This window comes from Vombatus ursinus, unplaced genomic scaffold, assembly GCF_900497805.2.
Source record: "Vombatus ursinus unplaced genomic scaffold, bare-nosed wombat genome assembly UNPS02014941.1, whole genome shotgun sequence".
Classification (NCBI taxonomy): Eukaryota; Metazoa; Chordata; class Mammalia; order Diprotodontia; family Vombatidae; genus Vombatus; species Vombatus ursinus.
In genome coordinates this window covers 9,176,681-9,248,769 of record NW_020954719.1, presented here as the reverse complement: position 1 = coordinate 9,248,769, position 72,089 = coordinate 9,176,681, and the positions used below count along the sequence as shown (strand labels likewise).

The following is a 72,089-nucleotide window of genomic DNA, read 5'->3' as shown; positions in this document are numbered from 1 at the left end:
CCACCCTAGGTCCAGCAAGAGCCAAATAAATTTAGCATACATGGAATAAAGGGACTGGCCAATTAGGTTCCAGTACTGGGAGCATGCTCAATAGGTTGCCAGCAACCTATATGGGGAGTAGAGTGAGCTCCTTCTGCAAATTTAAGATGATACAGCATGAAGGACCCTACCCCCAATTTAGGGCACATGCAAGTGTCCTGTGACTTTTCCCTGTCTGATTATAGGGAAGAAAAGCCTTTTGATTGGGTATGAAGCCAGAACTGAGTGCACATAAAAAAAGGCTGTATCAATCTGTCTTTCTCCTGATAATGACCAAAGCAAGATTGTAGCCTAGTCCATTCTGTCTCCAGCACTCACTCACCTAAGAACAGAAAATAATGAAACACATTGGAGATAGAAAAACGACTGTTCCTTGTGCTAACCTCCATTTTAGCCCAGGCAGAGAGACTAGGCTGCTGATACTACCTGTCTGTCCTCACCCAGAGGTTTACCATAGTTCAAGCCTCAATCACCACTATGAGAAAGACAGAAATTGATTTGGCTGATTAGTGGCTCTTGTGCTCTAACTTTATGCTATTTCCCTGCTCCCCTTTCAGCAGGAGAAACCCCTAAGATCAGGAGTTTGACCCATAGACTATGTATTGAATGCCAGAATACTAGGTGACAAAGACTAGTGAGAGAGGAGGAGGCCAGGATGAAGACCATTTGAAGCTCTGTAAGACAAATTACTTTCCCTAAGCCCAGGCCTAGATTGAGTGAAATATGAATTGATGTGGCTAGCACAGTCCCAGCCAAGAGCAAATACGAAGACCATAGGAGAGGGCTGCTAAACCCATAGTTGAGGACATTTCATTGCAAGGAAACAGCATAGTGTGTCTGAAAAGCTCACCTGAGTGAAGAAATGAGATTCAAGACCAATCTTGGTCACCATTAGCCCTATGACCTTAATTGCTTTGTGTGTGAGGCTCAAATAAGAAAATGTATGTGTGTAATGGAGGCTTTGAGCATGCCCAGGTCATCTAAGATGGAAGGACCAACTTCTGGAAGAAGACATCCTGTGTTTTCTTACTGCATGGGTAAGAGTAACCTCTTTTGATTGGCAGTCACTGCCTAGCATCAGAGCAAGGTATTCAGTAGAATTAGCGCAGAGAACCCAGGGGCGCAACCAACCCAACAGGTTGTTACTTTCCCAGTGGAGAGTACCTCAAGGACAACACAAGAAAAAAGTAAGGAGATCCTATTGTGTCAAATATGTGAGTTGCCCTGACCTCTATACCAGTGTATTCTATATATGTGGCCGTTCTTCCTACTGATACTTTTGTGTATTTGTGGGAGATTATACTCCATGTTCATGGGGAGAATTTTTTTTACTGATATTCATGTGATTCTATTTGAAAAATGCCTTTGCTTTGGCTGTATCCTCTGGTTGACTAGAGTTAAATACACCAGTCGGGGCTTGAAAACTGTTAAGAATGTGGATTCACAGAGCACCTTCGACTTAGGGTAGTCATCCCTATAGAAGACCTTCTGTAGGAAACTTTTCTCAATTGCTCTTAATTCTACTGCAATCCCTCTCTTAATTATTTTCCATTTATCCTGAGTATAGCTTGTTTGTTTGTTATCTCCTCTATTAGACTGTAAGCTACTTGAGGGCATGGACTATCTTTTGCCTCTTTTTGTATCCCCAGTGCTTAGAACAGTGCCAGGCACATAGTAGTCACTTAATAAATGTTGATTGATAGGCTGACCTGACCTGCAAGTACAAGTTGGGAGGGTAATCAAGAAGAATTGCCTGTGTAAAGCATTTTATAAACCATAAAATGCTACATAAATGTCAGCTATTAATATTATTAAGAGTTCAATCTGTGGCATATTGGGTTGCCTAGGTCCCTAAGGGGATATTCTTGGGTTGGGGAGAGCAAGAGGAAGCAGCTTTTAACTTCAGAATGCCTACAAACCAGTCTGGAGCATACAGCCCTCTTCTTCCTTCATTTCTTTCTTCCCTCTGCTAATGCGGTAAGTGTTAGGGAACATTTCCTTTCTACCCCAGCCCCCACACTATCTCAAGCTCAGCCTGGGTGAAATAAGAGACAGAACTGGGTTCCTCCAGAAGTCACCCTCCCCCATCATGGTGCCTCAGTACCTGACAGGTCCCAGAGCCCTAGAACAGTGCCCAATTTCAAGGGTTCATCTGAAGGAGCTGCCCTCTATTTCTTAGAATCTCCACACGTACGAATAGAAGACCGGACATATTTCCTCTTAGCAACGTGAATATTTTGTATTTTATAAATGTAGGCCTAGGGCTTTGAGCAGAGAATGTGCATTTTGGGTAAATCTGATATTCAAATTTATGCAAGCAATATGATATCTGGGGGAGGTGGGGGGGAACCTGGTAGAACGAGTTCAGAAATAACTTTCCAGTGTCATCACTTTGAAAAAACAAGCCACAGCCACAGAGTTCTAGTCTTGGGAAGCGGCTGAAGTGTCTTGAAAGTATAATTTTGGAAAATCTTCCAGTCTTCCTGGGCTAAAGGGGGGAAGGGATCAGAGAGGAAGCTGTGGAGGAAGATGAATTCCATAGATTGGCCTGGCAGAAGGAGAAAAGAAACAGCTACAGGATTCAGTGGCGAGGATTGGAAGAAAAAGACAAGAAACGAGAGACAATCACTTGGCAAAGATATTTCTGAAGTTCTCCCTGTTGACCCGTCCCCTCCTCCGGGGATACCTGTTCCTTGGGTTTGCCTTGACAGTTGACATTGAGTCCATCATCTGAGTAACTGGAACAAACATATGTTTTTCCTGTCAGCCAGTTTAATTCATTTCAACAAAATGTATCTTAAACGCTTATCAAGGACAAAACATTGTGTTCTGGAAGTAGGTGATTTGAAAAAAAAAAAGAGAGAAACAAACTTGGCTGCAGAGGGATGCTTTGGGTCTGTTCTGGGTTCAGGGTAGGATTAGCCCTAGATACTTGCCACTTGGGTTATGGTATCAAGGTGTATCGGGAGGATGGAAGGGAGTCCAGGACCCTCAGTTGGAGGTTCTGAAAACTGTTTGAATATGAATGAAGTTTGCTAGCTGATATTGGTGGAGGAACAACGTCCAGGGTCTTGCTTATCTGATTTCTGTGTCTCTCATCTAGCTACCTAACCATTTTTTTTTCCTTCTGGCACCAGGCACAAATTTTGTCAAGTTCTAGGCAAACAGAAAAATTATTAATAAGCTCCTTTCCTTCTACAGCTCATGATGAATACCTAGTTCCATTGCAAGATCTTAATTGCCCACAGGGGTCCAAGAAAGAAAAACAGTTGGGTCAAAGGTTTAAAGTAGGCAGCAAGGATAGGAGAGGTTCCATAAAGGAGGAACTATGGGACAACTTAATTCTGGCATAATGGAAAGGAAGCTGGACTTTTAGTCAGAATAATACTGGGCTCCAACTCTTATCACTTACTGAGTGATCTTGGGCAAGGCCTATTACTTCTTGAGGGCTATTTCCTCCTTTCTAAAATGGGTGTAATCAGATATCCACCACCTGCCTTATAGGGTTGTTGTGAAGACCAAATGAGATAAAGCTTGTGTATGCAAAATCTCAATATTAATATAAACTATTATGTCCTGAGTTTCTCTCTCCATTTGAACATTTCTCTAGGAGGTAAAAAAAAAAAAGGAGTGAAAATTAATAGGAGTTGAGGAAGTCTACCAAGGTGTCAGAAGAGGAGGATGTAGTAGATTCATTGAAGCTAGATGAGTCAGTCAAGGAAGGTTTCCTGAAGGAGGTGAAGTTAGAAGGTCTCACTGAACTCTAAGCTATGAGTGATGATCTTCTTCCTGAAGTTCAACTCAGATCACACTTTCCCAGAGCATCTTAGAAGCCATGGGGTAGAATTCTACTCTAAACTCTTTCAGAGCTGGGGCTATCTGGCTTTTGTACCTTTTGTACCTTCAGTACAAATGCTCAGCACAGGGAAGGTGCTTAATATATTGATTGGTTGAAGAAACATTTGTTAAGCTCCTACTATGTGCTAAACACCAGGGATACAGACAAAAATTAAATAATCCTTGACCTAAAGTAGCTTACATTCTCTTGACACTACAGGGCTGCACTAGAGGCTGCTCCAACCAGCTCACAGGGATTGATTATTAAATTTTGGATGTGAGCATATAAAGCTCAGAAATTTACAAATCAGGGCTTTATTTATCATTTGGTTGATTATTTAGATTTAAGAAAGTGATGGAGAAAATATTTATAATGTAGATCAGACTTAAAAGTGTGTGTGAGTCCTACGTTAAACATCTACCAGCACACCACTAACTGAAGGGATTCCAACATGTATAGTATATGGTAATTTGGTAAGAACAAGGTAATTTCAGGAGGGGAGACCACTAATAATTGAGTAATGCTGGAAGATGTCTCATAAGCAGGGGGACCTTAAATGAAGATAAGGATTCTAAGGGGTAAAGGACAGAGACATTGGGGATGCTCCACAGGAAGGCAAGGAGATTAAATACCAATTTGGGGGCAACAGCTAACAGGATGCTTTGATATGAAAAGGATGGAAACGAGAAAAGCCTGGAGGAACAAAGTGGTGGTGATTCTGGCCTCGAAGTCAGGAAGACCTGGATTTGGGTCATGCCTCTGACCTGTGCTAGCCAGATCACTTAACCTCTTAGTGCCCAGGGCCACACTCTAAGGCTGTAAATGACAGATGAGATGCTGACCTGTGATGGTGCAGAGAGTTTTTATACCAGAAATCCATGATGAAATTACAAGTCTGGTACACTGACCAAAGACTAGAAATAAAGATAGAAACCAGGGAGGGATAAAGAGTTAGTATTTTATTCTAGAGACTGCCCGTCCCTTACCCTAGCCCAGAATGGATTTGTCTCTACCCCTACACAGTCCTGAACTGCATTTCCACAGAGGCTCTGTAAATGCTCAAAATACACTCAGGATATGAGCTTGGGGGTAAACTGAGGACACAGGTAAACTCCCCATGAAAAAGAGAAACATGACAGCACTCCCAGGTGTGGGTTTGGAACAGTCAAGTCACACTCCAGCCCTGAGAACAAACAGCCTCAGGTATGCAGTCTTGGCCAGGGTACTGGGATGAGGGAACAAGAAAGAGGAAGAGGAAAGGGCAGCCTCTGCCCTTAAGTGCCCCTAAGCTGATAGGACGTGAGATACATATCCAGACAAACCCTTGCCCAGAGCCTCTTAGAAGCCACGGGGTAGAATTCTACTCTAAACTCTTTCAGAGTTTAGTACTAGGGAAGGAGGAAGGAGTAGTTCAGGACTAGGATCACTTGGCTTACAAGAACTACAGACACCAAGACTAGGGGGATGGGAAGAGAATTGAGGGACAGATTAACCAAGGAAGGTTTACTGAAAGAGAGATTTATAGATTAATTGTAATAATAGTAATTATTATTATTATAACTTTTTATATAGTATTATGTTATAAATGCTTTATACAGTACTTTAAAGTTTGCAAATTATCTCATTTAATTCTCACAACAACCTTTTGAAGTCAACGTTATAATCCCCATTTTACAGATGAAGAAACTATTAGAGATGATAAGTGATTTACCAAGGGTCTCATAGCTAGTATCTGAAAGTAGTATTTGAACTTGCAGCTTCCTGACTCCGAGGGGACTAGAATGAACAAACATCAGTGTCTATCTGTAAACATTGAAAAGACGTAGCGGGGGGGAGTTCAAATCCGGCTTCAGACACATAACACTTACTAGCTGTGTGACCCTGGGCAAGTCACTTAACCCGATTGCCTAGCAAAAAAAGAAAAGAAAAAAAAGACACGGAATAGTGGGCAGAGAACCTGTGCATTTAAAATAAGGATCACTCACTTCATTCACCTGTACGGCTTGTTGCTAAAATACAAATGAGTCATTTCTATGCCAGGCTATGCTAAGGCTGTCACCTCAGGTTCAGTACCCTGGAGTGGGGTGGAGGAGGCTTGTGGGAAAGGCAATCTGAGCATGGACTTCTGAGTTCTTCAAAGAAAGCATTTGCAAAAACCTTAGAGGTTCAGAGAGACATCCAATAGGTTTAGAGCTCAATCATAGCTGTCCAGAATGGAATGGAAGGGGTAAGTGGGTTCTCCATCACTGGAAGCCATCCAGCAGAGGCCGAGAGATCATTTATCAGTGTTGTTTTTGATGAAGATTTCTGTTCACAAACAGGTTGAACTAGATGGTTCCTGTGGTTCCTTCCAACTCCAAGGTCCCATGATTCTGTGAATATCCAGACCCCAAAACTGACTATGATGCCTAAGTCATAGTTATGGAAGAGACATTGGAGATCTTGGCAGCCTTCCTTCCTTACACAGTGACTTACTGAAGTCCACACAACTAGTTGAAGACTTGGAACCTAGCACCTAGGAGTACTGAATCCATTGTGCTATTCTTTCCACTAAAAGAAGCTGCCCCTCACTTGTGTGTGCATATTCCCCATGTGGCTTAAGCTATATCCTCAAAATGGAGGCCATCTCCAGTTGCCCTGATTTATATCTTGCCACTGGACCCAGATGGTTCTGAAGGAGAAAGTGAGGCTGGTGACTTTGCACAGCCCTCTCTCACTTAAATCCAATTCACTTGCAAATCATGGTATCACCTTCCTGATGTCATGGTCTTCTTCGAGAATGAAAGATTAATAATAACCTGCTAGAAATCCAAGCTGCCCCACTTGGGGACCCAACTGGCCAGTTCTAATTGGGCAACACAGCTTCTTCCTTTCTTCCTTTCTTTCTTTCTTTCTTCCTCCCTTCCTTCCTACCTTTCTATTTTCCTTCCTTCCTTCTTTCCTTCCTTTCCTTTGCCTTCCCTCCTTCCTCTCCCTCTGTCCATATAAGGTATCATACCCTGACCTGCAGGTGCTTTGCCCAAAGGGATATAAATTTTGATGGCCGAAACCTAGCAAGATATCTTGGGGTTGAGGGCTAGATTTCTTAAAGATCGTGCCTTAAACCCAATTCACTCTGGCTCTCATTGATTGGCCATCAGCCTAAGCCACACTTAATGTTCATTGTTTTGGCCCAGATGGCTCAAAATGAACAAAAATAGTAATTGTTTCTGTTTTGGCCTAAAACCCTAAGAGTCTTCCCCTCCCAGATTAATTTTTTTTATCAAGTCAAAGGGGCCATTCTTGGCTCATTTCTTAGGTAGTCTTAATCACTGAATGGACATTGCCTCAGCCAAAGTGATAACTCAAAAAGACCTTAGCTTAAAAAGACCAAGGTCTCCCACTGCATCAGGGGCCATCTCCAGTCATTCTGATCTATATCTTGCCACTGGACTCAGATGGCTCTGGAGAAGAAAGTAAGATTGATGATTTTGAACAGCCCTCCCTCACTTAAATCCAATTCACTTGCAAGTCATGGTCCTCCCTGATGTCATGGTCCTCTTCAAGAATGAAGGACAAGGGGCAGCTAGGTGGTACAGTGGATAGCTCTCCAGCCTTGGAGTCAGGAGGACCTGAGTTCAAATCTGGCCTCAGACACTTGACACTTACTAGCTGTGTGACCGTGGACAAGTGACTTAATCCTGATTGCCTCACAAAAAAAAAAAAAAAAAAGAATGAAGGCCAAACAACAACAATAATATCCTCAAATACCTGGCAACTATGGAAAAGAACCACACATGTCCAAGGTTGGACTAGTTCTAATTAAGAAACTTAAGATTCTTCAAATGCAACTTAATGGAAGGCCTGACTCTTGAGAATGGGACATTTGTGCTTATCATCATTATCATCAATCAGCAACAGCAACAGCAACATGCATTTATTAAACACTCATTATGTGCCAGATTTTGTACTAAGCTCTGCAGATACAAAGGCGAAAGCAAAGTCTTTGCCCTCAAGGAGCTTATGTTCTAATGAAGGAGATGACATACAAACAGCTATGTGCATAGCAGATATGTAAAGAGCATTTGAAAAGTTATCTCAGAGGGAAGATACAGTTGAGTGTTACTGCTGGCTCTAGGCCTCTTTCAGAAGATGGGATTTGATCTGAATCTTGAAGTCAAAGAATCTGAAAGGTGGAAGTGTTAAAGAAAAATATTAGTTAAAATGAAAATTAATCAAAACATTAAAAACAGTAATACTGTATTTTTCAATTTAGGTTCAAGTCTGCCAGAAACAATTTTATTTAATTGATCTATAACAGAGTTTCTTTTTCAACTGCTAATCAAAAGCAGAAAGGAAGTCTCACTCTCTAAGCGACCAAGATGTTATCATGTCCTGGGTCTCATGAAGTCATCCTCTTCATAGAATTGTACTCCAAAGCTAGTTTATACATTCCAGGATCTGAGTGGTAAATATCCTACGTAAGCTTAGTCCTATTTTGGGTATTATAGCCCAATCCAATCCAATGCCCATTGCCGTGCCTGGGATATAGAAGGTGCCCACCTAAGAAATTTTTTTGAAACTTTAGAGCTTTGATCAATGCAGTGATAAACCATGAGTCCAGAACACCAAAGTTGAAACATGCCACTCACTAAAGAAGTAATGACCTTAAATTTCAGACACATATATTTTGGGATATGGCCAAGGTGGGAATTTGTTTTGCTGGGCTATGAATGTTTACGATACGCCTTTATTTTTCACGGTTTGTTGTTGTCGTTGTTTGACGGAGCAATGAGAGGGACAGATTATAAGTGCGTGTAAGAATAAACATTTTTAAAAAGAAATGCTTATTGATTTATCCTATTGTTATTCAAACATTCAAATGCTAACTATGCCCCAACAACTATTGAGCAGGTAATCACTGTATGCAGAGCACCAAACTGGGCACTGGGAAAGATAAAAGGTTTGCATGAGGCATAGTCCCTGCCCTCTTAGAACTTAAAGGTCAGGGAAAATGTGCTTCCTATTCTTGAGAAGCTCTTGATCTGGTAGGAATGATAGACCACACATTAAGGATAGACACAGGAAGATAAACAACCATGGAGATCTATCCCATGTAAACAGACTGTATCACTGAGGTGGGAAGAATGAGTCAGTGGGTAAGTCAGGAAAGGTCTCTTAGAGGAGGGAAATACAGAACAGAGTTGAAAAGGAGAATTGGACAGAAAGGAAAAGAGAGGATCTGCCAGGAACTGAATGAAAACTCAGAGATATAAGAGAATGAAATTCGGTGGTGAGTACCAGATCAAGTTTAAAAGTGACTTAGAGAGATGGACATTGCAACGTTCCTGGTGGTCTTGCCATGACCATACTCTCAAAACATTGCCACCCCAGCAGAAACACGGACCCCTGAGTCCCTTACCTCTGACAGGTGCATTTTTACTTTATCCTGGCTGGCCCAGGCATCCATGACATTTCCTGAAGCCTCCTCACTATGCCCAACATGGTACCTTCCTCTTCCCTCCCACATTCCTCCTCCCCACCTCCCTCCCTTTCCAGTACTCCTTTATATGTTTTCTTCCCTCATTAGAATGCAAGCTTCTTGAGGTCAAGGATTGTCTCACTTACTTGTATTTGTATCCCCGTTATTTAGCACAGTTCATGGCACATAACAAGCACTTAATATATTATCTATCTATTTAATTATCTACCTGTCTATCTGTTTATCTATCCATTTATCCATCCATATATTTTCCTCAATGAAAACCCTAAAGGCCATCTCTTCCATGAACCATTTCCTGATGTGTCCAGGTTATAATGACCTAACCCTTCAAATTTCACTTTGTTTTACAACCCTGTAATATATTTGACATGCAATGTTGTATTCTATCTGTGTGTTTATCCTCCTTTTCTAAGATCCACGAAGTGAAGACAAGTCCGTATTTTATCAAAACTTTGTATTTCTCCCAGTACTTCACACAGCAGGCCCTTAATACGTGTTTGTTGAGTAAATGAATCACCTTTTTATCCCCCTCCCTTTTATCTTTCAGGTGTCACTTGACTGTGTCTTGTTTTGCTTTGTCCCTATCTCTCCCACTTTTCCTTCATTTCACCCCTGGTTGTCTCTTACAACTAAACCAAGGTAGCACTCTCTTCTCCACCATCCAGCATCACTACTGTCCCTAAAGTTCTCTCTTCCATGCTGCCTAGATTCTGGACCTTCTCATTATGTTCTGATACAGACATGCTTTCCCTCATATCCCCCCTTTCTGGTTCTGCCTCTCTCTGTTAAGAGTCACAGAATCATAGAATCTTAGATTTGGTTACCTAATTCCACATCCTAATCCCTACACAATATCTTTCTACAATATCCTTGCCAGAAGGCCGTCCAATTTCTATATGAATGTTTCTAGTGACAAAGATTTCGTTGTTTTATTAGGCAACTCTATTTTTCAACCTGTAGTTAGAAGGTTCGTTGCTGTTGTTGTTGAGTCATTCAGTCATGTCTGACTCTTCATGACCCCATGGACCATAGCATGGAAGGCCCTTCTATCCTTTCTCTCAAAATCTGTCATGTTCATTGTTTCCATGACACTGTCTATCCATCTCATCCTCTGCCATTCCCTTTTCCTTTTGCCTTCAAACCTTCCCAACATCAGGGTCTTTTCCAATGAATCCTATCTTCTCATTATGTGGCCAAAGTATTTAAGCTTTAGTTTCAGTATGCGACCTTCCACTAAATAGCCTGAATTAATTTCTTTTAAGTATTGACTGATTAGATTTCCTTGCTGTCCAAGGGCCTCTCAAAAGTCCTCCAGCACCACAACTCAAAAGTGTCGATTCTGATGCACTCAGCTTTCTTTATAATCTAATTCTCATAGCCATACATTGCTACTGGAAAAACCATAGCTTTACCTATGACCTTTGTTATCAAGGTGATGACTGCTTTTTAGTGTGCTGTCCAGATTTGCCACAACTTTTCTTCCAAGGAGCAATCATCTTTTAATTTCATGGCTGCAGTCACTGTCTGCAGTGATCTTTGAGCCAAGAATATAAAATCTGACACTGCTTCCATTTCTTCTCCCTCTATTTGCCAGGAAGTGATGGGATCAGTTGCCAAGATCTTAGTTTTGTTTTATTTTTTATGTTAAGCTTCATGCTAGCTCTCCTCTTCCGCCCTCATCAAGAGGCTTCTTAATTCTTTTTCACTTTTTTCTACCAGAGTGGTACCGTCTGCACATCTGAGATTATTTGTCTTTCTCCCAGTTTGGCTAAAATCTGTCTTTCTGTAATTTCCACTCATTCCTCCTAGTTGTGCCCTGTATATAGAATGACACATTCTACTTCCACATGACAATCCTGAAAATATGTGAAGGCGGTTATCATGTTCCCCCAATCTTCTAGGCCAAAAGGCCCCAGTTCCTTCAAATATTCTCATCTTAAGTCCCACAACCCTCACCACCTTTCTCCACATGGCCTTCAGTTTGTCAGTGTCCCTGTTAAATTAGACCCAGAAGTGGACATGTAAACCAGGGTTCAAGTATTTGCATAAGACTCCTCAGCTAGCTGGTACAGTGGATAGATTGTCAGGCCGAGAGTCAGGAAGACCTGAGTTCAAGCCCAGCCTCAGATACCTACTAGTTATGTGACCCTGGGCAAGTCATTTAACCCTGTTTGCCTCAGTTTCCTCATCTGTAAAATGAGCTGGAGAAGAAAATGACAAACCATTGCAGTATTTTTGGCAAAAAAAAAAGGGGGGGTCATGAAGAGTTATACACAATGAAAATGATTTAACAACAGTTCCTCATTGGTGATGAGAATGATGAGAATAGTTTGAGCCTGTATGAGGTGGTATGAGAACTTGGGAGAGGGTGAGTCCTTGTTGTTTCCTGCTCAAGAAAGGACATCTATTTAGAGAAAGCCAGAGAGGGAGAGAGAGAGGGAGAGGAAGAGACAGAGACAGAGACAAAGAGACAGAAACAGAGACAAAGAGACAGAAACAGAAAAAGACAGAGACAGAGAGACACAGAGAGAGGCAGAGACAGAGAGAGAGAAGACATTGAGAAGCAGCAGGTATGCAGAGAAGTAGGCATCTTAACATGTACCTGATTTCCAACTTGTCTCCATAAAGACTTAAGGGAAATTCCCCCTAGGCGAGATAGGAGACTTGAACTCTTGGGTCAGCTGAAATAGCTTACTCCCATTAAGAGAGCTCATTCATTCTGGGTATTGTCTGGTATATTCCTATCTGCAGAACTGCTCTGATTTTTGCTTGCTATCTGCTTGGATAAATGGGTTTATTCCCCACTCATTATTTGAGATGGTCTTTTGTGTAACTAGCAATTGGTGGGAAGGAGGTCAAGTCTTCTAGTAGAAGTTTGAGACACACATACTTCCCCTTTAAAGGATAGCAACCATAAAAGCATCTTGAACCTAATAATCATTTCCTCTAGACTGACAATATTTAGATGGGCACTATTCCAGAGATATCAATTCACATCTCCCTGAAAACCATATTTAGACATAGCTATGTGTGCATACACATAACAAAATTGGCAATACAAACACCTTACAGAGAAAATGCACCAGATCTCATCTGAACAATCTATTATGTTATTTTAGGAGTGTGTTTACTCCCATAATAACATCTTTTTTCTTTCTTTCTTCCTTTCTTTCTTTCTTTCTTTCTTCCTTCCTTCCTTCCTTTCTTTTTTCTTTCTTTCTTTCTTTCTTTTCTTCTTGCCATCCAAAGAAATGGTCAGAGAATTAAACTCTCTAAGTATTTATTCATTACCTACTACGTAGAATCTATTATGCTAGGTGCTAGAGATACAAAGAAGAAACAAGACAAAAGAGCCTTCATATAATCTATTAGAAGGTCTGCGACAAGGCAGCAGAGTTCAATGTACTAGATTTGGAGGCAGAAGACCTGAATTCAAATTTTGACTGCCACCTATTCCCTATGTGACCTTGAACAAGTCACTTAACTTTCCCGGGTCTCAGTTTTCTCATCTACAAAGTGAGAGGGTTGAACTAGATGGCCTCTGAGATCCCTTCCACCTCAAAATCTTATGACAAATGCCTAAGTAATTATGTGAATTTTAGTAAGACAAGAGAATAGGAGAGGTCCAATGCATGAGCAATTTTTAAAGGCAAGCAATCAGCTATCCATAGGGATTGGGCATGAGAAACAAGGATCAGGAAAGATTTCACAGAAGATGTGGTATCTGAGACAGACCTTGTAGAAATGGAAGCATTTCAGCAGAGAGTGATGTGGACAAAAACTTTTTCTGGATGGAAAATAGTGAGTGAAAAGGCATAAAAGGGAGAGTACACACGACAAGATTAGGGAATGACATGTAGCCCAGGTAGGCTTAAATGTTAACTGCATAAATAAGAGTCCTATTCCCTTGCTGACCCTCCTGCTGGAAAAACAATGCCTACACCTGCCAATGATAGGACAGTAACCTGAAAAAATTCCTACTCTTGCCCCACATCATTTGGGGAAGCTGTAACACTACAATAAATCAACAGGCATTTATCCATTACTTACTATGTGCCAACCACTGTGCTAAGTTCTAGGAATATAAAGAAAAAACAAAAATGGGCCCTGCTCTCAAGGAACTTACATTCTATCTACTTTCATTTCAGCTCTTAGAACAGGGACATATTTCAAGAATAAGGTGCAAGTATGCATCTAAGTATATGGGTCCAGAATTGAAATAGGAAAGACTGGTGGAGTGAGCAATTTCAAATGTATGTCCCACTGTGCATTGAACCTAAGTCCCCAGGGATCGATTACTGTGAAGATTCTCTAGACTGTCATGCTGCAATAACCAGGCTTGGCCCCACTTGGGAGATAGAGGAAACCCACTTCCTACGAGAAGAGGGACAGGGAAACCAGTGATTGGACCCTATGAGTCCCCAGCAGTCCCCAGGGCATTCGTTGCATTCAAAGGTCACTGCCTTGCCTTTCTCTTGCCACAAAACCCACATCCTGTGACACTTTGGGGCCCTGGGTTATCCAAGGCACTACAAATTTCCTCTATGTTTTAAGATGCTGCTTGGGGTGAACAGCCCTCATAACTTATACTGAAAAAGATCAGGCTGAAGCTGCTATATAAAAAGTGATAGAAATGGGTTTGGGATGGGCCTGAGGTAACCTTCTTCAGAACAGGAATTGTCCCCAAAAGAGAGAGGGTGTTGGAGTGCTGGTGGAAGGGGGATGAGACCAGAAGGGAAGGGACCAGGCTAAGGAGGGCTTTAAAAGCCAAATAGAAAACTTTATATTTGATCTGAGAGGTAATAGAAAGTCACTGGAGTTTATTGAGTGGGAGGTGAGGCATGAAATATTTTAAGATCAATTTGACAGCTGAATGAAGGATCAACTGTAGCAGGGAGAGACTTCTGGCAAAGAGATCCACCAACAGGCCATTGCAACAGTTCAGGTATGAGTTGATAAGGGCCTGCCCCAGGATGATGGCAGTATCACATGAGAGGAGGCAGAAAACAACAGAATGTAGCAGCTAACTGGATATAGCAGTGAGAAGGAGTGAGGAGTTAAGGATGATTGTGGGCCTGGATGACTGGAAGGATAGTGTTCCTCTAAACAATAATAGGGAAGTTAGGAAGATAGGACAGTTAGTGGCAGAAAGATGATAAGTTCAGTTTTGGACATGCTGAGTTTAAGATGTCTACAGGATAGCTAGTTTAATATGTCCAATTGGATATGTCCAGTAGGATATGTCTAACAGGATATCTAGTTTATTATGTATAGTCTCCAGTTGGAGATGTAAGTCTGGAGTTTAAGACAGAGGCTGGGTTAGATAAGTCAATCTGAGAATTATCAACATAGGGGTGATTATTGAATCCATGGGAGCTAGTGAGATAACCAAGTGAAATAATATAGTGGGAGAAGAGAAGAGAACCCAAGACAGAGCCTTGGAGGACATCCACAATTAACTAGTGTGACCTGGGCAAAGATCCATCAAAGGAAACTAAGCGACAGTCAGACAGGTAGGAAGAGAATCAGGCAAGAGCAATGTCATGGAAACCTAGAGACAAGGGAGTACCAAGGAGAAGAGGATGATCAACAGTGTTGAAGGCTTCAGGGAGGCCAAGAAGGATAACAATTGAGAAAAGGTCGTTAGATTTGGCAATTAAGGAATCATTGGTAATTTTGGAGAGAGTAGTTTCCATAGAATGAAGTCAGAAGGCATACATTAAGAACAGAGCGAGAGGAATATAGGCCCACTCATGACCCAAAAACAATAGATCATGACATCCATGTGCAAAAGAGGAAGCAAGGTCATATGGTGGAAAGGGCACTGGATTTGGAATCAGAAAGCTTGGTTCTGGATCTCAGCTTCCCTCTAAGAAAGCAAAAGATTAGGATCTTCCAATCTAGAGATAATGTGTACTTTTTAGTTTAATTCACAAGGTCTCTGAATTTCAAAAGCTACTGGTTGTTATTTAAGACAAAATCGGAAGTGTAGATTGTAGCATGCACTATAAGATAGTCAAAGATATAATTTTATATGCCTAGACAAAAATCTGAATCAAAAATTGACTTAGGATACTTTTATCTTACCCTGAAAGTCCTTGAAGCTGTAAGAGACTGTTAGGATATAACATCACAAACTACATCTTTGATTTGTCTTCTTTTTTCTGTTTGATAAACATTCTGTTCTCAATTTGTAACTTAAATGCAAATCCCTTAGTGTGTGGTAATTTCTAGAACTATCTGGAAGAATCTCCCAAGAACAATAAGACCCAGGTTTGTTATGTCAAAATGAGGACACTCGGTTGATAGAGAGGGATTTCTTTATGGCATTGGGCCTTCTGGGGCTGTGGTGAGGATCCCACGAAATAATTGTATGTAAAAGGCTTTTATAAAAACATTTTAAGTACTCCACCAGTGTAAGCTATTGCTACTTTTAAAATGTAGGAGTTGGACTTCCAGCACTAAGAGTTGAAGTTGCGTTGACTGTCCCACTTCTCTGAGATACTTCTCCATGCGCCAACCCCTCACAGCCCTGAGACAGGCTGTCCAGAGACGTAGATAATCCAAAACAATGAGAAAATGTTTAAAGTCATTTAGAATTGTCTTTGGAATATAGTCAGAAACCCCTTCACTTCTTATCCCGTGTTTAGGCCCTGGGACCTAATTCATTCATGTGAAGGAGGAAGTTCCCAGTCACTACAAACAACCTACTAAGTTCTGAGTCTTCATCTACATGATACAAAGATGCCCCATCCTTCCCATTCACCCCCCCAAAAAAAATCTTCACCACTTAATATCCAAAATTCCTTCAGCCTACCTTTTATATCACAATTAGGGACAAGTCTTAGGATACGGGTACCCCTAGGAAAGAAAACAAAATTATTTCAATCTACCCAAAGAAGTCTGTAGCTGATTATAGGAAAGGAAAAGAGGTACTGAGGATAAACTTCTGGGCCCACCCTGAGGACCCAGATAATCTGGGCTTTCAGATAATCTGGCTTAACTATACCACAGATCATTAATTCAGTCCCCTCCAAAGACAGTGGTTTACCTTCCAGCTTGTCATCATTCCATAATATAGTAGTAGCTCTGATCTCTGTATAGTGTTTTTACAGCTTACAAAGTACTTTTCTCAGAATATTTGCGCCTGTGATGGTGCAAGTATGATAATCTCCTTTTTACCAATGAGGACACTGAGACTCAGAAAAGTAAAGTGATTTATCCACGATCACACATACAAGTAGCAAAGCTACTCAATACCAGGCCTTCTGGTTCTAATTCCAGAGCTCTTTCTACTCCCTCTCAACAGCAGTCTTTTTGACCACCCCATCCATCTCTGGATAGTCTATATGGGTCTGTGTCCTAGTTGTGTGCTTCTTTCCCATCAGATTAGAAGCTCCTTGAGGATTCCCTGAGGGACTTAAAGACACAATGTCCAGCACATAGTAGGCACTTAATAAATTCTAATTGACTTACTATGCTCTCTTTCTACTGGATCTACCTTGGGGTTAAGGATGTGGGATTTGTGGCATACGAATGGGCAGTCTGCTACCTCTTTTCCTGAGCTGGTAGGTGTATGTTTCCATAGCTAGCTGGAGCCCCTCCTGACCCAGGTTGCTGAATATCAGACAGCAGTGGTGAGTATAGGTATTACCACCATTGATCTCAACAAATATGGACGGCAAGGCCCATGGGTGAGACAATTTCAAAGGGATACTGGCATTTGACTGGGAGGCTGTCCCCCTCTATTAGGGGAAAAGACACAAAGATGAGATTCTGCCAAGTAAGTGAAAGATAGACAACCTCTGGGCCACAGTGACTGAGGGATCACAAAATCACAGAATTTGAGAGTTGGAAAGATCCTTGGCAGATATCTACTCCAACCCATACATGAAAAGAATCCTCATAGTAACATACTTGACAAGTGTTCATCTATTCACTACTGGAAGACCTCCAAGAAGATGGAACCCATCATCTTTCACTACTTTTTTTCTACTTTTTCCACTTTTCTACTTTTCCTGACATCAAGCCTACATCTGGTTCTTTTCAATTTCTACCAATTTCTACCCATTGTTCCTAGTTCTGCCCTCTGGAGCCAAAGAGAACAAGTACCTACTGTGTGTGCTAGGCACTGTGATAAGGACCAGGGATACAAAGAAAAGCAAAAACAGCCCCTGCCCTCAAGGAGCTCACAATCTAACGGGACAAATCTAATCCATCCTCCATAATATGGTCAAGTTAACAAACATTATTAAGGACAGGCATTGTGCAAATATTAGAAAACATCAAGTGTTATTTTCTCATAAGTCTTCTCTTCTCCAAGCTAAACTTATCCAGTTCCTCCAATCTGTCCTGACCTATCACGAACTATAGACTTTTCACTATTCTAGCTGCCCTCCTCTAAGAAGCAAGACGTTGCTATTAGTTTCTTTATTCGACATCTTCTAAAACCTACCAACATTCACCTATTGGTCCAATCAACATCAACACCTCAAAAAGTTCATGGTAAATATACCTGTGCTTGGTGTAGGAAGAAGCAATACAACAGAGTGAAAAATGACCTACCCTATGGAATTGTGAGAATCAAATGATGGAATGTCATTTTCATTAAAAACACAAGAACATTTGCAAAAAGGGGAGAAGGGTTAAGCAACTAGGAAATATTGTATCACTTCACCAAACTCAAAGTCATTTTTTAACTGTTCCCTAAACCAAAATATAATTAGGGAGATAAATACCCTGATGTTGTCAAATAAATAAAATAATGCACCCCAAAGCCAAATAGAAGTGATTTTTTTTTTAACTTTTTGCTGTTAAAATAGGCAGTATGGCACAGATTTGGCCTCAGATGCTTACTAGCTGTATGACCCTGGACAAGTCACTTAACCCTGTTTGCCTCCGTTTCCTTATCTGTAAAACGATGCAGAGAAGGAAATGGCAAACCACTCAGGTATCTTTGCCAAGAAAACCCCAGATTGAGTCACAAAGAGTTGGACAAGACTGAGACAATTAACAATACGGTACGAATGAGAGGGCGGTGAAGTACAAGTGGTGAAATAACTCAGGTAAAACCACCAGGTGGCACTGGTGATCAAGGCTAGCCAAGCCACCTGCACTCTACCAGAAGCAGGTTACATAAGGCAGCAAAAGTGATCCTTCAACTTGCATGAACTGATGCTGAGTGAAGTGAGCAGAACCAGAACATTGTACACAGTAACAGCAACATTATGCAATGACTGACTTTGATAAGCTTAAATCTCCTCAGCAACGCAAGGATATAAGACAATTCCAAGTCTCGTGATAGAAAATGCTACCCACATCCAGAGGAAGAACTATAGAGTCTGAATGCAGATCGAAGCATACTATTTTCTCTCTTTTGTTTGCTTGTTTTTTCTTTCTCCTGGTTTTTCCCTTTTATTCTGATTCTTCTTTCACAACATGACTAATGTGGAAATATGTTTGATATGATCATATATGTATAGCCTATATCAGATTGCTTGCCATCTTGGGGAGAGGGAGGAAGAAGGGAGGGGAGAAGACTTAGAACCCAAAATCTTATAGAGATGGATGTTGAAAACTAAAAATAAATAAATAAATGATGAATGAAAGTTTTAAAAAGTGATCCTTTAAATGCAATGGATGAATATTTACAAAAATATGAAACACTCAACTTAGCAGAATGAGAAACAAAATGGATATCCATAAAATATGAACTGACTGAACAACTTTTTGAATACAATGAATATAATGAAATATTACTGTGCTGTAAGAAACAACAAAAGGGACTTTGGGGAGAATTTGTATTGAATGACGTATAGTGAAGTAAGCAGAACCAGAAGAATAATTTATACAAATAACCACAGCGTCGTGAAGAAAAACAGCTTGAAAGACTTGAGAACTCTGGCTGATGCAATAACCAAATAGGATTCCAGAAGATTAATGATGAATCATGCTTGCCAACTCTTGGCAGAGAGGAGATGGGCTAGAGGTTCAGAAAGAGACATGCTTTTCCAGTCAGGGACAACACGTGAACCTGTTTTTCTTGACTACACTCACTTGTGACCAGAAGGTTTATTTTATTTTATTTTTTTGAAGCTGAGAGAGTTATGGAAGTGATAAGGAAGCAAAAATAAGTTAATAAAAATAATTCAAGGAAGAAAGCAGAAGAGCATTCTGAAAGGGACGCAGGCCAGTAAGGCAGTGTTGAAATTGCTGTGAGATTTCTACTCTTTCCTCTTCCTCCTTACCAAAACAACAACAACACACCAACAATAATCAATCTGGCTAATGAGATCCATGATCGATGTGTACTTTTTTTTCTTCTCAAGGGGATCACATTTGAGGGGTGTAGTCTATGTTGCAAGCCTGCTGGAAGCCAAGCTTCCATTTGCATTCCTCCCACATTAGAATGTGAGCCGTCTAAGAGCAAAGGACTCTCTCTCTTACTTCTCTATTTGTATCCCTAGCACACAGCACAGTGTTTTGCACATGGTAAGATTAATGAAAGCTTTGTTCGTTCACTCATTTTTTCATATTGAAGAGTGGTCTCCGTTGGGTCCAATACAGTAGTTTGGAAAGCACTGCGGTGCTATGCCAAAGTGACCAGCAGCCAGCATGTGTTGGCCCTTGCTCTCCTTCCCACAGCCTCCATCCTCCAAGAATGGCATAGCCTGGAGCCCCATCGCAGTAAGTGCCTAGTTCTAGACTTAAGAGAGAGGTTTCGTTACTCTCTGTGCCAAGTACTCATGTTCTTTTCCCCCAGGACAGGAGTCAACACAAGACAGGCAGCATGGGGCAGCAGGAAGACCAGAGTTAGATGACCTGGACTCCAGGGGGATAGCAACAATAAATATCTATTAAAGCCCTACTGTGCGCAGAACACTATACCAAGACCTTGAGGTTACAGAGCTTAGATTCATCACCTGAAGGAGCTTACAACCCAGGAAAGAAATGATGCCAACACAGAGAACTATAACATCTGCTGTCAAGGACATTGCTGATTGGCATGTCACTTAATCTCTCTTAGTCGATTTCTTCATCTACCAAGTGGGGACAAAAATACCTCCACTAGCTACTCTACAATTGTCTTGAGGATCAAATGGCAAGAATTTGTGTAAAGTTATTTGTCACCCTTATGATGAAAAAATGCTATCCATCCCCAGAGAAAGAATTGATTGTGTCTGAATACAGATTGAAGCATACTTTTTTTACTTTCCTTATTTTTCTTGAGTTTTTTTGTCTGTGTTTTTTTTCACAACATGACTATTATGGATATGTCTTGCATGGCTACACGTGTGTAACCTATATCAAATTGCTTGCCTTCTCAGTGATGGGGGGTGGGGAAGGAAGAAGGCAAAAAAGTTTTAAAAATAGAGGCAGCTAGGTGGTGCAGCAGATAGAGCTCCAGCCCTGAAGTCAGGAAGACTTGAGTTCAAATCCAGCCTCAGATGATTTACACTTACTAGTTGTGTGACTATGGGCAACTCACTTAACCCCGATTTCCTCACAAAAAAAAAAAATCAAAGTTTTAAAAACAAATGTTAAAAATTGTTTTTATATGTAACTGGGGAAAAATAATATACTAAATAAAAATTATAACTGAAAAAAATGCACTCCTTAGTAGGAGACATTGCCTTACTATTTGTATCTCCAGCTTTTAAAACAGTGCTTTGTACAAAGTGTTTAATAAATATTTGTTCATTCATTCTAAAAAATAAAAAATCCATTTGTCATCATAAAGCCCTATATAAACATCAGGTAATTTTATTACAGCACATTTGCCCAAAGTGGCACCTTGACTGGTTTTCATTGGCCTTCTGGCTGGTTCTGCCCACCCTCTACACACATTATAATTCTGCTTCTAAGGAAAGAGAGAGAAGGTAGAGACTAAACCTCTGAACACTAGAGGATGACATATCAAAGATGGGTTATGCCTATTCTGGGAAAGCCATTCTGTCTTATCTCTAATTTCACCATCCTCTCTCATCCCCACATGGCTCTGGCAGGTGTGACTGCCACACTGACACCAGTGTGGGAGATGGCTGGAAATCATCACCTGCTCCATGATGACCCAAAAGCCTACCCCAAAAAGTTCTACTCCAAAAACCTAACTCCTTTCTGAGGGGCACCCACATTTTAAGTGCATGTGTCCCATATCATACCAACTTCTATCCCTGAAACAGGAAGCCCAAGGTTACAATGGGAGGGTTTTCTCAGTCTGAGGCAGAGCTGTCACTATGGGCTTAGGGAAGAGAGTCTAAGCAAACCAGATGACCAGAGATCTTCACCAAAGGCTCTTTGAAATGATTGTCATTTAAGCTTTGCCACTTGGGGGTGCCATTAATCTGTAAGTACCTTCTGATAAACTTTTTTTTTTTTAAGAGATGCTAATTCACTGAGGGTGGGGCTCTGAATCACAGAGAAAGAGATGTCAGGACCCTGAAAGGAAAGTTTGTTTTTTGGGATTCTCACTAAGGAAGAGTTGTAGAAAATGTTGACCAGGAAGAGTTCTGGGATAAGAGAGAGAGGACAATTCCTCCTAGAAAAGGATTGGAAGCAAAACACTCATGATGGAAAATGCTATCCACATCCAGAGAAACCATGGAGTCTGAATGAGGATCAAAGCATACTATTTTCACTTTTTTTCTTGTTTTTTTCTTTCTCACGGTTTTTCCCTTTTGTTCTGATTCTTTTTTCACAACATGACTAATGTGGAAATATGTTTGGTATGATTATACATGTATAGCCTATATCAGATTGCTTGCCATCTTGGGGAGAGGGAGGAAGAAGGGAGGGGAGAAGACTTAGAACCCAAAATCTTATAAAAGTGAAGGTTGAAAACTAAAAATAAATAAATATTTTTTTTTAAAAAAAAGAAAAGGATTAGAAGCAATCTGGACACAAGACCTAAACAAAAAAATAAAAGGAATTTGTGGATTTCAAAAAGAAGATTTTTCCTTTAGGATGGATTCCTCCTCTGAAAAGCTTTTGCTAGGAGTAAACTCAGACTACAAAGAATTCACTTTCCCCTGAAATCTTTGCTCAGTATATTATCCCTAACCTTAATAAAATATTGTTTCTAGCCCTACCCCAATACTCCGTCTTTGTTGTTGTTCAGTGGTGTCTGACTCTTCGTGACCCCATTTGGGATTTTCTTGGCAAAGATACTGGAGTGGTTTGCCATTTCCTTCTCCAGCTCATTTATAGATGAGGAACTGAGGCAAACAGGGTTCAGTGACTTGCCCAGGATCACACAGCTAGTCTAAGGCCAGATTTGTACTCATTAGGATGAGCCTTTCTGGTTCCAGGCCCAACACTCTACCCACTTTGCCATCTCGCTACCACAATCCTCCCTCTTACTGCTCTCTATAACCCCAACCAAACATGCAGCTAAGTTCCAATTAGTACAAAAAAGGAATATTGTTGCACGGTCACATTCAAATTCCAACAGCATATCTCCATTGGACTAGAACTAATGACTATATTTTACGTAATTGTAGCAAATAGTTACCAAAATATAACAAAATGTTTAAATTATTATATTAAAAATTACAACAATCCCAAAATATGAGATTATTTGCATTAATTGAAACCTAGCAGTATTTCCTCAGAAATTCAGAAGGAAGCACAGGCAAGCAGGACAGTCTTGAAAGTAACATGTACAGAAAAACCTGGGAAGACTTATATGAGCTGATACACAGTGAAGTGAGCAGAACTCAGAGAACCTTGTACATAGCAACAACAATATTGTAACGATAACCAGCTGTGAAAGACTTAGCTACTCTGATCAATTGATCCACAGTTGTTGATCCACAATTCATGAACAGATGAACTCTGAGTGCAGATGGAAGCATATTTTCTTTCATTTTTTTTCTTGCTCCTTCCCTACCCCCCCCAACATGGTTAGTGTGGAAATGTTTTGCATGACTACCTATACATGTATATGTGTATACATATATATGTATATATACATATATGTATATATATGGGGGGAGCGATATATATACATATATATATGACATCATATTTCTTGCCTTCTCAGTAAGTGGGGGAGGGACTGAAGGGAGGGAGAGAATTTGGACCTGAAAACAGAAATTAATTTAGAAAATATTTTTTTAAAAAGAAAGTAACAGAATTTATCATATACTTTTTTTTTTTTTAAAGCAAGCAGTATGGAATGGAGATTCACAGGTTCCCATAGAACTTTCATTTATGGTCTGCTATGTATAAATATAGAGGAGCAGCTAGATGGTGCAGTGGATAGAACCCTGGGCCTGTAGTCAGAAAGACCTGAGTTTAAATCCAGCCTCAGACACTCACTAGCTGTATAACACTGGACAAGTCACTTAGCCCTGTTTGCCTCAGTTTCCTCATTTGCAAAATGAGCTGGAGAAGGACATAGTAAACGCCTCCGATATCTTTGCCATGTAAACCCCAAATAGGGTCACAAAGAGTCAGACACCATTTAACAACAATGAAGAGGGAGTAAGTATTAGAAGGAGGGCTAGAAACAATATCATATTAGAATTAGGGATGATACCACAACTGAGTAATAGCAACTTTTAAAGAATGAGCCACTCTAGAGGCAGCCAGGTGATAGAGCACTGAACCTGGAATTAGGAGAAACCTGAGTTCAAATTTGAGTTCAAATTTGTGTGAACCTGGGCAAATCACACAACTTATGTCTGCCTCAGTTTTCCCATTAGTAAAATGGGGGTAATAAGAATGCCTGTCTCCCAGAGCTGTTGTAAGCATAAAATGATGTAATACTCATAGATCAGTTTTACATCTTTTTTTTTGTTTGTTTGTTTCACAGCTAGTAAGTGTCAAGTGTCTGGTCTGAGAGCTGATTTGAACTCAGGTGCATCCTGACTCCAGGACTAGTGCTTTATCCACTGTGCCACTTGGCTGCCCCTAACAAGTCTTACATCTTAAAGTGGTATATAAATACTAGCTGTTGTATTGCTATTCTGGAGATGTTTTCTTTTTCTTTTTTTTTTTAAAAGCAATTGGGGTTAACTGGCTTGCCCAGGGTCACACAGCTAGTAAGTGTCAAGTGTGTGCTCTGAGGCTGGATTGGAACTCAGGTCCTCCTGATTTCAGGGCCAGTGCTCTACCCACTGTACCACCTAGCTGCCTCGAGATGTTTCTTTCCACCATAACGGGACTAAATGTTTGTTTAAGTATCCAGTGTAGCAAGTATCGTCTGGATCTCCTTGCTCCTGACCAGGTCATCTACATTGCCCCTCAGACTTTCAGAGGGGCACTCTGGAGGGGAGGTCTCTCCTCTAATGTTTGATCCTCTACCAGCAGTTAGAGGCTCGTGACCAGGATATTTGTCTAAAGATGTAGCAAGAACAAATGTACGAACATTTCTGCCTCACTGCTTCGAAGGCAGCTCTTTCCTACACCAGTGATGTCAAATTCAAATAGAAAAGTGATTCACTAAATGGTGCATAATGATCCCTGCATATTGACTTAGAAAACCACATATTAACATTATTTATGTTCTTTTGTATTTTTATTTATTTTGTTAAATGTTTCCTAATCACATTTTAATGTGGTTCAAACCTCACTGCTCTGCCCAAGAGTTGAACTATCTCCCCTACACCACCTCGGTCTCTGGGAGAGTAGGCACAAAACAGCTCAGTTCCTACACAGCCTTGGTCCCACCAAGTTCACGTGACAAGGTGGCATTACTGCCTGAGGACCCTGCATATCACTGGACTGGAGTTCCCAAGGTCAATACCAAAGCTCTTTAAAACTTCAATGCTGTGCTGATTGCATTCCTGTAGGAACCTCTGCCTGCCTCAGTTTCCTCATCAGTAAAATGGGGGTAATAATAGCACCTACTTCCCAGGCTTGTTGTGAGGGTAAAATAAGATCACAGTTGTAAAGTACTTTGCAAATCTTAAATGCTAGCTATTCAACATTATCATTACATCATTACATCTTCAGTGGCCAAAGAGCCTCCTTTTCAGCACATGGTTAGCCAAGCCAGCTAGAAACAGCCCGGGAAGTAGGCTGCCCAGCTTCTCCACTTGGAGATGCTGTCTCAAATACTTTGTGCATGCACTAGACCCCATTACATCAGGATTTACATTTAAGCCAGTGACCAGACTTGCCCTAAGGCAAATGAGATAATATTTGTAAAATGTTTAGTACGGTGCCTGGCACATGGTAATTTCTTAACAAATGCTTGTTCCCAAACAACTGTGCACAAACAAGATATATAACCACTTATCTCTAGTTTGGTCCCTTACTGTAACTCCAGTGCTGCCTGAGTACTGTCTATGTAACCCCACAGAGAAAGAATTGTGTTGAGAGGCTTCCTAGGATCATCACAGAGACCACCCCATACGTAAGATGGTTTGCTGTTGTTGTTCAGTAGTTTTGGATGTGTCCAACTCTTTGTGACCCCATTTGGGGTTTTCTTTGCAAAGACACCAGAGTGGTTTTCCATTTCCTTCTCCAGCTCATTTTACAGATGAGGTATTTGAGGCAAACAGGGTTAAATGATTTGCCCAGGGTCACACAGCTAATATATGTCTGAGGCCAAATCTGAACTCAGGAAGATGAGTCTTCCTGACTCCAGGCCCAGCACCTACCTGCCCCCATGTAAGATGTATTCATCCTATTTCCAAGTTTGTTAGCTTCCTATTTCTCAGTAGCCCAAACTCTGGGGTTCTGAAAAGAAGGTCTATCCAAAATATGATGGTGGCTTCAAAAGTAACTGGTCTGATCTAAGACTCTGTCTTGGGCACCCCATCTTTCATTCATTCATTCATTCAATATGCAATTATTAAGTCTTACTATGTGCCAGGTGCTGTACTAATCACTGTGTGGTGACACAAGTACAAAAATGATAGCCCCTGACCTCAAGTTTATTGGGGGAAGTCATTGGTATACATACAAGTGTAGTGAGGGAACCTGTTGCAACCTTGCACCCCAACCATTTCCAAAAGGAAATGTCCCTTGGCCTTTTGATAAAGGGCATATGCAATCAGATGCTTCTGGTTGGTCCCCATATATTGGGTGGGGGAAAGAATGTGTCAAAAACTGTTGGCTATTGAGCAGAAAGTGTCTCCCACTCCATGAACCTTAAAAGGAGAGACAACTTCTACTTTCATTGTCTTCTTACTCTCTTCTGAATAGGTGGCTAAGTCTCCTGGACTTTCCCTGGTGGGAGTTGGGGTTAGGAACGGATTTCTTCTTTCCTTCCTCCATGCCAGCTATGAAAGCTGCTCTTACATGGCACTAGTGTATATATGTTTTTACTAGGTGAGCTTGAGACTGGGTCTCAAGATCCTAGTCACCTCTAACGCTTTCTGTTTCTTTCCCTGAGTGAAAGTTATCAAAAAGCAATCCTGAACTAGATATTTCCCATCGTGGCAATGATCTTATGAACTCAAGAGGTCTGGAGTCATTGAGATTTCTGGGTCACTGGTAGCAGGATCTGTTTCCTTCACCCACCTTTAATGAGTGCTCAGACAGTTTAAAGCCAAGGTGAGTGTGAAATGTCCATTCAGTAGTCCCACACAGTGTTTCGTGTTTTAATTATCAGCCTCCCTAGAAAGCATAAATAGGAGAGATGGCTTACCATTTTTTGTTTTATGCATTTTGTCAGTGTGCTTATGAGTCTTTTGTGTTGTAAGCATTTCTTTTATGATGAAGGAAATAAATAGCTGTCCTATGCCTGATTTAATTTGCATACTGAATTCTTTAAACAAACAAACAAAAAAAGACTATTAATACCTTTGGGCAAGACTCTAGACATGAGAGACAAAAAGAAACTGAACCTAGTCTATGGGAACAAGTGCCCCATAATCCTGGGTCAGTAGGCCCATTACATGAATAAATACAAAGTAATTGGGGGGGGGGGTACATATAAACAAATGGGAGGATCAGGAAAGGCCTGTCTAGGAGGTATCATTTGAGCTGAACATTGATGGAAGCTAGGAATTCAAAGAGAAGATAATGAAAAAGAAGTATATTTCTGGAATGTCATTTATGGAGAACAGCAAATAAACCAGATTAGCTGGAGTATAATGTTTGTGAAGGGAAGTAATGTGCAATCGCCTAGAAAAGTGGGCTGGAGCCAAACTCTGCTGTTAAAGTCATCCCCTTTCTCTAAAGGAGACAGGAAGGGAAGGGATAGTAAAGTATGGGTAAATCCACACTCTTGAGTTGTAGTTTGTCATGAACTTGGAGGAGATAGAAAAGGGACAATTGGATATCTCTCCCAAATCACTGGAAGCAGAAAAGCCAACTTCACACAGAGGCTCTGGGGAGGGTTCCACGTGGTTTCCCTCCACTTGGCCTTTATGAAGACCTCTCCATGCCCCTTTTCAGAAGTTGGACTGTAGACCGTGGGTAAATATAAAACACCAGATGGCTGGGATGACTACCTGGTATTTAACCCCTCCTTGATTCACTGCCTCCCTGCTATTCTGCCAGTCCCCTGACCTAATTCAACAAGGCTTCAAAAATCAACTTCATAAAGCCTTATACTGCCTGTCACTCCCCCACCTGAGGACATATAATGGCTCCCGTCACTCTCATGTCCAATCCAAACTCCAAGGCAGCACAGAGCTGTGGAGAGGGTAATGAACTTGGAGTCAAAGAAGACCTGGATTCAAATGGACAAACAGATAGTTACTAATTGTGTGACTCAGGGTAAGTAATTTAAACTTCCCATTCCTCAGTTTCATCATCTGTAAAAATGATTGATGACCTCTAAGGGCCCTTCTAGTTCTCAAATCTAAGTCTCTTTTTCCCAGTGTCATACAAGCCTCTTGGGATGGTCCAGCTGGGTCTTATAGGACCCTACTTTCCATCCTTTTCCATCTCTCACTCTCCGTACCTCCAGCATCCTCTCTTCCTCCCTTCCTTAATTCACACTTCCCAAAATTCATCCTAGTCCTCCTAGGAGCCGAGAGCTCTGTACATCTTCCTTTACTCCCATCCTTGTCTTTCTCTGTCTCCATACCTCTCCTGAGCATATGTTCTGTCTTCTCCATCAGATGGGGAACTCCATGAAGGCAAGGAGTAAGTGTCCCCTCCATTTGGATCCTTATTCCCTTAGTACCCAGCACAAGGCACACAGAATGACTCAAAATGGGGAGCCAAAGAAGGGCCACCCTCTCATTTCTGAGGGTTTTTTTCCTCTAATGAAGAAACAAGAGCTAATCAATTAAATGCAAATTAAAATGTTAGCCTTAACCTTGATTTGTCTTTGAATAGAAGACAAATGAGTTTACCTGAAAACATATCTGTACTTCATTTGTATTTCCAGAGTCACCTGCAATTTTCCCTAACTCTCATCACATGGTTTTTGTCAACTAGTAAGGAGTGATAAGAGCCCTATAAAGAAGGGCTGGAGGTCAGTGGTCTACACTCTCAGGCACCATGCTGCAAATCCTGATCTTCGCTGCCCTTGTCTTTTGTGGTAAGTCTGACCTGTGTTATGTAGTTAGGCAGGGCCAGATCTAAACCCTGAGCCTGCTCTTAGGTTCAGAATAAAGTTCGGTCCCTACCCTATGCCCTAATACTTGAAATAGCTTTCCTTTCTCGGGGCCCTCCAATGGCAGAGTTCAATGTATGTAGCCATCATTAGAATGGGTCATCACCCATTGATAGGCCTTTGGACCTGTCTTTTGAAGATGAGGCTCCCCTATGAGCTCTGAAGGGAATCCCCCTCCATTATTTATGGGAAGTCTATGTGCTGGAGACCTTCTCAGCAAATGATCATAGTTGGGAGTGCAGATTGGTACACCCCCAGGAAATTCTGTCAAAGGCATTTGGCTGAATCAGGGTCATTCTAGACAGAACTTCCATGTGATTCTAGGTCAGTCAGTCCACAAGCATTTATTAAGCACTTACTATATGCCAGGCACTGAGCAAGTCCCCCAGCTCAGTTTCTCCCTGCCCCAACCTTATGTTCCTACCCATACCTCAATATAAAGGATCTTCGAAGTGGTTAAGAGTACCTAAGCTAAAGAGGTCATCGTCTCCCCTTTGCAGTTCAGCTGTATGAAAACCCCTGGGTTCTAGCAATAATTACAGGATAGGCACGGAACTCATAATTTTCCTATGAACTGAGACCCAGTGAAGTTCTCTAGTCTTCTGGGGGTAAGGAAGGGTGAATATCAGACAACCCTGTGTCTATATCCCCTGTAACCCCACATGACATTCCTTAGCCCTCTGTACCCCCCTGTAGCTAAAAAGTTGCCTAGTCATTACTCACTCTTTTTCCTTTCCCAAAGGGCGTGGCTTGGAGGACTTCCCAGATACCAATACCCGAGTTGTGGGAGGGAACAATGCCCAAAAAAATTCCTGGCCTTCCCAGGTAGGTGTAACCATGCAGCAATGGCTTTCCTCAAACTCACGCCTCCCCTGTAAGCCACATGAGCTCATACGCCTTGAATTCAAGTTTTGAAGATGCATGAAACCACCAGTTTTTCTAACTTCAGAAAGACTGGATGTTGGGATTTAGAAACATAACATGGACTCATACCCTCCACCCAGATATATACCACACTTGGGATGCATCACGCTTGCACTTATAAGAATGGGTAGGGTATACAAGACAGAGGGTAGAGTAAGAGTCAGGAAGACCTGAGTTTTTAATTCTGCTTTGGACATTTACTTAGCTGTGTGATCCTGGGCAAGTCACCTATCCTCTCTTTGCCTCAGTTTCTTCATCTGTAAAATGAAGGAGTTGGACCTGATGACTTTTGAGGTCCCTTCCAGCTCTAAATGTAATATCTTATGATCTCCCCATACATTAGACACTCATCATCCAGGCACCATTCACATACACTTCTGGACAGTCAACCAACCCATCATACCACAAAATCCACTACAGCATTGGACTAGAAGTCAGAAGATTTAGATTTTATTCTTAGATAGTGACTGTATGTATGTTATGTTGTGTTATTTTGTCTCATGTTTTGTTGAATTATATCTTATATCGCATCATGTGTCATATCATGTTTTATATTGTTATTCTATCATATTATGTCATATATTATTCATTAGCCTCCCTAAGCCTCAGTTTCCTCTTCTGTAAAATGAGGAGGTTGAACTAATTGACCTTTAAGGTCCCTTTCCAGCTTTGATATTCTAGGTTACAATCCATACATACACACCTCTGAACACACACCTACTCTTTTTGTCTCATCTTCCATGTACACTCCAGCTTATATGTCACACACATATCTTCATCTCTCACACCTGGGCACAATTTGGCTGCTCTGAAGGCATTTTCCCACTTTCGTGTCAATACAGCCATGCTCTAATTTAAGCATATTGGATAGGTGGATGTGTGCTATATGTTGGAAAGTAGGATGTCTCCGGTCATGGCTCAGCTTTATGATCACGTACCTCCCTGAGCCTGTTTCCTTATCTGAGAAACAGGGGTGATGACTCACTACCAACCTCATGAGGGGAGCATGATTTTTAAGCTTTAAAGGACTAAATGAAATTTCTTATGATTATACCAACTTACCAAATTGATTCATTAAGAAGTTACTATACCCATCACAAAAGTATTATTCACCCCAGAATTCCCTAATCCTTTATTTCTTCAATTATATTGAGAATCTCATTTTTAAATATTTTATTGATACTCATTTTTAACATCTTTGTCACTTCTCAGTGACTTCCCCTTTAGTTCTTTAGTTATGTTGAGAATATAATTTTATTTTTAAAAAGTTTTGTTGATGATCATTTTTTAACATCTTCGTAATTTCCCCATGACTTCCCCTCCAAGACAGAGCTGCCTCTTGTAATGAAAAAATGAAAGTTAAACCAAACAAATCAACATTTCTGACAGTATATGCCTCATTCGATGCCTACAGCCCATCATCTGGAATGCTTTACTATTGAACTAACTGTAACTGTAACAACAGTAACTAACTGAGGTTACAATTGCCCACTGCATTGATCTGAGTTGTGATGTCTCTCAGTGTCGTTTTCTTTACAATATTGCAGTCATCACATAAATTGCTCTCCAAGTTCTTTTTTTTCCCACTCTGTTCACCTCACATACGTATTCCTAAGTTTCTCAAAGTTATAGTTTGATTTACTAAAAAAATTCTATTTCCTCTCAGATTTTCAGGCCCAGGGCTATTGTTGAATGGCAGGTATACCCATAGTATTTAGGGTGAAGGTCATAAACTGATGAAAAATATGCAGTTTGGGATTCTTAGGTTGCAGACACTTAGATTAGTGTTCCCTAAAATCAGAAAAGGAAATATATCTCCAGGACATTTTGAAAAAGTGATGGAGAATCCAGAACTATGAGACTCTGCACAGCCATTTCATGCCAAATCTCTTCTCAGGCAGAGGAAATTATTATTCCCATGTCAAACAGCCCCATCATCTTTTGATTGGGAGTGGGTACGGAACTTAGATGGTGGTGAGATAAAGAGGGGAGACAACCAACCACAATCACTGATTCCTCTTTTCCTTTACCTATTCCTTCCAGATTTCTCTCCAGTACTCATCGTGGGGCTCATGGAATCACATCTGTGGAGGGACTCTCATTACCCCGCAATGGGTGGTGACAGCAGCTCACTGTGTGGACAGGTAAAGAGAAAGGAGGTACTACTAGTTTCTCTGGGTGCCAATGGACGTTGGTGTGGGAAAGCCACTGAGGTTCTGGACTTGTCTGAAAGTCCAAATCTTGCCTCAAGCACTTTCTCTAGCTATGTAATCCTGGGAAAGTCACTTTCTCTCTCTCTCTCTCTCTCTCTCTCTCTCTCTCTGAGGGCATGTTTCCTCATCTGTAAAATGGGGATAATAATTATACTTACCTCAGAGGATCTCGACGATCAGTTGAAATAATATCTGTAGGGTGCTTTGCAGGCCTTAAAGTGTTATATAAATATAAGTCATTATTATAGGTTAGGAGGAAGTGAGGTCTGGGTGTCCAGCATCTGTGAGTGAATTCCATGTGTATTGTCCATCCTCTGGTGTGGCCAGGAAAGGAATATTCAGAACCTGGAGGAAGAATCAGTGACTTTAATAAGGATATCTACATATCGAAGACCTTCTAGAGGGACTCTTGAGTATCCATGGGGAGGGGAAGGGTTTATACTGAAACAAACCCTTTAACGGGATCACATCCACATTCTAATATTATCTTTACAACTCTCCTGTCTAGACTGGTTAGGTCACAGACTCAAACTGTTGAAACAGGAAAATGAAAAGGGCTACAGATGAAATACTGATCTTTATTTTGGAGGCTTTAAACAGGAGCATATAGGCTGCTGAGGCTGGATTATGTGGGCTGACTTAGCAGGGAGACCGCATGGAGTCAGGAAGACCTGGGGATGAATGGTTGCCTTAAGTATTTCGTAGCCTCTCTGAGTCCCACTGGCCTGGCCTGTGAGCTGGGGATAATAATAGAACTTAACCTCCCTGGGGCTGGTGTGAGGAGGAATAGAATACAATCATGGGTGTAGGACCTTCTAGAAACTGTAAGCACCAATAAATGTGAATTTTTTTTCTTTTTTTTTCTTTTATTTATTTGTTTTTAGTTTTCAACATTCACTTCTATAAGATTTTGAGTTTTGAATTTTCTCCCCCTCCCTCAACTCTCTCCCTCCAAGATGGAGTGCAATCTAATATAGGCTATACATGTACACTCATATTAAACATATTTCCACATTGGTCATATTGGGAAAGAAGAGTTAGAACCAAAGAGGAAAACCATGAGAAAGAAGAAATAAACAAACAAAAAAAAAGGAGACAGTGAGAAAATAGTATGCCTCAATCTGCATTCAGACTCCATAGTTCTTTCTCTGGATGTGGATAGCAGATAAATGTGAATTGTTATTCCTGAGTGTGAAACAAATACCTTGGGGACAGCTAGGTGGTGCAGTGGATAAAGCTCCAGCCTTGGAGTCAGGAGGATCTGAGTTCAAATCCAACCTCAGACATTATGCCACTAAGTGTGTGACCCTGGGCAAGTCACTTAACTCCAATTGCCTCACCAAAAGAAACAAATACCTTGCCAATTATTTTCATACCAAAGGAGATTTGACCTGGTAGATAGAATGAGGGACCTGAGCTGTGATAAGTACCCCATGGCTTCCTTTTCCTCTTCCAGCAAACTGAATTTCCGAGTCGTAGTTGGAGATCATAACCTGTCCCAGAATGATGGCACCGAACAGTATGTGAGTGTCAGCAAAATTATCCAACATGAGAAATGGGACACCAACAATGTGGCGAAGGGGTAAGTGATAGTCAATGACTCCTCAGAGGGGGTCATCTGAGTGCAGTGTGTATATGGGAGTGGGGGGAGGTGTATTGGCTCTTGTCCTTGATATGTTTTCCTTGGAGGTCAAGAAATAACTGAGACCTGAGTCTTTAATCCTGTGCCCCGTGGTCTGGCCTGCTCTGGGCAAGGTACCCTATGGACCCAGAAGGAACTGAGACTCTTACTTACTCATAAGATTAGACCTGGAAGGAATTCTAGAGATTATTTAATCCAATTTCTTTTTAGAGTTGAAGTAACTGGGACCTAAAGAAGTTATGTGACTTGACCAAGGTCACATGACCAATTGTTAAAATTTCAGTGTATTTGTTGTTGTTCAATCATTTCAATTGTGTCTGACTCTCTGTGACCCCATTTAGGGTTTTCTTGGCAAAGATGCTGGAATGATTTGCCATTTCCTTCTCCAGATCATTTTTCAGATGAGGAAACTGAGGCAAACGGGGTTTAATGACTTGCCCAGGGTCATACAGCTAGTGTCTCAGGCTGGATTTGAAGTCAGGTCTTCCTGACTCCAGGGCCAGTACTCTACCCACTATGCCACCTAGCTGCCCTAAGCAGCTACAAGGTGAGCATTTGCACCTTGGAAATTGGCAAATACTAAGATGATAATTGATTATTCTGTTTGTTGCCTAGACTTAAGAAAATGATGGAGAAAATGTTTATAATGCAGATTAGATTTAAAAGTGTGTCCTGCCTTTTAGAAGAACTGGTTGTTAAACATTTACTAGCACATTCCTGACAGGTTTATATAACTTGGACAACTGCTCAGAGGCAAAAGAGGGCCAAGCGCTTTCTAAATGGACAGAGTCCATCTTTGGCACATGAATGATCCATCTCCCTTCTGCCCACAGCTATGACATTGCCCTACTCCTCCTGAGCCACAGCGTCACCCTCAACAACTATGTCCAGCTGGGCACCCTGCCCCCATCCGGTCAGATCCTGCCCAACAACAACGCCTGTTATATCACGGGCTGGGGTAGGACCAAGAGTAAGTCACTAAACTTGTTATCCACCCAGGAAGCTTTGATGAGCCATTTCTTTTTACTGAGGTTGTAGCATACACGTAGTCTGTGCTCTCAAGAAGGCTCATTACATGTGACACACATCAATATATATAGATGTAGTAGTAAGGACACACAAACTAACACCAGAATGGCCTATCAGGTACTTACTTACATCCTTGAATCAGCCATAGAACTTTGGAACTAAAAGGAATATTAGCCATCTAGGGGGTCTAACCCTGTACACATGAGAAAATGAGGCCTGTCAGATGTAAAGTGATTTACCCAGGGTCATACATCTAACTAGTAGCAGAGCCAAGATTAGAACTTTTTAACTTGGAGTCCAGAGCCCTTACTATTACTTCCTCTGCTACCATAGAAAAGACAGGTAGAGCAGTTATATCATTGGAATATGGGTCCGAGTGAATGGTCCTGGGGCAATTCCAGGTTCACATGAGAAAAGATCAAGAAAGACTATCAGTTTTTCTCAGATAACTTCAGAAGACTTCCCAGAGGTAAAGGGCTTTAAATAACTCTTAAATGATTGATGACAGGATGACAGCCTGTCTGGTTAGAAGGGTGTTCCAGGTAAATGGCACAGCTTGGTCAAAGGTTCAGAGGCAGAAGAGGGACAAGTGCTATTATAAATGTGAGTTATAGAAATTCAAAGTTATATTAATTAATAGATTAATCAGGGATAGGGTTCGAGAATAGATAGTCTCTGCTTCTGGGGAGTTTACAGTATAATGGGAGAAAGAGGAAAGATAGATATGATATCAACATACATAAACATAGTAATTTCTGAAAACACATTGAAGGAAAGGAGGCTGGGAGGTTTGCGAAACAATCTGCAGAGGAGTCACTGGGGGCTGGCAAGCTGAGGATGTAGCCATGCTTCACACATGAAGATGACTCAGGACTCAGGCCACTAGCTCATTCCTTGTGCTTTTTGTGTCCCATGTAGCCAATGGGCAGCTGGCTGAGACCCTACAGCAGGCATACCTGCCAGTGGTGGATTATGCTACCTGCTCCAGCAGCTCCTACTGGGGCTCCACCGTCAAAAACACCATGGTGTGTGCAGGAGGAGATGGCGTGAGGTCTGGATGCCAGGTAGGAAAGCAAACGTCATAGCAAGACCCCTCTTCAAAGTGGGGGAAGTTGGGGGATTGGTTCCCCCATCTTCATCTTCCTCTTAGGTTTCACTGCCCCCTTCTCTCACTCTCCTTTATTCTCTCACAAATCAAACCCAACAACAGACCCGTTTTCTTTCATCCGCTCAATGAACTAGGAACACTCATCTCCCTCATCTGTCTCTATTTATCTTTGCAAATGTATATGGGCACACATATGTATCTGTTTGTATACGTGTTATTCTTCTTCAGCGACTTTATGCCTGGACAGGCACAGGACAGGACAGGAAGGGGCGGTATATGTAATTATGACCAATCAGTGCTCCCATGCAGAATGTCCCCTGCTTAGATTCAATTACTGTCTTACACACACACACATACACACTCACACTCACAAGAGGCCAGGATCGATATACTTGCTTCTCACTTGACTTGGCTCCCTTATCATTGGCCCTCCCTGGTTTACCCTCAGATAGGCCAGCTCCTCCTAGAATCCAATCTCATGGGTCACTATCTTTTCTTACTAATCTCCTTTACTTAGTCTAAGGATAGGAAGAAATCGAATCCTGGAATTTAGGCTTCACCTCTCTCAGTCAGTCAGCTTTCCAGAAATGTCAGCTCCTTCTTGGAGACCTTTGCATTTGGCTCCAAGGTTTTACCTGTACCACTTTGCAAACTTACTACGTCACTGAATCCCAGTGGGAAGCATTGAACTTTCCTGAGAGCCTGTATGGCTTTCTAGATGCAAAGATAGACCAGATTCAACACCACCTCTGCCAATAAAGCTATTATAGATTAATGCTCAGTTCTGACCACCATCCCTTCTTAACCCTGCTAATCATTTGTTCCAGACCACAAGAGCATGTTTTTAAGGTTTATTTACAGGAAAAAAAAAAAGACATACAGATTCAGAAGTAATACAGCAGAGTAGGGTAATTAGATGCTTGAATAAAAGAAAAACTACCTAGTTCCAAACTGGATGGCACTTAAAAGACAATGTATTCTAATGACCTCATAGTTAATCCCTTGTAGACAATTCAGTCCAAGATTCCCTCTAGTCTAGAAACACCATTCAGCTACCTTGGAGCCACAGAAAGAAAATGACTGCTTTTGTCTTAGAAAACCTCCATATCTATTTGGGATTTCTGGCTCTTTTTTTTGTTTTTTTTTTGTTTTTGGGCAATTGGGGTTAAGTGACTTGCCTACTGTCACACAGCTAGTAAGTGTCAAGTGTTTGGTCTGAGGCCAGATTTGAACTCAGGTCCTCCTGACTTCAGGGCCGGTGCTCTATCCACTGCACCACCTAGCTGCCCCTGGGATTTCTGAGCTTGAAATTCAAGTTCATCTTGAATCCAGATCATTGGTCCAGTCTCTAATATACTCTAATTCACTTTTCAGTCAATCAGGATGTCTCTTGATCCTATGGCTGGTTTTCGAACATTCTCCCCATAGTCCTACCTACTCAGTGGTTACTGAATTTCCATCTTCCATTCCTCCCCTTCAAGAAAGACAGGGAAACACATCTAGAAAGTATTATATTTCTATCACCTCAAAATTAGAAGAATTCAATCCTATATGTAGGGTCATTCCCTGGTAAAGTTCACAAAAGATAATCCCTTTATTTATAAATTAAGTTCAAATATCACATACCTACTGAATGCAAGGAATTGTGACAGGCTCCCGATATACAAAAACAAAAACAGTTGACTTTTTAAATAGTATTCTGACAGCCACAGTTTCATTACCAACATTATTTTATTTCATCTTGATTAAAACAGGATGAAGTAAGTTCTATCTCGAGGTATAATTATTTCTCCCCATCTCTCAGATAAAGAAACCAGTGGTTGAAAAAAGCACTACGAAGCAAACACAGCCAGGAAGATAGGATTCAAACCTGTTCTGCCCTGGTTCCTAGCCCAGCATTCTCCATTACACAACATGCCTCTCAAACGTACAGTCTTGTACACAATTAACTCTAACACAAAATAATGCATAATAGATATGCGTGTTAGCTGTATTATGTGCAGCATCAGGAGCGAAAAGCCATTACTGAGGGAGTGGATTAGGGAAAACTTCATGAAGGAGATGGCCCTTAAATAAAGCTGAAAGTTTGTTTCCTTGGTCTTGGGAGAAGCAACATGCTTTTCTTCCTGTGCCTCTCCTAAAACCCTGACTCATTAATGTCTTCTCTGATAAAATTCCTTGAATTAGCTTCTCCATGCTAGAGTAAAAGAAGTCATCAAAGAATTATGTGATTAGATAGAAATTATAGGCTCTATTGTATAATTCATATAATAGAAATTCATGTAATGTGAATTATAGGATAGAAAGAGAAGATGGGCTAGTCATGTAGGAAGGGCAAAGAATGACAGGTGGACAGCCAGAGAAGTTAAGGCAAACCTCTAGCACAGGTGAATCTCCTATGGAGAACTTTGGGAAGACATAGACAAGAGACGTGTAGGATGGACCGGTATGGGCGGATTGTGAGCCTCATCTTTGGAGGAAATACCCAAATCCATGAGATCACAGATTCATTGAGAGTATTCTGGTACTTTAATCTTTCTTGTCCCTGTCCCTCCAACTATCTCTAGCTTTTTCCTGAATTTGATGAATTTCCTGAATTTAATTAATTTAATTCTTGAATTTAATGAGAACCTTTGGATCTCATTACCCTTCATTCTTTAGACTTTTCTCTTCTTTCCCAAATAGATCACACTGTTTCTAAGGAAGTTCTTTGGCCAACTCTCCTTTCAGCTATAACAGAGAGGGGAAAGCACATCTATAAGAGAATTGAACCTTCTTCTCTTTGCCCAGTGCCACTTCCTCAGCCTCCAGTTCTGAAGCCCTCCCCCAACATATATTTTACGAATAAGGCTGATAGTTGGCTGGCAAACCCCCAAAATGAATTTGGGAAATGGATTTTTTTTTACTGGAGAAGTAATGATATGATGAAAAAAAACTAGTCCAGAAGTCAAGAGAAATCTGCTTTCAAATGTCAGCTCTGATACTTACAAACTGTAAGACTTTAAGTACTCTTTGAATCCCAATTTCCTCATATGTAAAATGAGGCTAATAGCACGAAACTACCCATCATACCTTAAAGTCTATACAAATATATTAGCTACTATTATTGTTGTTACTACAGTGATCAGAAGATTTGTCAAGAAGCAAATGAGCGTGGGGCAGCTAAGTGATGCAGTGGATAGAGTACCAGCCCTGGAGTCAGGAGGACCTGAGTTCAAATCCAGCCTCAGACTTGACACTTACTAGCTGTGTGACCCTGGGCGAGTCACTTAACCTCAGTGCCTAGTCCAAAAAAAAAAAAGCAAATGAGCTTAGGTGACTCTGTTTCATCTTTCAAAGCAGAGGTTTTCAGCCTTTTTGTGTGTCATGGATCCCTTTGGAGGTCTGGTCAAGTCTATGGACCCCTTCTCAGAATCATGTCCTTAAACGCATAAAATAAAACACTTAAGATTGCAAAGGAAAGCAATGCCAGTGAAAATAAAGACTTAATTTTTTTACTATCCAAATTCACAGACCACCCTGAAATCTATCCATAGTCCATGGACCCCAGATTAAGAAGCCCTGTTTTGAAGAATTGCCCATAATTTAAACATATGAGGAATCATTCCAAGTTTTTGGATATTAGTCATTTGTCTCCTTTTCTTTTATTAATTTTTTTTTCAATCAACAAACATCTATTTTCTCTCCTTTCCTCTTCCTCCTACTATTGAGGAGGGAAAAAAAGAAAGAAAAACATAACTCTTGTAATAAACATGCAAAAACAAATTTCTGGATTGTGTCTAAAAATGTATGCCTCATGCAACATCCTGAGTCTTGCACATCCTTGTCAGCAGGTGGGCAGCATGTTTCATCAACTAGCCTTCTGGAATCATGTCTGGTCATTGTATTGATCAGAGAAATCTTTCACATTTATCCCCGCTTTCAAAAAACACAGAAACAGGAATAAGAAGTCCTTGCCTTCTCTCTCCTAGGAAGTATCAGGGAACTCTCAGATTGCCAGAACCTTCCCTACCCTACCAGGATGGGCATCAGTTTCTCCAAGAGATAGGAAAGTAGAGACAAGAAGAGAGATTATGCTACTGAATTGGGGTAGTAGGGGAGACAAAACCTTCAGGAATGATGACCCTACTCCCAGCCCAGCCTCCTTTTCTTGTATATCAACCTTCCTAGAATTTTAATAGTTTTGTTGGCATTGAGCAAACTAATCAAAAGGTCCTTTGCAGAATCTAAGAGCTGAATCTTTGATGGGTCCTTCCTGGCTTCTGGAATCTCCAAGCCTGCTCCTAAGATATGTCTGTCTTTTCTATAGGGAGATTCTGGGGGTCCTCTTCACTGCCTGGTTAATGGCAAGTATGTTGTCCATGGAGTTACAAGCTTTGTGTCCAGCCTGGGCTGTAACGTCATCAGGAAGCCCACCGTCTTCACCCGAATCTCCAATTACATCTCTTGGATCAATAATGTAAGTCAGCCCAGTTGCTGGGCATAAACAGCATAGGTACACTATGCAATCATGGAATAGGAGAATGGGTAGAATAGGAAAGAAAAGGTGGGGTGGGAGCAGTGAAGCTAGGACAGAGTACTATCCCCTCCCCACACATACACTCCTTGGCTATCATTTCATATAGCCAGGTATAATTTTCCTCACGCTGATCATTAAGGAGGGAGACACTGCAGTATGCTGGGAAAACTCTGACTCTGGAGTCAGAAGAAAACCTGGGTTCAACTCTTAGGTCAGCTACTAGCTTTTTACGAGATCTTGGCAAATCACTTCTCTCTGGGTCTCAATTGCCTCATCAGTAAATGAACCAGGTGGGCTAGTTGGCCTTTGCTAACACCTGTAAGTCTGTTTCAAGTGGACGTCAGGGGAGGAACAGAGCCAGTGTGGTCTGTAGGAAGATTGGGCATTTCCCTGGACAAGAAGAGGAAATGCCTTTTCAATAGCTGCCAGGTCACCTAACAGAAGGTAGTTTCTACTTGGAAGGGAGGTTGTCCCACCTCAGACGATGCACTAGTAGGAAAAGTTCCATTGGGCTAATCCATAGGAACCCAAGAGTGCTCTCTTCCTCTGTTATGTAGTTTATATGGCAAGAGCTCCACAGGTGGCCAAATCCTATCCTTGGTTCCCTGTGGCCTGAGAGTATATTCCATCTTCTTCATTAAACTGGGTATTTCCCAAGGCAAAAGACTCTATATCCTCCTGCCTTTGCATTTCTTCTCTTCCCCCACTCCCTTATTCCTCACTCAGGGACTCAAAAGAAGACTAATGGAACACTGAGTCCAATTTTCTTTTTTCCAGGTTATTGCTAAAAACTGAATGTTTCTCTGAGACCAAAGGGTTGAAGGCCCTCAGCTCCTTGGCAGAAGTTAAAATCATGGAGAAAGTTCAGCACAAGGGGACATTGTGACAAAGGCAGACGCTGTATACCAAATAAAATCAAATTATCAAAATATTGAATGTCTTATGCCTCCTTCCATCTAGAATTAAACCAACTTACAGAAATTCAGTTAACCATTATCCAAGCATAGTTTAGCCAACTAACTTAAGTGTTAAGTGCTTAGCACAGTGCCTGGAGCAGAGCAGGTGCTTAATAAATATTAATGAAGTGATCAAATGTTGGTCTTGGTGTCAAGGATGAGTTTGAATCCTGCCTCAGACACTTAGCAGCTGTGTGACCTTGAGCTAGTCACTTTACCTTAGATTTTAGGTTTGTTTGGGTTTTTTTTTTTTAACTTTAGTTCCCTCATCTGTAAAGTGGGAATAATGATAGGACCTCCTCACAGGGTTGGTGTGAAGATCAAATAAGATAACGTACGTAAAGATGTTAACTTCACTACGGATCTTAAAGAGCTCTATAAATGCTAGCTGCTGCTACTGCTGCTACTGCTGCTGCCGCCGCCGCCGCCGCCGCCGCCGCCGCTGCTGCTGCTGATGCTGCTGCTGATGTTATGACTCACATCTATTGAGCAGTTCTGGATTTACAACAAGAGGTGAATTGCACAGGGTCACGTAGCTAGTAAAAGTAAATGCTGCAACTCTACCCAGATATTCTGATCGTGGGGAATTCAATACAACAAAGATTCGTGAAGCATCTCGTACAAACAAAGCCCCGTGGTAGGTGTTGGGGATACAAAAATAAATGAAACAAAAATGGTCCCTGCCCCAAGGGCATTTGCCGTCCACTGGGGGTAATACAACCAACGCACAAATTAGTATAATACAAGTCAAATGAGTATGATACAAGGTAAATTGAGGAAGGAAAAAACAACAGGGAGGAGGCCAGGGACGTCTTCGTGGCAGACTGCTGTCTCGACAGTTTCCATGAGGGGCATATGAGAAGAAGCATATTTAAGCATGAATCATAGATCTTGAGACAGAAACAACCTCAGACGTCATCTAGTTCAACCCTTTTATGGTAGGATTGAGGAAACTGAGCCCCAGGGAGATTAAGTGACTCGTCTGTGGTTGCACAGGTAGTAGAAAAGTAGCCATCAAGTTCCAGCTGGAAAGTAGTTTGTGAGAAGGAGTATTGTGAAATGAGGCTAGAAAGTGAGGTAGGAATGTGATTGGGGAGTGGCTTAAATGCCAGGCAATACGTCCTGGGCCCAGGTGAAATTAAGCAAAATTAATTTCACAGTTAGGAAATCTCAGAATTAGAAGAGATCTCATAAGTCATCTAGTCCAACCCACATCTGTGCAAGAATTTCCCCTACAAATACCTACTTTAGCAATCAATTAATAAACACTTATTAAGCCTGTACTATGTGCCAGGCACTGCGATAAGTGCTGGAGATACAAAAAGAGACAAAAGATAGTCTCTGCCCTCAAGAAGCTTACAATCCAATGGAGGAGACAAATATATACAAAGCAAGCTATACACAGGATAAATAGGAAGCAATTAACAGAGAGAAATTACTAGAATTAAGAGGGGTTGGGAAGGCTTCCAATAAAAGAAGGTCATATAGTTCTTTTTTTTTTCTTTATGGCCATATGGTTTTTTCTTAAACATCTCCAGCTAGGGCCAACCCAGAACCTCCTCAGGCAGTTCATTTAATTTGGGAATAGATCTAATCATTATGACATTATTTCTTGAGTAACATTGTTTTGCCCTTGCCAAGGTGATCAGGGTGCTGGAACAGAATACTACCTCCTGGGTCAAGCTTAAATCTTGACCAAGATTTCTTCCTTCTTCCATCCATCCCCTTCAGAGTTACCCTGACTGGATGGACAAAGCCAGACTTTGACTGACAAGGTAGCCCATCCCACTCTAGGAAAGTGGGGCAGGCAGAAGCCAAAAGAGTACGAATGGAGGTGTGGCTTAGGAGGGGCTCCTACAATCAGTGGAGTGGGAGACTCGGAATATCGGAAGCCCTGAAAAGCAGAAGCAATAGAAATGGAAACAGCAAGAATAAAACAACGAAAACTAGATACTGCAAAAACGTAATGACTAAGCTTGGTTTCATAGAAGAGATAGGGGACAGTATCTCCCCTGGTTCCTCACAGAGCCGTGGGGGACTGTGGGTACGGAACACTTCATACGCTGTCAAGACTTTTTGGTAAGTTGGTTAGTTTTGCTGAACCATCTTTTTTTCTTCTTTTTTAAATGGATACTCTCTGCAATGGGTAAGAGAAAGGGATACACAGCAGCATGGAGGTGATATAAAAACCAAGATATTAATAAATTTATTTAAGAAATACAACTTTTAAAGGTTTTCTTTGTCTTTCTTTTTTCTCTTTTTAAATATGATCAATGTGGTTAATCCTGGCATTACTGATCTGTATGTGTCCTTGCAAAATGCAGGGGAAAAGGAGGAAGGGGGGAGTCCCAGGAGGAGAGAGAAATTCATTTTACACCTGAGGTATATAGTTTGCCAGAGAAATTCTCTGTTTGGGGGCTTGAGTCACAGAAAGAGAATTATTCATTCACTACTTATTACTTTCCAAAATAGGGAAAGAAATTTGGACTTAGACCTTTCTAGGTAAATGTGTCAGCAGCTTTGGCTGTAGGAAACTATGAGAACTCAGGCTTGGAAGAGAGGGTAAGCTCATTTCCCCTACTGTTATTTTCTCCAATTAGATTTGAAAGTAAAACCACACTCCAGAAGAAAGGAGCCAAAGAAGAAGCCAGAGAGAAAGTAGTTGCCTAAGGACAAGAACTGAAAGAATCATTGAGAAGGAATAATCTGACCCACTGGAGATTGCAGGGGGTGGCATTTGAGAGGAACCACTGACCTTTTATCAGCCTAACATAGTACGGCACCACACTATTGCTATATTTATTTCTAGGAACTTCTGGAGCAACCAAGTTCCTTCTGATAGCCACTCTCATATTTAGTCTTTTACTCTGTACCAATACTAGCTAAGACAGAGGAAGCAAATCGATAACATGACAACAGCCAACGTTTATGCAGCATTTTAAGGTTTGTAAAATGTTGTACAAAGGTTATCTCATCTGATCCCCACAACAACCCTTGAGGTAGGTACTATTATTATCCTTATTTTACAGATGAGAAAACTGAAATTGAAAGAGATATTTGTGGCAGGATCTGAACTCAAGTCTTCTTGACGTCAAGTCCATTGCTCTTACCCTCTGCAATACCTAGATGCCTCCTCTGTTCTCCCTTTCCAAATTCCTTTCAAAGGCCAGGCCAGAGGATTTTGCCTAAAATGTAAAAAATGGCTATCAGTCTATCAACCATCCTTAATGGGATACATTGGGTCAGTAAGTAACCTGGGCAGAGCCTCTACGTTCCATCCAAGGCAAAGACCTCATCCTGTCATCTTAATAATTTGATTAACGAGGTATCATCCGGGGCAGCTAGGTGGCACAGTGGATAGAGCACCGACCCTGGAATCAGGAGGACCTGAGTTCAAATCCGGCCTCAGACACATAATGCTTCCTAGCTGTGTGACTCTAGGCAAGTCACTTAACCCCAATTGCCTCACTAAAAAAAAACAAACAAGAAAAAAAAAACCCAAGGTGTCATCCTTGACTAAACTCTTCCTGGGGATACCCTCTGCCTAATATGTATGTGTCCTCCAGTGCTCAAAGGTTATGCCAGCAGGACAAAAGCTTTCTTTAAGTCCTATCCCTTCACACCTCTGCACTGGTTGCACAACTCACCTGTATTCCTCATCTTTCCCTCTTAGATCCTTAACTTCTTTCAAGGCTCAGTGCAAGTTTCACCTTTTCCATGTAGCTGGAAATCTGGGAAAGCTTCAAGTATCAGTGAGATGACTGCTGTACTTTTCTTGTCTGAAGTCCAACCTAGCTAATTGTAGAGAGGCTTATCACTAGGCAACAATCAATCAATTAATAATCAACATTTATTAAGCACCTACTATGTGCCAGGCAATATGCAAAATGCTGGGGATACAAAAAGAGGCAAAAGACAGTATAGTCCCTGCCCTCAAGGAGTTCACCAAAGTGATGAAATTTTAGGCCACAGAAACTCTTGGACCCATCTATTAAGTCAAAGAAGAGTTTTGACCTGTGTTACTATTCCTCACTCACCACACTCCATTTTCCATCTATATTCCACCTATGCCCTAGCTTGGGGCAATCCCCATCCCCAATGTGCAGAATGTTCTCTTTCGTCTCCATCTCTTGGTTTCTTTGGCTTCCTTCAAGATTCACCTTAAATCCCACCTTTATATGGGAGGCTTACTTGGTCTCCCTAGCTGCTAGATCGTTTCCCTCTGAGATTACCCTCCAGTCTACATTTTATATGCAGCTAGGTGGTGCACTGGATAGAGTGCCTAGCCTGGAGTTAGGAAGACCTGAGTTCAAACCTGACCTCAGACACTTACTAACTGTGTGTCTCTGGACAAGTCACTTAACCCCTCTTTTCCTCAGTTTCTTTATCTGTAAAATGGAGATAATAATAGTAGCTACCTCCCAGAGCTGTTGTGAGGAACCAATGAAATAATAATTATAAAGTGCTTAACGCTTGACATGTAGTAAGTGCCATATTAATGTTAGTTATTACTATTATTGGTTACATGTTGCTTCCCCCGTTAGAATGTGAACTTGTTAACTGTCTTTTGCCTTTCTTTGTATCCACAGCACTTAGTACAATATCTGGCCAATGGTAAAAGCTTAATAAATGCTTGTTGATTGACTGGCTCACTATTGGTGAAGGGAAGATTCATAACGATAAAATTACAGAACAGAGCCAAAAGTACTATACCGAAATACTCATTAAGTTGATATTCAGTGGGTATTCATTTAATATCTAGCATGGATGTGTGATGAATTGGAATCAGAATATAAATGGGCATATAGATACATGCTAGCAAACAGAGAGGGGGAAAAGAAAAGAGAGAAGAGATGAGGAGAAAGAGAAGAAAGGAGGAGAGAAGACAAAAGAGAAGAGGTAGGGAATAGAAGAATTAAGGAAGAAAGGAAAGAAAGGAGAGAGTGGAAAGAAATAGTGGGGTGCAGAAAGGTAGAAAAAATTGAGAGAAACCAGCCTGAGTGAAGAAAGCAAAGAGTTAAGAGCTAGTCCAGAGAAGAAAAAAAAAGGAAGAAGGCTGGGGGGTAGGGGTGGGGGTGGGAGGGAACAGGGAGGATTGGAGGAAGGTAGTCAAAAATAGAGGACCACAAACTAGATATAAATCAGCACAATGGGACTGGAACTAAAATAGGCAACAGGATCTTGACACTATGAATAAGAGGATAACATAACCTTCCATCATCAGTTCCCAGCAGCCCTTTGGAAGGTCAGTGGGTTCCATTTTGAACCATCCACAGAAGGGCAATATGAAAAACTTAAAGATGAGATAATTCATCAGGAGAAGAGAAGGCTGAAGGGAGAATGAAAATGGGGGATGATATCAAGGAGTCATGAGATGTAAGGGAAAATAATTTACTCATAGCCATTTGGGCTCTTACTTTACTCCAATCTCTGATGAAGAGGTAGGTTTTCTCCTTGACAGAGTCAACCTAACAAACAAATGAAGGGTCAACATTCAAATATGTAAATATATATACAAATACATATGCATATACATATATGTGTGTATATGTGTATATGTACATATATATATATAGAAAGAGATGATCAACCTTTATATATAAATACCAACCTTTATTTATATATTTGTGTGTATGTATCATTGATCCCATCATTTTTCTGTCTTCTCCAGCAAATTGCCCTTCAACAAGCTCACTCTCCTACCCTTAAAAAAACCCTCTCTAGACTTTATCATCCCTTAAAGTTATCATCCTCTATCTCCTCCCCTTTTACAGTCAAATTCCTAGAAGGAGCTGTCTACACTCATGGCCTCTTCTTCCACTCCTCTCGTTCATTCCTCAACTCTTTGTATTCTGGCTTCTAACTTCTTTATTCATTTTTTTTAATTTAATAGTTCATTGTAAAGTTGTAGATTTTTCCCTGCGCTGAAATTTTTTTTATTAATTTATTTTGATTTATCAACAATCACTTCCATATGCTATTGAGTGTAAATTTTTTCTCCCCCTTTTTCCCCACCACCCTCTCCAAGATGGCGCGTAATCTGATATAGGCCACACATTTACATTCATATTAAACATATTTTCACATTAGTGATGTTGTAAGTAGAAATTAAAACCAATAGGAGGAACCATCAGAAAGAGGAAACAAAACTCAACAGAAGAGAAAAAAAATAACAATTCAGCTTCCATAGTTCTTTCTTTGGGTGTGGATAGCATTTTCCATCACAAGGCCTCTGGAGATGTCTTAGATCTTTGCATTGCCAGGAAGGGTTAAGTTTATCAATATTAGTCATCACACAACGTGGCTGTTATTGTATACAATGTTCTCTTGGTTCTGCTCACTTCACTCAGCATCAGACCATACAAGTCTTTCCAGGTTTTTCTGAAGTCAGCCTGTTCATCATTTTTTATAGCACAATAGTATTCCATCACATTCATATACCTAACTTCTTTATTCAACTGAAACTTCTTTCTCCAAAGTTACCAATGTTCTCTAAATTGCCAAATCTAAAGGCCTTTTCCTAATCCTTGTCCTTCTTGCCCTCCCTGTAACCTTTGACTCCGTTCCTTGATACTGTCTCCTATCTGGGCTTTCATGACCCTGCTCTCTCTGGTTCTCCTTTTACCTGTTTGTCCATTACATTTGTCTCCTTTACTAGATCATTATCCACATGACTCCCCCCTAACTGTGGGTGACACCAAAGCCTCTGCCTTGGGTCCTGTTCTATTTTTACAGCATCTTACTTGGTGATCACATCAGCTCACATGGATTTAGTTATCATCTCTAAACAGATGTGTCTCAAATCTATATAGCTAATAATTATAATAGCTAACGTTCATACAGTGACTTTGCAAAGCACTTTACAAACATTACCTCATTTTATCTGGGTGACAACCCTGGGAGGTAGGTGCTATTATTGTCCCCATTTTACAGATGAGGAAACTGAGGTCTACTGAGGTTAAGTCACACAATCTGAGGCTAGATTTGATTTCAAGTCTTCCTGACTCCAAGTCTAGCGCCGCTGTTCACTGGCCCACCTAGCTGCCTTATCTAAGCCTGTCTGTCTCCTGAGGCTTCAATCATACAGCTCCGTAAATACCTATTGGGCATTTTGAACTGGAAATCAAATTCAATAGGTAAAAAACAGAACTATGTATCTTTCCCCTCTCCCAACCTAACTCTTCCAAACTTCCCTCTTTCTCTCAAGAGGACTACCATCATGACATGCATATTCTTCCTCACCTCACCTATCTAATCATTTGCCACATCTTATCATTTATACTTCTATAACATCTCTCTGTCTCTCATCTCTTCCCTCACACGGCCACCACACCAGTTCAGGTCTTTATTATCTCTTTCCTGGACTTTCGGAATAACTTCCTAGGTGGTCTTGCTCTGCCATTCTAGTCTATCCTCTACACAACTGCAAAGTTATTTTTCCTAATGTGTAGGTCTGACCATGTCACCGACTCAAGAAATTCCAAAAGAAAAAGGACCTATATGTATATAAATATTTATAGCAGCTCTGTGGTGGCAAAGAACTGGAAATTGAGGGGATACCCATCCATCGGGGAATGGCTGAACAAGTTGTGATTGTAATGATTGTATATGTATATACAGTGAATGTATATGATTGTAATGGAATACTATTGTGCTGTAAGGAATGACAAGCAGCATACTCTCAGAAAAACCCAGAAAGACTTACATGAACTGATGCAAACTGAAATTGGCAGAACCAGGAGAACATTATACACAGTAACAATAATATTATACAATGATCAACTGCAAATGACCTAACTATTCTCAGCTATACAATGATCTATTTGACAATTTGAAAGGACTTTTGATGAAAAGTGCCATCTAACTCCAGAGAAAGAACTGATGGAGTTTGAATGCAGATGGAAGCATGCTTTTTTTCCTGTGTCTTCCTTCGTAACATAACTAATATGGAAATATGTTTTGCATGATTGTACACATATAATCTCTATCAAGTTGCTTGCCTTCTCAATGGGGGGGAGGGGAGGAAAGGAGAGATAGAATTTGGAATTCAAAATTTTAAAAAACAAATGTTAAAATTGTTTTTACATGTAATTGGAGGAAAAAATAAAATATAAGTAAATATATTTTTAAAAAAGAAAGAAAAAGAAATTCCAACAGCAAATATAAGCTCTTCTGGTTAGCGTTTAAAGCCCTTCACAATCTTGTCCCATTTTACCTTTCCAGTCTTACAACACATTACTCCCCTCCATACACATTACAGTCTTGTCAAACTCTCTGGTCTCCATGATCCAGGCCTGTAACATACTTTCTTCTGACTTCTGCATCTTTAATCCTTAGCTTCTTTCAAGGCCAGTCTACGAGCATTTATTAAGCACCTACTATGTGCCAGGCACTACCGTAAGCACTCCAGATACCAAGAAGGACAAAAACGAAAACAAAAAAACCCACTGTCCTCGCTCTGAAGGAGCTCTCAGTGTAATGAGGGATATAACATGCAAACAACTATGTAGAAACAAAATATATACAGGATAAATTGGAGATAATCTCAGGGTTTCAAGGCGCAGCTCAAGTACTGTCTTCTACTTGAAGTCTTTACTGATCTCTTCCCCTCCCCCGCCACCTCCACACAGGCTAGTGCCTTCCCCATAAAATTATCTTGTATTTGTCTCTGTTTTGTATATGCCTATATATGTATGTACATATATGTGTACATACTATCTCACCTTTCTAAATTATAAGTTCTTATTTTTGTGTTTATGTCCCAGGACCTAGCACAGTGCCTGGCACTTAGTAGGTGCTTAATAAATGCTTGTTGGTTTGTCGATTGATTGATTCTTTATGCTTCTGAAGAGTGGATGCCTAAGGAACAAGAAGGAGCATTTGTCTACTTACTCTGAAGACAGGACAAGGGGGAGGAACTAAGGTTCCCATTGCAATAATAAAAAAATCAAACTTTGACCAGTCCTCTCATTACTGGGCTACCCTGTCACTAGTAGCCTAAATTAAGAAATGCATTTAGATGACAACTAGAAGTTATCCTCAAGATTCGGGCACTCAGAGCCACTGACTGAGAAAAGGTACCCTGAGGGGAGGGTCGTGGATAATGGTGGGCTGAGGCAACAGCTGGGCTGCAGGCAAGTCCCTCAGATTTCCCAGAGTGTCTCTGTGCAGTCCCTCCCTGGGAATAGCTTGACCTTGGCCAAAGGGCATTCTTTGTACCCCATCTCCTATTCCTAATTTAACCAACCTTAGTGTCTCAACCTTAGGTACCAATACCCCATCCCCTTCTCTAAGACACTAAGTCCTTATATATTTTTCCTCTCTGCTCTGATTCTTCCTTTCAGTCTCCATAGCTATGATCCTAATCTGGGGCCTCATCACCTCAAGCCTAGCCAACTGCGACAACCTCCTTCTGGCCAGGTTATCAATTAAACAAGTATTTATTGGTGGTTTACTAGTGGTTGCTACGCACTGTGCTAGGTCCTGAGATATTAGTACACACAAACAAAGAAATAAATAGACACTCCCTCAAGGAGCATGTTCTATTCTACTGGAATTGAGGAAGGGTTCAGTTCGGGCTTGGACAGAGAACTAAAGGAAGCCAGGGAAGCCAGAAGATGGAGATGAGGAGGGAGCTCCATCTAGGCTTGGGGATGTTTCAGCCAATGGAAAATGCCCCAGAGTTGGGAGATTAGGTGCCTGGATAGCAGAAGATGAGGTAGGGGAATAAGGTGTGAAAAAAGATAAACTATGAACTGGAGATACAAAGAAAAGTGAAAATTGCTCTCCCAGAGCTCACAGTCAAATGGAGAAGGCAACAATGCAAAACCTATGGCCAAATGAGACAGACAGGTTAAACTAGAGATAATCCAAAGAGAGAAGGCACTTGCATTAAGGGGGATCGGGCCTGCACAATATACAGTCCACAGCCAGCTAAAGGATTTTCCCGGGGGGCCCTGGAAAATGTAGGGTTGCCACTGGACACCCTCCTGTTTGTTATATAACCCGCAGTCTGTCTCTAGTCTGACCTATCTGCGGCCCAAAGAAGTTTAGCCTATTTTAATTTTGGCCCCTACCTACTGCTAAGTCGTGCAGGTCTATCTATCCTAGAGGAAGATAAGAGAGTATGCATTTAGAGGTGTTATATCCCTTGTTCCTAGAAGATGGGGTTTTTATTTAGGATTTCCCTTCAAAGCTGCTCCTCAGAACTTTTCCCCAGCAACCAGGAGAAGGCCTGAGCTGGAAAGGGGTCACAGATGCTTCCTTCTCCTTGGGGGGGGCAGGGGTGGGGGAGAGAAGACTTAAAAGAGGAACTCTTATTGGCCCTGAGTCAGGAGCCTGACCCCTCCTCATCCGACCTGTACCCCCAGCCTACAGCTCTGGGTGAAAGTCTGATGGTCCCAGTTCCATCCCAGGGTGAATGTTTGGGGTGGCCAGGTCTGGGCCTGGTTTGGGTCCGGAAGACCCTCCCCACCCCCACCTTTGGAGTGAATATTTGGGGATGGCAGGTCTGGGCCTGGTTTGGGCCCAGAAGACCCTTCTCACCCCAACCCCCAGGGTGAATATTTGGGGTGGCCAGGTCTGCGCCTGGTTTGGGCTTAAGATCCCTCTTTTCCAGGGTGTGTGTTTTGGGGGGGCTGTGATTATTTGGGGAGGGGAGCAGGAGCCCACCCTTCCCCATCCTCATCCTCTGGGTAAAAGGTCTGGTGGGACCACCCTCATTCCTAGGATGAATCCTTGGGGTGGCCAGGTGTGGGCCCGGTCTGGGCCTAAGATCCCTCTTTTCCTAGGGGGAGGGGAGTGTTGGGGGGGGTTGTGATTATTTGGGGAGGGGAGCAGGAGCCCATCCTTCCCCACCCCCACCCTCTGGTGGGCCAGCCCCGCCCCAGGGTGAACTCTTGCGGGGGCAGGTCTGGGCCCAGGGTCCTGTTTCCACCGAGGGGGGGGGGTAATTAGGGAGGAGAGCAGGAGCCGCCCCCCCCTTACAGGATGCAAGGCATGCTGGGAGCCGGCCACTTCCTTATCAGGCAGCTCTGGAGGAAAACCACAGGGTGACAGAGGCTACTCCCGGGGGCCCACGGTCAGACGAGGACAGGAGAGGGTGGTCAGCGCCGGATGGGATAAAGATGGCCGAGCGCTCGGGCAGCAGTGCGGGCCTCCTGGCCAAGCAGATGCAGAAGAAGTTCAGCCGGGCCCAAGAGAAGGTACGTGGGGCGAGGACTCCTCCACATCTGCCCGGGGGGGCAGGAGGGACACCCCCCTTCACCGGGCCCTGACCTTTCACCTGCTCCATTATCTTTGACTATTTTTCACATATTTGGGGCTAGAAGGGGCCTTATCTTAACACCTCCCCTCCTCCTCCTTCATCATTTTACATGTGAGGACACTGAGGCCCAGGGAGGGCAATGACTTACTTCCCCCCAATCCCACCCCCACCCGCCAAGTTTGCCTAAGGGGAAGGGGGAGAAATCTATAAGGTCCTTTTTCCTAACCCTGAAATCCAGGCCTGTGAGGGGTAGATATGGCAGAAGCAGAATTCATATCCAAGTTCCCACCCCCAACTCAAATTGGGATTCGAACCCAGGTCCTCAGACTCCCCAAACGATGCCCTCTCTGGCCCTTCCAGAAAGGAACAAGATATTATCTAGGGCAAAGTTGGCAAAGCACTTTCCAGAGATAATCTCCTTTGACGAATGGATGAGGTGGTTAGACCCTAAAGGTCCTGGTGGTTCATAAAGTTTCAGAGCTGGAAAAGACCTTAAAAACCGTCCAATCCAATTTCTCCATTTTACAGATTACGGAACCACTACCAGCAGAGGGGCTTTGGTAGATTTTGAACTGGAAAGTGACCATCTAGTCAAAGTGTGGTCCAGGAAGCCCTGGGGCTCCCCGAGAGAGACCCTTTCAGGACAACCCTGAGGTCAAAATTATTGTCATAACACTCAGGTGTTTTCATTTCAATTAGGTTCAATACTGATAGATATCTCTTACTCAAACAAATGCTCTTCTCAATCATTTTTAAGATTATAAAGGGGTCCTAATTTCAATTAGGGTAAATACTGATAGGTATGACCCACCTAAATTTTAAGAATGTAAAAGGATCCTAATTTTGATTAAGATCAATATCGATAGATATGACCCACCTAAACAGAAACTCTTTTCAATTATTTTTAAGAGTATAAAGGGGTCCTAATTTCAATTAGGGTCAATGTCGCTAGATATGAACCCCCCCCAAAAAACAGAAGCTGTTCCCAATTACTTTTAAGAAGTTAAAGGGGGTCCTAATTTTAAATAAAGTAAATATCAATAGATTTGACCCTACCTAAACAAAAGATCTTCTCAATCATTGAATGTAAAGGGATCTTAATTTTAAATAGAGTGAATGTCAATAGTTATGATCCACCTAAACAGAAGCTCTTCTCAGCAAAGGAGTCCTGAGACCCAAAAGGTTGAGAACTGATGATCTGGTACAACTCCCTTATATTACGAAAGAAGAAACTGGGGCCCAGAAAAGGTTAAGTGACTTGCCACACCTCAGATCACCTCAGCCCCACCCCTGCCCCACCCCTGCCCCACCCCCACCGGCCAAGGGGGAGGATTCGATGAGACACCTGGAAGTGTCCCTTTTTCTGATCCTGAGATTCTGGCCCTAAAGGGGATAGCGAAGTAGACATGAGAGCTTAGATCAGAAGGTCTCAAAAGGTAAGGATTAAGCCTGTAAAATTTACTCTTGTGCTTAGTTAGGCAGGTACCTAGAAAATAAGGCAGTAAGTCAGCACTGGGCATGTTTCTGCTACTCCCTGTGCCCTTCCTGTGACATAAGAAATACCCAGGATGATGAAAGAACGAAGCATCTCTCCTTTGGCCCTGTGCTAATCCCCTGTTCCCATCCATCTGCATAAAGCAATTTGTTTTTGAAATGTCTTTTGCATAGGTCTATATTAGGCCATTCAACCTCTTCTCTGGTGATGTTAAACGCTTCTTGGAATCAAAAAGACCTGGATTCAAATCCTGCTTCTGACATTTACGTATGATGTTTGTGTGATTACTATGTGATGTTAAGCAAGTTTCTTCCAGCTCAAAAATCTGTGGGCTGCAGGTTGTGGTTTCTTGATTTTTCTCTTCTTTGTTCCTTTGTCCCATCCAAACCTCACAGAAGATAAACAATTGAGATTGGGGGTTATGAGTTAACATGCTAAAGTGGTTCTAGTCTCAGTACCTAAGGAGCTTGTGCAGTCCAGGGGAGAGCAGATTCACTCTTGGAAAATCACTAGAGGCTGTGGAAAATCATTTGTGGAGGCTTCAGGGTCTAGTAGAAGGGAAGGCTTTGGGATGTCCAGACTTGTTATCTCACATCTTCTTTGACCCTGCTTTAACAATCCTACCAGCCCTTTCCATTGAGAGTGAGCTCAGCCTGAGAACTCAGCTGGAAGCAGTAGGGTGGGACTTGTGGCTAGCTGAAGTGGGTCAGGGGGCAGGATGTGGGCTGGGAGGCAGAACCTGACAAAGTTTCTCAGAGCACTCTTTTTTTTTTTTTTTTGTCTGTTAACAAACATATTAAATGCTTACTATGTACCAGGCACTGTGCTAAGCACAGGAGATACAAGGGACCTGGGATTTCATTGGCATAGGGCCTAGTCTAAGTGGTCTAAGGACTCTCAGAGTCTCTCCGGGGTCCTCGAGGTCAAAACTATTTTCATAATACTAAGATATTATTTAAATAACCCACATAAAAAAAATCGGTTTGAGGTCTTTGATAATTTTAAGAGTAAAAAAGAGTTCTGAGACTAAAAAGTTTGGGAACTGCTGATATAGGGAATTTCCAGGTGAGGAAACTCCTACCACTACAGATCAGTGCCTTCTCTGCAATTTAGAGTCTCAGAGAGTTACCTAGAGCAGTGGTGTCAAACTCAACAGAGGGCCCACTAAACTGTGTGTGTGTGTAAAAGGATATTGTATTTTTATTTATTTTGTTAAATATTTCCCAGCCTCATTTAAATATGGCTGTAGTTGAACATGAAGCCCTGTTTGAGAGAGCCCTGAGAAGTAAATTTTTCCAGGGTCACACAGTCAGTATGTGTCATCTGTGGATGTTTAATGTGGAGAAGAGAAGATTCTAGAAGAGCATGATGGCTATTGCCAAGTATTTGAAAGGCTGTCATGTAAAAGCAGGATTGGGCTTGCTCTGTTAGTCTTAGAGTCAAAACCAAGATCAATGGGTGGACATCACAAGAAAGGCCAACTTAGGCTTGGTGTCAGAAAAGCAACAACAACAACAAACAAATAAACTTCCTAACAATTAGAGCCATCCAAAAGTTCACTGGACTGCCTTTAGAGGTAGTGAGCTTCCAGGGTAGATGACCACCTTAATGATATGTTAGAGTAGGACTTCCTTTTAGGGATGGGTTGGATTGGTTGGCTGCCGAAATACCTTCCAACTCACAAATTCTGTGATTCTGTGAATCTTTAGTCATGGAGTAAACTTCGGGTTTCTCTCTCCCCAAGGCTAGCATAGTATTCTACATACAGAAGACAACATTTATCAGGAACTCTAAGTGCAAATTGAAGCATAAATTTTTTTTTACTTTATTTTTCTTGGCCTTTTTTTTGTAACATGGCTAATATGGAAATGTGTTTTGCATGATTTCACATGTTTAATTGATACATTGCTTAGTGTCTCAATGAGTAGGGGAGAAGTGGGAGGGAGGGAGAGAATTTGGAACTCAAAATTTAAAAAAAAAAGAATATTAAAAAAAAATTTTAATTTATCCAGCTCCTGTTCATTTAAAAACAAATATTTTAGCCAATTCTTCTACTCCCTTTACCACCCAGACTTTACCAAAATTTTTTCTATAATTGTGGTGGAAAGGAAACAGAATTTGGAGTCAGATGACCTTGTTTCAAAACGAAACTTGGCTATTTACTGATCACTTTTGCCTATTCACCTGTGCAACTGGACCTCAGTTTCTTTATCTGTAAAATCAGGGTGCTTGACTAGACTAAAATCTCATCTGAATCTAAATCTACATTTAATGATCTGGATTCTAGTCCTGAGTGCAGCTTATTATGACCATGAGCAAGTCACTAAATATCTCTGGGTCTCAGTTTTCTCTATCTTTAAATTGGGGATAAAAATATTTGTACTGCCAAACTTCACACAGGATTATGTTGGGGGGTGGGTTGGAGTGCTATATAAATGCTCACTAATATCCACTCCTTCCCTAAGTTTTGCTTCAGGAGGGAAGAAAGACCTGGCCTTTGGATAGAGGTATGAGAAGGACGGGTCTTTACCCACCCACCTCCCAAGCAGAGAGCCAGACACCAAACTGTCACTGTACCATGAGAATGATTTCCTGTGCTCAGTCCTTTGCTTGAGTGCTAGGATACAGGATACATCGGGCACACACCCAAGTCACAAACATGAGAGATAGAGACAAGCATTGAGCTAGGACAGCTCAGTGCAGAGTGTTCTAGACAAAGCAAATGCCTTAAATGACAGGAGCAAAGGGGCTTGGGTTTTTCCCACTGGAGAACGAGAGTCAGCCTGTGGTGAAGTTTCATGGGTGGTGAGGCTGATGAGTTGGCACGAGATTTTCCCCCCAGGGAATATGCAGTTTCCTGAATTTGAAAGAAATATCCTCTCAAGGGATTTTCCAATTTTATCCCGGGGCCCTGGACACTGTTCAGTAGAAGGATCTCTCTCAGGAAGCCAGCCTGAGCCTGCTGGAGAGAAGCCCACCTCCCCTGCTTTTCTCCTTGGCTGTCTCTGGTTTTCCTTGACCAACATTTCTTATCATTACCATGATTCTGTCTCAAAAAAAGAGAAAGAAACAGCTGAGTTTTTGTTCCTCTTCTATCCCTTGAAAGAAATTCTCCTGGCCTGATATGAACCAGGGCCAATCTTTAAGTGCTTGTCCTGATTCAAGGAGAGGAAAAGCTGAGGTTCTAGGTCCACACATTCCATAGATTCTTTTTTCTAAAATTAAATGTTTTATTAGAAACTGAAAACTAAACATCAGTACAAACAACTACACTTGCTTAATAAGTATTTACATTTTTAAATTAATTTAATGCAGCAAGCACCATCAACCTTTTTTAGTTTCTCCTTTTAAGTCCCCACCAGGACTCTCTGTCCATTCTCATTCGTGGCTCATAAGATCAGAATTAATATCTATCCTATGATTGTAGTTCTGGGTTTTTGTTTTTGTCTTTTGCTTTGCATTATTTAATAAAAATCTCTCCAGATCTCTTTATTCTACTTATACTTGTACATTTTAATTGCTTCATTTTATTCCATTATGCTTTACAGTAATCCATTATATTAATGTATTACAATTTATTGAACTATTTCTCTGTTGTTTGACATTAAGGTTGCTTCCAGTTTTTTTGTTTTGTTTTGTTTTTGCAGTTACAGATGATCTTGCTATGAACTACACTCATAAGTAATTTTTATTTTTAATTGCTTTTTTGGTATATTCTTTGGATCATTGTCATTTTCCAATTATTCCTTCCCTCTCTGCTCTCTTGCTCTCCATTACCACACACAATAGAACCCTTCCTTGAAACGGTTAAGTATACTCATACCCTCATAGATTGTTTAATTGTCTGAACTAGAAAGTACTTTAAAGAACATCTCATTTTGTAGATGAGGAAGCTGAGGCCCAGGCAGAAGTCACTTGCCCAAGATCACACAGGTAATGACAAAGTTAAGAAGACCTCTACCAATCAGACTAGGAGCCCAACCAGGCCAAAAAATCCAGGGATTCCAGATAGGGCTTCCCCCGAAGGCAAACTTCTTTTCCTGGGCCTTGGAACCTTGTCTAGTTGTCCTCTAGACAAATCTTGGGAGTCAAAGATTGACCTGGGCCAAAGAGTTGTAATTTATAATTAATGTTGGGAGAGGGAGATCCCTTTCTCCCAGGTCTCCAATTCCAGAGATGGGCCCCAGTTCTAGCAGAGGAAGAGAAGGGCGGAGATAGGGGAAGGAAGTCTGCCACACCTATCACTTCACAGAACGGTTTTGCCACATTCTGTTGGGGGAAGTGTGTGATATGTTGGGTTAGAGAGGCTGAGGAAGCCCTATACTCAGGGCTGTATGGCAATCTGGTTGTAGCACAACAAAAACAGAGATAGAAAGACAGGGTAAGAGGGAAGTGAAGATTCTGATAAAGGAATAATGAACTCAGGTTTAAAATGGTTACAAGATTGCTGGGCTTCACACCAGGCAAAGCCCATAAGAAACCTCAGACCAGAGAGAGATCTATGGGGGTAACTTACATGTTCATGCTGCTAAATCAGTTTAAATCCATTATCTCACAAACACTCCATGAGATAGGTAGTATAAGTGATATAATCCCCATTCCACAGATGATGAAAAGAAAACTTAGGGAAATTGATTTGCGCATGGTTACCCACCTAATAAGGAACAGAGACAGGACTTCAGCCTGGTCTTGTCTCCGGCTCTAGTGCCGTCTCCACCATTCATAGTCAACAAACATGGATTAAGTGCATAGAGAATACAAAAGCACCATTCTACCGCATCTCAAAGCGTCTCTCAAATAGACCAACTAACATTTACAATGCATGACTGCTTACAAAATGCTTTCCAATTTCATGGCAGGATCATATGTAATAGCAAAAACTAGGAAGCAACCTACATGTCCACAAGAGGGGAATGTTTAATTATGGTACATTAACGTAATGGAATTTTTATTGTTATTCACTTATTTCAGTCATGTCCAACTCTTCGTGACCCCATTTGAGGTTTTCTTGGCAAAGATCCTGGAGTGGTTTGCCATTTCCTTCTCCAGCTCATTTTACAGATGAGGAAACCGAGGCAAACAGGGCTAAGTGGCTTTCCCAGAATCACACAGCTAGTAAGTATCTGAGGCTAAGTTTGAACTCACAAAGATGACTCTTCTTGACTCCAGGCCTGGCACTCTATCTACTTGGACACCTAGCTGCACCATGTAATGAAATATTATGATGTAATTAAGATCAGCAAGTAGGGGAAATACAAAAAAATTTGAGAAGACCTTTATAAAAATGCCAAGTGAGAAAAAAAAAAGCAGAACCCAAACACTAGAGTACACTCTAGCTACAATTATAGGAAGAATAATAAATGAGGGGAGGGGAATCTGATGAGAACTTATAACGAGGGTTTTTCACCCTTTTTTTGTCATGGACACTGTTGGCAATTTGGTGAAGCCCATGGATCCCTTATCAGAATAAACAGTAGAAGTAAATCTAAATTTCAGTTAGAGGTTAGTGAAAATAAAGATAAATTTTTTTCCCATCTAAGTTCACAGACACCATCCCACCTTAAATCTATCCATGGATCCTTTGGTAATTTTTTTTATTTTGGTGAGGCAGTTGGGGTTCAGTGACTTGCCCAGAGTCATACAGCTAGTGAGTGTTGTGTTTCTGAGGCTGGATTTGAACTCAGGTCCTCCTGACTTCAGGGCCAGTGCTCTATCCACTGCTCCACCTAGCTGCCCCAATCATTTGGTAATATTAACCCATAGGTTAAAAACCCCTGATTTAGAGGAGTGACTGAGAGTCTTATGATACTTTATTCACTGAAATTAAGTAGTTAAAATGCAAATAATTACTAAGCCAGTTTAGTTCCTTATACTGATGATCAATTGAAAAATACAAACCATTAAAAACAAATGCTTTCCGCACAACACATCTGTGAAGTACAGTCATGTCAATACTATTGTCAGTTCAACTTGATATATATTGATAAAGCATTTGCAATTTGCAAGGCTTTGTACTAGGTATTGAGGGGATGGGGATGGAAAACAACACAATTGCTTCTGTCAAAAAGGGAAGAAAAGGCAAGTATACAAATAAAGATATTTAATGTGATAAAGGTGAAGGGCAAAGTGCTGTAAGAAATGTGAGGATGTTGTTTGATCATCTGAGCAATGTGGTGAATTAAAAAGAACACTCAACGAGAGTCAGAGGACCTGGATTCAAATGACAAGTTGAGCAAGTCATTCATCTCTTTGGGCCACAGCTTCCTCATTTGTAACGTGAGCAGATTGAACTAGATGATTCTGATAATATATGTCTGAATATCCGAGATCCTCACAACAGTCCTCTGAATCAGGGAGTTTGGGTATTATTATCTCATTTTGCAAATGAGGAAACTGTGTCTCAAGGAGGGGAAGTTAGTAAAGGCATCATCAGGATTCAGTTCTAGGTTTTCTGAGTCCAAATGCATTGGGGTATTTCCCTCCCATTATACTACAGCAGAAAGATTTCATAGAGAAGATGGCATAAGGGAAGAATTATGCCAAGGAAAACCTAAATGGTGTTACAGAGTTAGACATGACTGAGCCCAAATAGTACGGAAATGTGTTTTACATGATTTCACATGATATCAAAATTGTTTGCCTCCTCAGTGGGTGGGGAAGTGGTGGGGGGAGGGAGAGAATCTAGAACTCAAAATTTAAAAGGGAAAAAAAGGAAGAAAGAAAGGAATGAACACTAGATTATAAATTGTATGAGATGGTTCAAATTCCAACTATGCTACTTACTACCTGTGTGACCTTGTATAAATAACAACCCTTGGGCCTCAGTTTCCTCCTCTGGAAAATAAGGGGTTTGAAATTAGATCATCACTAAGGTTCCTTCTAGCTCTAAATTGACAGTCCTAAGATATTTAAAGTGAGTAAGTGTGAGTTGTTTTTATTTTCCCACTAAGCTGATGACTAGAGTCGCTTCCATAGAGTTTATGAAGACAAGAGCTAATACATGTCTCCAAGGGGAGGAAAGTGAAATTAAACAAGGGTGAATCAAACAATGGGAATCCACTAACTGGATTCTCATCCCCTGAACAATGTAGAATGGTCTGTAAAAGTGAGAAGTCTGATTACAGTTAGAATGAAGAAAGATTGAAGTCACCCAGTCAGTTCTCTTCTCCTTACTTAAATTTTTTGTTGATATCTTTTGTTTTTATATCACCTTCATTTCTATACATATCCCTTTCCTTTCCCCTATCCAGAGAGCCATTCCTTATAACAAAGAATAAAAAAGAGACCCGCCCCCCAAAAAAAGTAAAACCAACATAGCCACTCAGCCCAACAATATACACAATGTTCTCTTCCCACACTCTTCTACCTCTTCAAGTAAAGGGAGGGGTACATTTTCTTATCTCTTCTTAGGTGTCAATCTTGGTCATTATAATTATAATTAGACAGTGTTCAGTTTTTTTGTTATTGTTATCAATTTTTCCTTAACATTGTTATAGTCATTGTGTATTTTGTTTTCCTGGTTCTGTTTACTTCACTTTCATCAGTTCATAGAAGTCTTCCCATATTTCTCCATAATCTTTTACTGAGTTGTTTCTCCAAGTGCAGCAATATTCTATCACATCCATGAAATACAATTTGTATAGCCATTCCTCAGTCATCTACTTTGTTTCTAGTTCTTTGCCACTTCAAAAAGTTGTGCTGTAAATATTTTGGTGTATATAGGACCCTCATTTCTACCTTTTACACCCTTGGATATAGTCCTAGCAGTGGAATCTCAGGCTCCTAGGGTATAGACATCTTGGTCAGTTTCTTAGCACAATTTTAAATCATTTTCCGGGATGGAACAATTGACAGCCACCACCACCACCACCACCACTGCCACTACCACCAGTGTATCTTTTGTTCTACAATCTTTTCAACATTGACTATTCCCACTTTCGTCATCTTTGCCAATTTGGTAGACATGAGTTGCTTTGATTTCCGTTATAATTATATTATGATTTACATTAATATACATTTATATTAAATCTTGATTTACATTGTTTTACATTTATTATTTGGAGCAATTTTTCATATGCTTGTTAATAGGTTGCAGTTCTTCTTTTGGGATCCTTTTGACGACTAATCCTTTGGGGAATGACTTCTATGTCTTATATGACTAATGTCTTATATATTTGTGTTAGCTCCTCATATATCAAATATCAGACCCAAATCAATATTTGATGTCATTTTAAAGCCATTTCATAGCTTCCCTTTCAATCCTGTTTTCATTAATTTTGATTATGCAAAAGCTCTCAACTCTTTTAAAGGCACCCTAACATAATTCCAAAGTGGATAATCTAAAAACTATTTCTAGCTGGTTTTGAAATGTGTCATGTGGTGGGGAAACAGCATATCTACCTTCCTGCTTCCACTGAGCTCAGGCACACGTTGGATTCCTGTGGATAGCACAGCAGGGGCAGTGAAGTGTGGATCTAGCTGGGCGGGGGTCACTTACCATTCCATTCATGATTAAGAGACAGTAAAGTATCTCATGTTTTTCCAGGTGCTGCAGAAACTGGGGAAAATAGCAGAAACCAAAGATGAACGCTTTGAACAGGCTGCCCAAAACTTCCACCAGCAGCAGGTGAGTGATGGCCAGGGGAGGACGATGGCCATGACGTCCCAGTGGCCACATCGAGCAGGTAGGGATCCTGGAAGAAGAAGAACTGCTCTTGTTTCACAGACCAGGGACCATGTCTGCCAAGACTTCCTCCTCCCCAGGGCAAGGGACTGTCTGGTGACTCTCTACCTCCCTCAGAAACAAGAGGAACTTCATAGGATCATAGATTTAACCAGTCAATCAATAAGTCCTGTATTCCACTGCATAATCGTCACAGATTTTATGCCAAATTTTTTGGCAGAAAAGTGGAGTACGACCATTATGTGAAGCTTTTTTTTGTTTTTTGTTTTTTTTAAGGCAATTGGGGTTTAAGTGACTTGCCCAGGACCACACAGCTAGTAAGTGTCAAGTGTTTGGTCTCAGGCCAGATTTGAACTCAGGTCCTCCTGATTTCAGGGCTGGTGCTCTATCCACTGCGCCACCTAACTGCCCCATGTGAAGCTTTTTTAGAAAATGTGCAGGCATTAATTTAAAATCACTTATTATTAAACTGTCTTTGGTACAAGATTAGGATGCATGTAATACTCGTGAATATATATTAAAATTGAATATTAACAATACACATGCACTGAGAATTCTAGAGTGGCTCACAATGCACCAGAGATAAATGTGTCTCCATATGCCACTGGTGAACACATTGCCGCTCGGTTTACCTTTTCAGCGGCGTAACGAGCAGAATTATACCGTGTGATGATTACTTGATGGAAAGTCATAAACCAATTTTTGGACTGAAAAACACACACACACACACACACAGCACAACGAATATGTGGTGGCAACAATTATGTTGTAAAATACAGTACTTAAGTGCCCCTTATGTGCCAGGCATTGTGTTAGGCGTCAGGGATTCAAGTACAAAAGATGAAATAATCCTAATTCCTAAGGAGTTTATAATATTCAAAGGTATAGGTCACCTAGTCCAACCCCCTTCTTTACAAACATGGAAACTGAGGTCCAGAGATAGTATATGAATGGTCCAGAATAATGGTAGTACAATACAGTCAAGATTCCAATCCAGGTCCATACTTGGTTTCCAGAACCAATGTTGCTGGTGAGCACAGCGGGTAAGAGCACCAAGCTGCATCTGGACCTGAAGTTTGACTCCAGCCTCATTGGTTTCTTAGCTGGGTGACCATGAGGCAAGGCATTTAACCTCTCTGTGCCTCAGTTTCCTCACCTGTAAAATAGGGCTAAGAACAACACCTACCTCTTTGGATTGTTGTGCCATCAGATGAGAGAATATTTGTAAAGCGCTCTGTAAACCTTAAAGAGCTATGGATACGCTTAGCTATTACTATTGTTGCTCTTCCCACTACCGCAACATGTCCCACAGGCAGGTTCACTATCCTTTTCTCCGCTAAGAGTTCCAAGTCTCCACATCTCCCCGCACCGTTCATCCCAACAACGTTCTGTTTGTGCCCTAGGCACAATGGTTGTGAGTGCCAACCGCTTCCTTTTTTAACTCAATCTCTCCCTTCCCTTACTTCCTAACTTCCTAGTTGCCCTCAGGCTGTCCAAACAGAGGCCTACCTAAGCCCTTCCTCTCTGGAAGTGCCCACTTTCACCAAATTAGCAAACCCTCCTCTTCCCAATTCTGACACGCTTCACTTATAGGTATTAATGGGAAAGTAATTCAGTTTGTACTATGAATGACTGACAGACTTAAGAGTAAATACCCCTCCAGGGTATTTACATATTAAATGAGGTGTTTATAAGTGTTTTGCCGAGTACCACTAAATGAGCTGAGGAGTATTTCAGGTTTTTGTAATTGGATTAACATTTTTTCAATTAATAAAAATCAATTTTCTCTCCCTCTCACTTTCTCCTACCCCCATCGGAAAAGGAAAAAGAAAAAACAAAACCCTTGTGACAAATATGCGTAGTCAGGCAAAACAAATTCTGGCATTGGCCATGTCCAAAAAATGTCTCGTTTTGCATCCTGGGGTCCCTCACTTCTTTGTCAGGGTATGGGTAGCATGTTTCATCATTAGACCTCTGGAATCATGGTTAGTCATTGCATTGATTAGAATTAAATCTTTGAAAGTTGCTTAACTTTACAATGTTGTTGTTATTGTGTTCTCCTAGTTCTGCTCTAGATCAGTTCCTACAAGTCTTCCAGGTTTCTCTGAACCTATTCCTTCATCATTTCTTAGAGCACAATAATATTCCATTATATTCATATACCATAATTTGCTCAACCATTCCCCAGCTGATGGACATTCCCCTCAGTTTCCTTTTTCCCACCACAAAAAGAACACACACAAGTCTACATATATACATATATATGTGTGTGTATACACACATGCATAGACACATATATGTATATAAACACATATACATTTGAGAGAGAGATCATACATGCATACATGTATCCTTTTCCTCTTTGATTTCTTTGGGGTAAAGGCCTAGCAGTGGCATTGCTATTTTAGAAGTTCAGTAACTTCTGAGGAATAGTTGTAAATTGCCTTCCAGAATGGCTGACCAATTAACAGCTAGAGGAGGTATATTTTAATTTGATTGAACTTAAATGCTGAAAAACTCCAATGTAGTTGCAACTGCAACAACTATGAGCAATGAAAATCAACATTCTACCACATGTCCTACCCTATACGTAACCGTAAATTACAACTAATCTCAGATATGTGAAAAGTATATGAACTGAGGTTTGAACTCCTAATTCCAAATCTCACTATCCCATTCACTGCTCTGGTTCTTCAAAATCTTTTCATTCTTCCTCAAACTTCCCACAGCTCCCCTCCTCCACTCTTTCAGCTGAGAACTTTCTTGCTTCATATTTTATTGAAAAAAATCAAGACCATTGGTGGCACAGTGGATGGAGCTCTGGCCTTGGAGTCAGGAAGACCTGAGTTCAAATCCGACCTCAGACACTTAACCCTTACTAGCGATGTGACCCTGAGCAAGTCACTTAACCCCAATTGCCTCACTAAAAAAAAAAAAAAAAGCAAAATAAAAAAAATCAAGACCATTCCCAGAAAGTCCCTCTTTTTCCTTTCCTCTTTATCTCACATCACCCAGAGGCTTTCTACCATCATCTCCTCCTCCTTTGTCTCAAATGAATGGAGCCTTTCTCCATGCTAAGGCAAGACCCTCCACATGCACAAATGACCCCATTCCATCCCATCTTCTCCAGGAAATTATCTCTTCTACTATTACTACTCTTTCACTTTTATTCAATCTCTCCCTATCCACTGGTTACTTCCCAGCTTCCTATAAACATGTCTATGTCTCTCCAGTCCTGAAAAAACCCTCCTTGATCCATCCATCCCAGTTAGCTTTCATTCCATACCTCTCTCCCTTTAGTGGCTAAACTCCTTGAGAAGGCTGACTACAGTAGGTGTCTCCATTTCTTTTCCTCTCTATCTGCTCAACTCTCTACAATCCAACTTCTGATTCAACCAAAACTTCTTTCTACAAAGTTACTAATGATCTCTTAGTTGCCAAATCTACTGGCCTTTTTTCAGTGCTCATCCTTCTTGTCCTCTCTGCAGCCTTTGACATTATTGATCACTCTCTTCTCCTTGATACTCTCTCCTCTCTAGGTTTTTGGGATACCACTCTCTTATTTATTTTTTTTAAGGCAATTGGGGTTAAGTGACTTGCCCAGGGTCATACAGCTAGTAAGTGTCAAGTGTTTGGTCTGAGGTCGGATTTGAACTCAGGTCCTCCTGATTTCAGGGCTGGCACTCTATCTGCTCTGCCACCTAGCTGCCCCAGGATACCACTCTCTTTTAGTTGTCTTCTTACCTATCTGACTGCTCCTTCTTAAGTCTTCATTATTGGATCTTTGTCCAGGTCAGGACCAATAACTGATGGGGTTGGGATCTGGACCCCAAAAAGGAAAAACCCTGGACTTTCCCACACGGCCAAATGTCTGGCATTTGCCTGAGGCTCTAATCCCATCAACTGGCCTTTCATTGTGGCTACACTCAGTCTCCCAATTCTCTGTTACTCTTAACCTAGCCTAGCCTTCCTTCCTCTTATCTCCCTAGGGCCCCAGGCCACTTCCTATCCTTAATCCTAGCTAGACTCCATTCTCCCTTGGCCACCGTGGTCCAGGTCCCTGGAGTTCTATTACCTCATAAACTACTTGGCCACTCCTAGATCCCTCCCACAGTCTTTCTGTATGTAAGGTCCATCTTGTCTCCACTAGATTGTAAAAATCTGAGCACCTTAATGACTCCATAACTTAGGCTAAAATGCCTAGGATCACACAAGATAGTACGGGCCTGCGGCAGGATTTGAACTCACGTCTTCCAAGTCCAAAACTCCACCCAGTGTGCCATCAAGCTGCCTCCCTTCCATGTCCCCACTACTCCACAGGTCTTTACATTTTTTCAGCCCAGTCAGTTGATCCTTCATTTATCCGTTTCACTATGTTACTGTTTTCTGAAATTGTGTCCCATCTCACCCAGCGAGTTACCCCTGTCATACTGGAAGGTCCCCAAGGGTAGGGATCCCAGGGTCTCCAGTTCCCTCTAGGTAACCCCACCCCATAGTGTACAAAATTGTGTACATCTCATGGAAGCACTCAGCACCAAGGAATTGTGACTGGTTGGTTGACTGAAGGCTGGCCCTGTTTATACAAGGGGTGGGAAAAAACTGACTCAAGCTTGGCCTTTGATGGGTGTGGAGCACTTGGCAAAGCCTCAGAGATCAGAGATCACAGCATTTTAGAGCTGAATGGGATGTGACATACAGATTGTCTAAGCCCAAGTCATTCCTTTTGAAAGATGAAGAAAAGAGCCCAGAATGAGGCAGTGACTTTCTTAGCATCACACAGCTAGTTGGTATCTAAGAGCCCAGGGCTCTTTCCATGAGAATCAGATAGATCAGTGAGGCAAGAAGAAAGAAATTGGGAAGTTCCTCTTCTAGAAATGAAAAGGCTGAAAGACAGGAGGCAAGTAAGGAAATATCATCCAGAAATGCTCCCTCACTTTCCCCATCTGCCTTGAAGATAGACTTAAACTGAAGCATGAGGGCATTATATTAGACCTCAGGAGGAATGTTGTGATTGAAGTGATTATGAGATATAACTAAAAATCTCTTTTGATGGAGAGTCTGAGACTCCCTTCCTAGAGGATTCTCAACAGTTTGGATTAGGTTAAGGGTGGACCTGCTTTCAACAACAGGAGATGAATTAAATCATTTTCCCTTTATGTTTTTAATTTGTATTAATATCTTTTGTTTTATAAAATACTGTCAAAGTCCCAATGTCTCTGGCCCTGACCTAGACTTTGGCATATACCTTTTCAGGGAGCTACACATTCCCACCCCCACTGACATGGCCTTTCCTACCTTGTCTCAAGCCCATGTACGTTAGGGCCTTGACTTTGTACTTGGTTAGCAATAAACATCGATGTAATAAAAGTTCATGGTGCTCTGGACACTGGATTTGGAGTTGGAAGACCTGGGTTCCATCCAGCCCCTTCTCTGTCATTTATCAGCTGTGTGACTTTGGGCAAATTACTTTTATCTCCGAATCTTGGCTTCCTTGTTTGTACAATGGGACAGTAATACCTGTTCTGCTTACCCTGTTGTGAAGATCAAAGGAGAAGATTTCTATAAAGTGCCATTTAAAGTGTCAGCTATTATTATTCTCACTCTCCATCAATATTTTTTCCCCCATTTAAGAATGGTATCTCTTAAATAGCTCTCATAACTTGGGCACTGAAAAAGGCACAATGGGATAAGGAAATGACATGTCTTGGGTGGGAAAGTCTACTGGGACAAACTGAATACAGACACAGAATCTGAAGCACATTAAAATATAGGGTAGAGGAAGGCTGAGCTGGACAGAGTTTAGGGAAAAGTCCTGAAGTAAGCAGACACGGGTGGCCTGTGTGAAGATTCAGAGGAAGATTAGAACCAGGTGCCTGTGGGGAATAAAGAGCAGGTTTTCCTACATGGAATAGAGAGTTTAATACAGGGTTACATAAGGGGAGAAATTGGATAGCGGAGTGAGCAGGGAGTGTAAGGAGAAAGACAGGTCAGAATTGGTAGAGAGGAGCTTCATAGAACCATAGAACTCTAGAGCTAGAAGGGGCCTTCTAGGTTACCTAGTACAACTCTCCCACCTTCATTGTACTGATGAGGAAACAGAAACCATTGATCCTTCATAGGAAAACCAAACAGAGAAGAGATAGCTCAGTGAGTGTCCTAGTAACACCTTAATTTTGTTGTTGTTTAGTTGTTTTCCAGTCATGTCTGACTCTTCATGACCTCACTTGGGGTTTCCCTGGCAAAGATACTGGAGTGGTTTGCCATTTCCTTCTCCAGCTCATTTTACAGATGAGGAAACTGAGGCAAACAGGGTTAAATGACTTTTCCAGGGTCACACCTAGTAAGTGTCTGAGGCTGGATTTGAAATCAGGACCCCCTGATTCGAGACCTCAATCCACTGTGCTACCTAGTTGCCCTAAACAAGAGCTGTTGTCCAGTCATATCTGACTCTTTGTGACTCCATTTGGGGTTTTCTTGGCAAAGATACTAGAGTGGTTCACCATTTCCTTCTCCAGCTCATTTTACAGATGAGGAAACTGTGGCAAGCAAGTTAAGTGACTTGCCCAGGGTCACACAGCTAGTAAATATCTGAGGCTGGATTTGAACTCAGGTTTTCCAGACTCTAGGTTCAGTGCTCTATCCACTAAGCCACCTAGCTAGCCCTCCTTCATTTTTAAATGGGCCCAAAAGAAACATTGGTGGAAGAGGATGACCTAATCTGTATAGTACTCCATGCTTCAAGGATCTGTAATTTCATTGATGTGGATGATTACTAGCAGATCACTTAAAAAGCTCCCTTCAAGAGATCATCCTCTGTCCCTCCTTCCCCTTTACAGTCAAAGTCCTAGAAAATGTTGTCTACACCCATTGCATCCTCTTCCTTCCCTCTTCCTGTTCAGCCCTTTACAATCTGACTTCTGACCTCATTACTCAACGAAATCTGTTGTCTCTGAGGTAGGTTATCAATGATGATATCTTAATGACCAGACCTAATGGGCCTTTCTAAATTCTCTTCCTTCTCACCCTGCTGCATTTGACACTGTTGACCACCTTCTCCTTTTAGATACTTTCTACTTTCTGCATTTTTATGACCCTGCTCTCACCCTGTTCTTCCCTCACCTGTCTGCCCATTACATCTTAATCTCTAGATCATTAGCCACATCACTGCCCCTAGCTATGAGTGTACCCAAAGGCTCTGACCTGGGTCCTCTTCTATTTTTATAATATCTCGCATGGTGACCACACCAGTTCACATGGGCTCAGTTATCTTTATACTGATGATTTCCAGATCTATACGTCCAGCTCTATTCTGTCTTCGGAGCTCCAGTCCACATCTCAAATTTCCTCTTAGAAATTATAAACTAGACATTCCACAGACATCTCAAACTCAACATATCCAAAAAAGAACACATTGCCTTGCCCCCAAGTCAACACCACTTCTGAATGTCCCTGTTTCTGTCCAAGACCCCACCATCCTTCTAGCCATTCAGATTGGCAACCCTGGAGTCCTCCTCAACTTTTCACTCTCTCTCACCCCATGTCTCCAGTCATTCTCCAAGTCTTGTCATTTTTGCCTTCACAACACCTCTTACATCTGTCTCCTCTCACACAACCACTCCCCTAGTTTAGGCTCTCACCTCGTCTCTCTTGACCTATTGAAATAGCCTCCTAAATGGTCTCCTTTCATCAAGGTCCTTTTGTCTCCAAATCGGCCTCCATTCAACTGCCGAAGTGATTTTCCTAAATTGCACGTTTCCCAATGTCCTTTCCTCACTCAGCAAACTCCAGTGGCTCCCTGTTGACTCTAGAATCAAATAGAAACTCTTCTGTTTTATATTTAAAACCCTTTATAACCTGGCTCCTGCCCTTCCAATCTTCTATTACACGGTCTATTGTCCAGCCAAACTGGCCTTCTGGCACACAGCTCTTCATCTCTAGGCTTTGCACAGGTTGTCGCTTATGCCAGCCCTGCCTCTCCAAACCTCAGTTCCAGCACTACTTTCCACGTGAAGCTGTGGGACTTGTATATTTCATATTTACATACTGTGGGGTCCCATTTGGTGAAAGCTGTAATACACAGTAAGACGTGAGAGCCATAAACTTAAACTCTGAAAGGTGGAAGACATACTGACCTGTTAAAAATCATAATCAGACACTGAGTCATAACTTAGATACTGAGCATGACCAGGACCCAACCCTGAGTGCCTGGGCATTTACCCAATGCTGTTGGATGTCAGCATTGGGTTCAATACTAAGTATAAACTAAAATATTAGCCAAAACATTAACTAAGTAGAAAAACCTCAAATATCCACCAATCTGCAGTGAAGCACCCTATGGCTCCTCCTCCTTTTGTCTGATTTCTATAATCACCAGGGGGATTTTGGAGGTTCTTTACTGGTATCCACTGAGTCATCTGGCTGCAGCCTTGGATTGCTCCTGTTTGTAAATAATTATAATGATTGATTAAACTCCTATAATCAATCTGGAGTTCGTGACCTCCTTCGTTGGTAACGAACTCACCCCACTGTATGGGGGAAGTACAGAGTTCTCCAACCAGCGGAATTCCGGACCTCACACATACATGAGTATATGTGCATGTGTATGATGTGCGTGTGATATACAAAAGGCCCCTAGATGGCACAGTGGATAGAGTGCTTGGACCGCAATCAAGAAGACTCATCTTCCTGAGTTCAGATCTGGCCTCAGACACTGATAGCTGTGTGACCCTGAGCAAGTCACTTAACCTTGTTTGCCTGAATTTCCTCATGTGTAAAACGAGCTGGAGAAGGAAATGGCAAACCACTCCAGTCTTTGCCAAGAAAACCCCAAATGAGGTCATGATGCTTGGCCCTCATAAATGCTTGATTAATTGATTGATCACAACTTATCCACGTCTTAATTGACAGTTTCATGAGCTACAGTGGCCAAAACCAAATTATCATTTGGTGGCCAAGACTGGGATGATGAACTTGAGCCTCTCTGAGCTTAGTAAGGCTGTCCCTTGTCCCTCGAGAGGGAGGGTTGCTGCCAGATCTCTACCTGAAGGCTTTTCAGCTAGATAGGACACGAGGGAGCTTGTGTCATCTTCCATCAGCATAGACTCCAAGAACTGAGGGCTGCCTCTGGCTTTATCATGAAGAAAATAGAACTCAGTGGAGGGATTTATGGAAAGAGTATGTAAATCCACTTGTAGCCATCAGGACTATCAATTACTTAAGTAAATAATAAAAGATATCCCAGCCTCAAAAAGTCTTTTCTACCTTATGTAGAGGCATCTTCTGCTTTTTCTTTTCCCTACATCTTGAATAGTCTTTCCAGTCATTTAACCAAATTAACTTCTCTTTCTAGGCTGAAGGCCAAAGACTGTACAAG

At 41.4% G+C, this 72,089-nt stretch overlaps 2 protein-coding genes across 3 annotated transcripts in view; both read left to right on the top strand.

The window, feature by feature from the left end:
- Positions 1 to 28,753: 28,753 nt before the first annotated feature.
- Positions 28,754 to 40,283, top strand: CELA1 (chymotrypsin like elastase family member 1). The gene is made up of 7 exons (XM_027844322.1): positions 28,754 to 28,806; positions 29,624 to 29,706; positions 31,849 to 31,949; positions 33,475 to 33,600; positions 34,494 to 34,630; positions 35,608 to 35,753; positions 40,107 to 40,283. Exons 1-7 carry the CDS (start codon positions 28,767 to 28,769, stop codon positions 40,281 to 40,283), a joined length of 810 nt encoding a protein of 269 aa, XP_027700123.1. The 5' UTR covers positions 28,754 to 28,766.
- Positions 40,284 to 52,294: 12,011 nt separating this feature from the next.
- BIN2 (bridging integrator 2) overlaps positions 52,295 to 72,089 on the top strand; it is a 37,870-nt gene continuing 18,075 nt past the window's right edge. Inside the window, exons 1-3 of one of the 2 annotated variants that reach the window (XM_027844308.1) lie at positions 52,295 to 52,476; positions 62,579 to 62,659; positions 72,066 to 72,089. The exon at positions 72,066 to 72,089 is cut by the window's right edge and continues 31 nt beyond it. In XM_027844308.1, the coding sequence (XP_027700109.1) occupies positions 52,399 to 52,476; positions 62,579 to 62,659; positions 72,066 to 72,089 (183 nt within the window). In that variant the 5' untranslated portion in view covers positions 52,295 to 52,398. Of the gene's footprint in view, positions 52,477 to 53,882; positions 53,975 to 62,578; positions 62,660 to 72,065 lie in introns of those variants that run through there. The other variant, XM_027844309.1, reaches the window with a different exon arrangement.

Bases quoted from the DNA above. Each gene is read 5' to 3' on its own strand.
- CELA1 (XM_027844322.1), top strand. From the start codon at position 28,767: ATGCTGCAAATCCTGATCTTCGCTGCCCTTGTCTTTTGTG. The intron at 29,707-31,848 runs GTAGGTGTAACC...TATTCCTTCCAG, and splicing joins AAAATTCCTGGCCTTCCCAG to ATTTCTCTCCAGTACTCATC. The intron at 31,950-33,474 runs GTAAAGAGAAAG...TTCCTCTTCCAG, and splicing joins GCAGCTCACTGTGTGGACAG to CAAACTGAATTTCCGAGTCG.